The sequence below is a fragment of the Tympanuchus pallidicinctus genome, unplaced genomic scaffold (genome assembly GCF_026119805.1).
Source record: "Tympanuchus pallidicinctus isolate F22 unplaced genomic scaffold, pur_lepc_1.0 scaffold5, whole genome shotgun sequence".
Lineage (NCBI taxonomy): Eukaryota > Metazoa > Chordata > Aves > Galliformes > Phasianidae > Tympanuchus > Tympanuchus pallidicinctus.
Window position 1 is genome coordinate 74,732,842 of NW_026294769.1, and position 70,574 is coordinate 74,803,415.

The following is a 70,574-nucleotide window of genomic DNA, read 5'->3' on the forward strand; positions in this document are numbered from 1 at the left end:
GTCACATGGTGGGGCAGGGAACAGTCATTTGGAGCTCCTAGGGATATGTGAGAGAAACTCATCAGAGAAACAGCTGTGGTAGCAACTGGCCTTGTGAGAGCCTCCACAGGGACACCAGAAAGTCATGATGTACTTGTCCATTTACCTTCTGTCAGAAATATAATTTCCCTTATCTACCCATTATTAAGGCACCCAGCATGCCACACATCCCCTTCTTCCCCAGAAGGCAAGGAAACAGTCATGCTTTGCAAAATTGTTCTCTCTTTTTTTTTTTTTTTTTTAATTTGCTTGACTCATCCAATGATTTGAGTGATGGTTCTTTCAGGGCTGGAAATATCTTCTGCTATGCAACGTGCAACCTGATAGCTAAAATTTCCATGGTTAGATGAGAGCTGAGAGTGAAATGAGAAAACTTTCTTTCTCCATCTGGGGGAAAGCTGTAATGAGCTCCATAGACAACCTGTCTTCAATTCATTTGTTTTAGGAATTCTGGTTCTGATTTCTCGCAGGTGAGAACCCAACTAAGAGTGGAAAGTGAGACTCAGTTGAGAGTGGAAAAATTCAGCACATGTGTGGGAAGATCAGGGTGCTCCAGTTTTTCTCTTGACCCGCTCCTGCTCACCCAGCAAGGTGTCAATACTCCAGTTGCATGGTGAGAAAAAGGTGCTTGTTACATCTAGAAACTCGTCACACCTTGGATAATAGCCATGCTGAAACCTCCACAACCGCATCCTCAAAGGCAGACAGGGAGAGCAAGGAGAACAGGGCTGTCTCTGCAAGAGGTGAGCCCACAGCAGGTGGAGGAGCAGTGGATGGAGGAAACATCCTGGCTGAAACCATCCCAACCCGAAAGGTGTGTTTTCAGAAGGGTAGAGAAACAAACAGCGGGATATCTGGGAACACAATTGTATGCCTAACAGAGCAAGCAAGAGGGTATTTTCCCAGGAGGATCAGCCAAAGAGTCAGAGCTGTGTGTGGTTGGTTTTTTTTTTTCTTTTATTATTATCATGGAGAAAATATGGTTTTATGATGTATGTTTTCACTGGTGGTCAAGCAGAGGGAAGGAAAGGAACTGGTCTGTCTTTGCAACATACTGCAGCCTTCCCAGGCTTTGGTTCTTTACCCCCATCCGTGCTGCTCAAAGTTATGGGGAGAGCAGCTCTCTTGCCACAGTCCATGCCATCTATTGCCCCTCCAAAACCCAGCTCACCAGTCACATAGCACAAACAAAAGCTTTGAAAACCTCATGGATGACAGCCTGGGAAGGGCATGGGAACAAAAAGCCACCCACACCATGCCAGGGAGCAATAGCAGCGTGGAAAAACCACCCTGGGTTTGTAGACACCACTTTGCTTGCCAAGAAAAGGGCATAGTTGGAACAATGTGTTCCAGTTTGACTGTATACACTGGGTACTGGGTTTTGACTCATTCTGAATTTGAGAAGCATGCCCAAAATCACTGGCATGGTAAAGAGGTGGATTTTGCTGCTGCAGCTGCAATTGCTGCTTTCCTTTGTAGCCCAAAGCACAACCAGGGCAGGGAAAGTAAGAATCACAAGAATCACAAGAATCACAAGGTTGGAAATGACCTGTAAGATCATCCAGTCCAACCGTCTCCTCATCACCATTGCCACCACTAGTACTAAACCATATCATGCAGCACGTCATCTAGACGCGTCTTGAACACTGCCAGGGACGGTGACTCCACCACCTCCCTGGGCAGGCCATTCCAGTGCCTGACTACTCTCTGAGAGAAGAAGTTCTTCCTTATGTCCAACCTGAACCTCCTCTGATATAACTTGCGGCCATTGCCCCGTGTCCTGCTCGTTGCCTGGGAGAAGAGGCCAGATCCCTCTTCACCACAGCCTCCCTTCAGGAGGTTGTACAGTGCAATGAGGTCTCCCCTGAGCCTCCTCTTCTCCAGACTAAACAATCCCAGCTCCCTCAGCTGCTCCTCATAAGGTTTGTGCTCCAGACCCCTCACCAGTTTTGTTGCCCTTCTCTGAACACGCTCCAGGATCTCAACATCTTTCCTGTAGTGAGGAGCCCAAAACTGAACACAGCACTTGAGGTGCAGCCTCACCAGTGCTGAGTACAAGGGGATGATCACCTCCCTGCTCCTGCTGGCCACACTATTTCTGATGCAGGCCAGAATGCCGTTGGCCCTCTTGGCCACCTGAGCACACTGTCGGCTCATGTTCAGCCGAGCATCAACCAACACCCCCAGGTCCTTCTCTTCTTCACACTCATCCAGCCACTCATCCCCAAGCCTGTAACGCTGCATGGGGTTGTTATGGCCAAAATGGAGGACCCAACACTTGGCCTTGTTGAACCTCATCCCATTCACCTCAGCCCAGCAGTTCAGCCTGTCTAAATCCCTCTGAAGGGCCTCCCTACCCTCAGGCAGATCAACACCACCTCCCAGCTTGGTATCATCTGCAAATTGCTGAGGGTGCACTCAATCCCCTCATCCAGGTCATCAATAAAGATATTAAACAAGATCGGCCCCAGTACCAACCCCTGGGGGACACCACTTGAAACGGGTCGCCAGCTGGACTTCACTCCATTCACCACAACCCGCTGGGCACAGCCCTCGAGCCAGTTCCTTACCCAAAGAAGTGTATATCTGTTCAGACCATGGGCAGCCAGTTTCCCCAGAAGAAGCCTGTGAGTGACCGTGTCAAAGGCTTTGCTGAAGTCTAGGAAGACTACATCAACAGCCCTTCCCTCATCTGTCAGATTAGTCACCCAGTCGTAGAAAGAGATGAGGTTGGTCAAGCACGACCTGCCTTTCACAAACCCGTGCTGACTGGGTCTGATCCCCTGGACACTGCGTACATGCTGTGCAATCTCGTCCAAGATGATTTGCTCCATAACCTTCCCTGGTACTGAGGTAAGGCTGACAGGCCTATAGTTCCCCGGATCCTCCCTGTGGCCCTTCTTGAAGATGGGAGTCACATCAGCAAGCCTCCAATCCTCTGGGACCTCTCCAGTTAACCAGGAGAGTTGATAGATGGCCGAGAGGGGCTCGGCAATCACCCCCGCCAGCTCCCTCAGCACCCAAGGGTGCAGCCCATCTGGTCCCATGGACCTGTGACAGTCCAGTCAGAGGAGGAGCTCTCTGACTGTCTCCACTGGAATTGCTGGGGGCATATTCTGTGCTGTGTCCCAGACTTCCAGATCGGAGCATAAAAAGCCCAGAGGATAACTGATCTGACTATTAAAGGCAGATGTAAAGAAGGCATTGAGGATCTCAGCCCTCTCCTTGTCCTCAGTGACCACGTTCCCTGCTGCATCAAGTATAGGATGAGAATTATCTTTGATTCTTCTTTTCCCATTTATATATTTATAAAAGGATTTTTTGTTGTCTTTTACTGCAGAGGTCAACTTGAGCTCAAGTTGAGCTTTCGCCCTCCTAACTTCTTCCCTGCATACCTTAGCTACTTCTTTGTAATCTCCCCGAGCAGCCTGTCCCTTCTTCCAGAGGATGTAGACTCTCTTTTTCTCCTTGAGTCTCAACAGTAATTCCCAGCTCATCCACACCGGACGCCTTCCCCCGCGGTTCGCCTTACGGCACTCAGGGACAGCCTGTTCTTGTGCCTTCAAGATTTTGGTCTTGAGGAGCGTCCAGGCTTCCTGTGCCCCTTTACCTTTGAGAAGCAACTCCCAAGGGACCCGCGCTACAAGCTCCCTGAACAGATCAAAGTCTGCCCTCTGGAAGTTCAAGAAGGTAGTTCTGCTGACCACTCTTTTGACATCCCCAAGAATGGAGAATTCTACAATTCTGTGGTCACTCTGTCCAAGACTGTCCCCAACCTTCACTTCTCCCACCAGTCCTTCTCTGTTAGCGAAGACCAGATCCATCAGGGCACTGCCCCTGGTAGGCTCTCCTACCAGTTGCATAAGGAAGCAATCTTCCACGCAGTCTAGAAACCTTCTGGACTGCTTCCTCTGCGCTATATTATATTTCCAACATATGTCAGGGAAGTTGAAGTCTCCCATCAGAACAAGTGCTGGCGACTTCAGTGAGCTGCTCATAGAATGCCTCATCCAACTCTTCATCCTGACTAGGCGGTCTATAACAGGTCTAAGCAGGATCTCTGATGGGAAAAGAAGCTCTATGAAGTTTCCCTCTCTCTGTTTGCAGGGAAACATCCTCCCATTTCTGAGCTGTAAACGCAGTGCTTGGCATCAGGCCCTGCTTTTGTTCACAGCTGCTCTCTTCTGTCGTCTGCCTCCCCAGCATGGAGGAAAACCCAACTTTAAAGTCATAGAATCATTAAAGTTGAAAAAGATCACTGTGATCATGAAGTCCAACCCCAACCCATCTCCTCCATATCCACTAAACCATGTTCCTCAGTACCACATCTCCATAGTTCATGAAAACCTCCAGGGACAGTGACTCCACCACCTCCCTGGACAGTTTGTTCCAATGCCTGAGCACTCTTTGTTCATTCTAAAAGAGATTTGGGACAAAGGAAAAGCTAATAAAAATGTCTCTGGGACAGGCTGAACCCTGGATACCTGTTTTGAAGACGAAACCTCACTTCTCATTCTCCAGGCACAACTTTCCCCACTGATCCACCCATCACACCTGGCATTACCTTCTGATATCACTTCCACAACTGCAACATCTTCAATGTTCCACTGCCATGGACTCCTACTGTGGGACAGCATCCCACTCTGATGCCATTCATTCATAGAATCATAGAATCATAGAATGGCGTGGTTGAAAAGGACCATAATGATCATCTATTTTCAACCCAGCTACCACAGGCAGGGTTGCCAACCACTAGACCAGGCTGCCCAGAACCACATCCAGCCTGGCTTTGAACGCCTCCAGGGATGGAGCATTCCATCTCATTTCCCCGGAGAAACATGGATAGGAAGGAGAGGATACAACACACCACACTAAACATGCAATTACTGCATGTGCAGGAATTGGGTTGCACAACATGGTTGTGCTCTCTGAAATGTTCTGATAATAAAAAGGAGATTTGAGCCTACATCTACACCAGTAAATAAGTCAAGGACAAGGGCATGGGCTTGCTTGTCAGTACAATTTCAGAGGCGAATTTTTCACCAATGTCAAGACCCCATGCAGGAGACAGCCCAGACCCAGTGGGCCATTTTTTTGTAATGCTTGGGATGTGCTGAGCACCATTTGTGCTGGTTTCCTTGGAAGCGGGAAAGGATCTCAGGCAGGACTGAATTTCTGTACCACGCCGTGGTGATAGTGGGTATTTTGGGAAATTAAATTTCCCAAAACTCAGCAATTCTTCAAGCTTTTCTTCCTCTGAATCCTTCAGTCCCACAATGTGGACAAGCCCTGGGGGGAGCATCAATCCACAGTTACATCCAGCCCAACAGCACGACAGCTTTTCCTCACACAGCAAAAAGCTCTGAGCATGGGGAGAGGAGAAAAGCAGCCTGGAGAGGTTTTTAAACTGTGCAGAGGGGCAAAGCACTGCCTTCCCTTGTCACCACTGCTGACATCCCAGCTGGGAGCTGGGCAAGGAGTAGATAAGCTGCTGTCCCAGGTTTTCTAGGGTGGAGGACATTTCCAAGCCTTCTCCTTGCTCTCCTCTCTGCTGTAGCATTTATTTACTCTGCCCTCCTCACCCACACCAGTGCTCTCACCCACTGCTTTTAGAGGTTTCCTGAGGACACAGGACTCTATATCTTATCCTGCTGTTGGGATCAGCTCTGGAGGACAAGTCCTGGCCCTGCAATCTCTACTCTGTCCAGCACCCGTCTCCTCATGGTTGAACATGAGACTGATGGCTCATGAATCCCTTCAGATGGGTTTGAGCTCATGCTTCTGACTGCGAGACTTGAGTCTTTGCTGACACTAAATCATGCTTTGGCCAATACACTGAGCAACATCCACTCCCTTGCTCTCACCTCCAATCGTAAAATGGTCCTAATAAAGCTCCTAAGAGCTCCTCAGCTCTACAGTGAGTCGAAGAACAGCATTTCTGTAGGAGGGAGCAACGTGGGAGCAGCTCTGGTTTTGCCATGACAGATTCCTGTGTTGCATGAAAGGGAGGATGAGTGTTACATCAGTTATAGCAGAATAGCACTGCAGGATCTGAGCTTTGCATGGCACCAGGAGGGCAGGTTTTAAAGGTTAAGGAGGGGGCTACACCCCATGGATAAGGAGGAATGGAAATAGTTAGTGGAATTTAGTATTAGAAAGGGGAGAAGATGTTACAGGAGTCATTGCAAAGAGGGAATGTGCAGGAAAATCGGAAAGAGGGGACAGAGTCATCCATAATTCAGAATGGATATTATGAGAAATTTATTCTCAGGAAGAGTGGTGAGGGATTGAAACAGGTTGCACAGGGAGGTAATGGAGTCACTGTCCTGGGAGGCGTTCAAGAAATGTGTAGCTGTGGCAGTGAGGGACATGGTTTAGTGAGCATGGTGTTGGTGGGTTGACAATTGGACTAGATGATTGTAGTGGTCTTTTCAAACCTTAATGATTCTATGATTCTGTAACAGCACAGATCCCTGCAGTTTGATTCTCTCTTCACTCCCTAGGCCAGGGGACTTTGCAGATGCCAAGAAAAGAATGTTCCCTGCATAAAGCCCAGCACTTGGCGGGACTCCCAAGAGCACCACAGGAAGAAAGGGAGGTTTGCATCTTACTTCCAAATATCCCACAGCCATACACTGTGGGCTGAAACCTTGCAGAGCTTGGTACCAGCTTTGGGCTTTGGATATTTTGTTGGGTGGGACTATGGACAGCCTGGTCTAGTGACTGGCAACCCTGCCTATGGCGCAGGGGCTTAGAACTGCATGACTTTTAAAGTCCCTTACAACCCAAATTATTCTATGGTTCTGTGGTTCCATGATTCTATGAGTCTGTGCTAGAGCAAGAACAAGCTCCCCAGGAGCTGATATGAGACAAACAAGAAAACCCTATGCCAACAAACAGAGGCACATCCCCTGCTGCCGACAGCGTGGGAGTAAGCAGACGCTGGAGGCTCGCCAGGGCTGCTCACACAGTCTGGTTGGTTTCCAGCAGAGCCCTTGCATCCCTTGCATGGCTGCTGGTTTCTGTTCCCTTGAAAATTGCTCTGGCATTCTGTAGCCACTCCAGTGCCGTACAGAGGCATCAGCTCCCTCTCGTGGGCTTAGATCAACTCTCATTGTTGGAATACATCCAGGATTTCTCAGGAAAGTTATTATCTTTTTTTTTTCTTTTTTCTTTTTTTCTTTCTTTTTTTTTTTTTTTTTTTTTTTGACACCTGTTACTCTGAATATTCACTAACGCAAAATTGAAGTTTTGTGGGAATGTGTTGACTTCTGTCAAGTTTCCTTTCAGTAAGTATAAGGAGTCTCATTTCTTCCCATATTTTTGCTGTCATTATTTTTATTTTGTCAGTGATTCAAAGCAACTAATTTGGGGAATCACCCCCAAAGTGTCCAGTTTTCTACTAACTCAACGTTGATGCATTCAGAGTTGAGATACGCCAATGAAGGCAAAGGTGTAGCTTCCCAAAGGTTATTTCACTTTCTACTGGTTGAGAGGTGGTGGATTCACTGTTCCTGTACATGTTCAGGAAATGTGAAGATGTGGCACTGAGGAACATGGGTTAGTGATTTTGGTAATTGATTGGCAGTGGGACTAGGTGGTCTTGAAGGTGTTTTCTTAATGATTCTATGGTTCTGTTTTCTGTGAAGTCAAAAGTGAAGAAACAAAATGAAAATAAAAGTTAAAACAGCTGGTTTCAATCTGTGCAACAAATAAAAATGTGACTTGAGTCCATACAGGACCTTGGAAATACTAATTTCTGTTTTGAAAAACTCCCCAAATTGCTGGAATTTCCCTCAAAGCTGAGATCCCACCCCAGGCCGCAGCAGGGAAGTGACATTAGTCCATGGAGATGTAAGACCACAAAAATGATGCAAGGGATGGAACACCTCCCCTGTGAGGAGAAGCTGAGAGAGCTGGGGCTGTTCAGCCTGGAGAAAAGAAGGTTTAAGGGAGATTGGAGCAGCCTTTCAGTGTCTAAAAGGGGGTCTGTAAGAAAGAAGAGGGTAGAGACTTTATCAGGATCTGTTGTGATAGGACAAGGAGAAATGGTTTCAAACTAAAAGAGGGAAGATTTAGACTGAATATAAGGACATTTTTTTTTTAATTTTAATTTTTATTTTTTTTTTATTTGCTATAAGGGTAGTGAAGCACTGGAACAGGTTGCCCAGAGATGTGCTGGGTGACATTCAAGGTCCAGTCCCTGAATAACATAATAACGATAATAATAATAATCGCAATAATGAGCTGTAGATGTCTCTGTTTGTTGCAGGGGAGTTGGACTAGATGACCTTCCAACTCAAGATGATCTTCCAACTCCAATGATTCTATGGATCTATGTTCATCCAGCTCCAGTCCCCTGCCATAGGCAGGGTTGTCTGCAGGGTCTCACCAACATCCTAGTGATGCTCACAATCCCACAAAGAAAACAAGGATATGACTCTACACGCCAAACCCTACAGAGAGTTGGGCAACATTTTAGTGGAACCACTCTTCAGAAAGGTGGTTTGAGGTTTTCCTGCTTGCCTTAACACTCATCTTGTTGGTTTGGGTGGATGGCGGCCATAGAAAGGCTTGACTACCTGTATTTGCCATTTGCCCTAATCTTTGCGAGGCTTGATGGCTCCAGTTGGCTTCCAGCACTCTTTCAGCTTTGTTCACACACTCACAGCTTGGGCTAAATTTATTGCATGGGTTTGGCTGTTGGAGGCTTCAAGTTTATAGCTGTGATGCTTGAGGAGAAGGGTTATAACCAGACACAGCAGATCTGACCATACAACCATCTGGCCCCAAAGCAGCTACGTCACAGCTTCCCCTTCCTTCCATTTGACTCATCACTTAGGTATTTAAACTGCTATTTATTATCTGCAATCAAGCACTTACTATGTCATCTGTAATTGTGTGTTTCTTCACCTCTATGCTGCATGCACATGCCAGCTCCAGCCTCTGAAAGGATGCAGTGTTTGCCTCCTGCCATGCTCAGGCACTTCTTCCTCCATGTGCTTCTCTCCAGTGTCTACCATCACTTTGGAAGACAAACTCAAAGTGCTCTTCCACTTTATGCCATGTGCTAGGACAAGCAGGGAGTGGTGCAGTACCCATTCCAAAAGTCTGATTCAAGTTCTTGGGATCCATGGGGTAATTCTCTGTACAGCCTCATCCTTGTGCTAATGATTGCTATCTCTCTGTGGTCCCCATCAACTCTGACTGCTGGGAAGAATCAGTGGTTAGACATGGCACCTAAGTTTTTTTTCTACCCACACATCTCAGATAAGAGGTTTTGCTCCTCCAGGATGGTTTTGTGCCATGGGAGGAGATCACATTTTAATGCCTTTAGAGCTGCAGTGCCTTTTGCTCTTTACATTTATATTTACCATGGGGTACAAGAAGGCTTTTCTGCAGCAAGGATAGAGCAAACCAAGCCAGCAAACCAAGCAAAATAAGACAGTTCTGCTTGAAAATGGCCAAAAAAAAAAAAAAAAAAGGAAGAAAACAATCCTGTCTTTTCCTGCAGGCTGCGGGGGACTGTCTCTGCCTCTGCTGCTGCAGGATGTGTAAATCCAATGCAATGAAATATTAATTATTAGAGTCTGTCCAACTGGGATTCCTTTCAGAGAGCTGAATAATTCTGGTGCACTGAAAAGAAAAAAAAAACAAAAAACAACAACCAAAAATACGCACACACACACAGTCGGGTTTTTTTACATTAAAAAATTGTGTCTGGAGTAAATTAGAGCTTTTGAGCACTCAGGCTTAGAGACAGGGGGGTGCTGTGATTGCTTCAAGGAGAAAAGAAGAAGCAGATTCCTAATTAGGGCATGAAAACGATTGTGGTCTAAGAGGTAAAGAGAGGTGCATTGGTCAGCACAGCTTCTTCAGCTCAGAGAGCTTCCCTTGCAGCTTGGTGTAGGGGTAAAGGAAAAGCTGAAGCCAATTAATAAAAGAGAGCATGCATCTCTGAAGGCTGCCGTTATGCAGCATTTCAGAAGGAGGCATTCATCCGGAGAAGCCGTGGCACCGGCCCCAGGGAGATGCACTCTGCAGGGCTCAAAGCCCCTTTTGTTCCCTTGTTTACCAGCGTTGGGTTGGAAGCACCACACAGCACGGAGCGTCATCCTTTGGCTGAGCAGCACTTTGCAGATTTGAAAGCTCAGAGAGAGTTGATTGTGAAGCGAGTCCTGGGCTGCAGATGTGCTCTGTTTTGCTCATGAGAGTGTGGTGTAAAGGTTCAGCATCCAAATCATGGCCCCAAACCTGAGAAGAGCTCCTCTACCCTCCCAGCTTATCCAAGTTCGTGCATTTCCATTCTCCTTCAAAAAGTGCTTCTGGGGAAGAGGGAAAGGCACTCAGCAACACCTCTGGCAATGGAGAGTCCCTGAGCTCTCATTGTCATCATTCATTTTTTCAGCTTCCTTTTACCCTCCATTCTCTGCAGCGTCTGGAAACATCTACATGAAGTACTCAAAAATCTGTATTCTTCTCTCATAAACCTCTCCAGATGTTCCTCCCCAGATGGACCCAAAGGCTGCAAGTACTTTTCATTACCCTGCAGTTGCTCTGAGGGATGTCCGAGGGATGGGTAAATGAATGACTCATTGTCATCAGGACGATGCATTGCCAAGAGCTAGATCCAGGGGAACTGGTTCACTTGGCTCAAACAGCAGCTGCAAGCAAGCAAGGCAACATGAAGGGGGTGGCCAATGAGAGCCCCTGGAAATGGAGGTGGGGACAAAGACTGCAGATAAGCAGTTCGTTTTTTATAAAAGTGTGGCATCATGGACAGAGCCAAAAGCAACAAGAATGTCAACTGCTAATGGCATGGTAGCACAGGAATGTCACTGGCGCTAGCTGAAGACCAGGAGCAAGAGGCTGTACAGCAGGAGGCAAGGGAGAAAATCTGTGGTTGGGATGCATTACAAGCTTAGGTTTTTATACTGTTTCCCTTCCCCGTCAGACATGATGTGAGTTTGTACAGTTTACTTTGAATTGGCAACAAGAAGTACTTATTTCTGGTCTACCCTCTATTCCAAGGCTGGAAAGCTGCTCTTTGCTGTGTGGCTCCTACCTGCACCCAAGACAAGGCAAGACTGCAGGAGAAATCCCTCCAGAGAGGCACAGGCCGTGCAGAAGCAGCATCTCCCTCCTCCAAGCTGCAGAGGACATAGCATGGCCACTTCTCCATCAAAGTGCTGGGGTGACAGAACTCAAGCATAAGAAGCAAGTAAGAAGCTCCACATGAAGAGGCAACACAGGGCAGGAGGTTGCAACCATAGTATTTTATCTACTTAGCATGCATGCATGGTGTCCATACCATAGAATCGTAGAATCATAGAGTCATAGAATCACATAATCATGGAATCATAGAGTCAGAATCGTAGAATGGCTTGGGTTGGAAGAGACCTCAAGGATCATCAAGTTCCAATCCCACTGCCGCAGGCAAGGTTGTCAACCATTAGATAAGTTGCCCAGGTCCCCGTCCAACCTGGTCTCAATCACATCCATAGTCAGGGCACCACAACCTCTCTGGGCAACCTGTTCCAAGACTACATCACACTCTCACTGAAAGACTTCTCCCTGACATACCCTTCTGGGGAAATCTGACCATGTTCTTCAGGCCTTCAGGAGCCCTTTTCTCTGAGCAACTGAAGGGCACTGATTCAGGAGCCCCTACATCTTATGGTCGAGCAAGCCTGGGTCCTGGGCAGGCAGGTAGGTTGCACAAGAAGGTCTGGCAGCAGAACGAGGTGTAGGTAGCCAGGCCCAGGCTGAAGTTGTGGTATGGACAGGTCTTGGAGCACTTCTTAGTGATCCTCTTCCAGAAAGACAAAGAACCTTGATCAAAGGAGAAAGGGGAGAGCAGTATTAGTGATGTGGACTTCCCAAGAGCTCTTCAGTCTTCTAGAAGAGGAACTAATATGTCTTCCTGTCATGAGAACAGCTTGGTCAATAAGACCCCTCCCAATCTCACCCACTCAGTGATTGCCAAGACCATTTAATATCTCTGAAGGGCATCCAGCACTTCCCAGCATAGATCCTCATGCTGAGTCTTTATTAGGTGTACAAAGATGGCATACATAGAATCATTTAATATCCTGAGGTAGAAGGGATTCACAAGGAATATTGAATCCAGCTCCATGAAGATCCATGAAGGAATGTTCTTGCCTGGATTGAAAGCACGTTGCCAGGTTTTATTTCCTTCTGCATCTCACTAGACCTTTTTCAGCATCCTTTTACATGCAGGCATAAAACAAGAAAGAAGATCCCAAGCTGTGTTGGGGAGGAATTTTTCAAACTCTGCTAACTTCAGCACTGCCAGATTGGGCTATCAAAATCTCCATCTTCCATGTCTTTCCCCATGATTCCTCAACTCATCCATTCACAAAGGGCAACCTAGCCAAAACCCCACATTCCATTCCTGAGTCCCTGTGCACTGACAGCACATACCTATTCCTACAGCAGCAACGTTTGTCACACAGTACTCATCCTTGTCTGAGCACTTCTTAGCCTTCAGACAGCTCCAGTTGCTTTGTTCCCACTCACAGGTGTAGCAATATAGGGCTTTTGCTGCAGGATGAGACATGAGAAGATGGAATATGAAAGATGATGACAAAATGCTATTACTCCCACTAGCAAAAATTACCACTTTCTTTCCATCGCCCCTCAAGTGCACAACATGCAAGTTTGCTGAAAACTATGGATTTGCAAGACTCAGACTCATCTCACTCTGCTCTCTGCACACTTTGCACATTTAAACCCAACACATGCACCCAGGTGCAGGCATCTGTATGTAGAAGATCCTGCCCTGCACTCTAAATACAGCACAGTGAGCCGAAGACACTGGGTTCAATATGATGCAAAGAGCAGGGAAGGTCAGGATTTGCTGTAGGAGTCTACAGGGATGTCCCAAGGCTTGGATTCACTTTTTCTAGCTGCTAGGGACACTATGAATAAGAGTACAGCCCAACTGGTCCATAAGTGCTGGCAGTTGTTTGCCCCATTAATTGGGACCTCCATGGCCTGAAGTTGTCAGTCCTCACACTTAGGGTCTATGAGTGGAACTTCAATGCCTTCAAATCTGTGTTAAAATACCAATGAAGAATATTACATTTAACTCTTAGCTGTGTGAATTCAGCCATAAGACATGTACAGCCCTTGTTTTTTACTGCCTAAGTTATCTAACTTAAGTTAAGGTGCTCTTGGTTTTGGTGCTGAAGAGAATCTCTGTCCCCTGGGCCTTGTTAACACTTGGAAATTTGCAAAAATCACTATTCTAGAAAGTGAACCAAAGTAAATAGCAGAAAGGTATTCTAAGGCCTCAATGAGACAGAAATAACTATTCCAATAAATTATTTTTCTACAGCAGAAAATGTGGCAAATTTCCAGGAGCTGGAAAACCTTATTTCGCTCTACAAATCAAGGATGACATTTACTCTCCTGGTTGCTTATGTATTTTGTCAATAGCGGATATAGGACCATATACTTTCAGGGGGCTCAGATTTCAATCTCAGTAAAATAAACAATACAATCCATAATGCAAATAAGAAGCAAATATTCCTCTCCACCCAATATCCCAGCATAAAGACACACCATATAGCTCACTACCAAACTTCTCCCTAATTCCCCAGCTTGACTCCAAAGACCCAGAAATCACTTGGGTAGGGTCTCTGAGAAGGGCAGACAGTAGGGGCATTCAGCGGGAAGCTGCACAAAGGAAGATGCAGATCTGGCCCTATCCCACTAGAAATTGTGTCAATAGCTGCAGGAGGAGATAGGAGCACAAAGATATGGATGCATTGTGTGATTGTAGGCTGGAGCATTTCATCAAGATATAGAAATAACCACAGTCTTACAACATCTGAACAAACAAACTCACTGGAAAGTCTTTTATCAAAGACAGAAAAGTGGCAACTGCTTCCTACTTTTTTGTTGGTCTTGCTTTCATAAAAATCCAGTAGTATGTGAGTTTATAGAGAAATATGCTCCAAAAAAAAAAGCAAGCCTTCATACATGCAAGCTGAGAAATCAAAGAGGAATTCCATGTCCTTCAGTAGCTCCATTGCAAGCACTGAGGCACTACAAGCACTAAGACGTCTCTTCCCACAAGTCCTCTCTGATTTTCCAACATTCAACAATTCTTTGTGGAGTAGAAACCATGCTCTTACCTTCATGTGCACATAGGACCAAAGCCAGAAGGATAAGGAGGGAAGCTTTCATCTTCTCAGTCGTCTTCACAGCTCAAGAAAAGCACCCTCATCTGGGGACAGGATATATATCTCGCCTGCGTTTGGACTGAGTGATGATGAAGACAACAATTTTAAAAGATGGGCAGGGATCATGTATTATTTGACAGGATAGGAATGCACGTTGGTTGTTTTCTCACCTCGGCATTGCCTTCGGGCTGGTCTGATGGGTCTGAAGATGAGTGAAAGCACCACCAGGGCAATTCATCGTATTTATTGCTTTTAATGCTTTAATGTCTCTATGGTCAGGCTAGTAGTACTATCAGTGTAGCACTACTGCACCACATCTATGGCCAGATAGTTCAGCAAAGGCATCTACTCAAAGCAAAACGGCAATAAGTAGCATAAATTAATGCCTTCATTGAGTGGATGACTGCCAAGTGCCTTTCCAGGATTAGACCTGGAGAACTCCCTTATGTCTACAGTCAGGGTAGATTGAGCTTTGTATTCATGGTTGACAATATAAACAGGAAACGTTTTATGATTTCCTGTAGCCTATAAAAGCTGCTGGTTACCTATAAAGTCCTAAATGCTTCGCATCCTATTTTGGAAGGAGCTGCAGCAAGAGAACAATGGCTTTGGTGTTCAAACAAAGGAGCTAGCATATTGGAAGTTGGTTTCCAGCTTTGCTACACCTGAGAGAAGTGTAAAAACACCTTTGTGCCCCTTCTACACAGAGCATCAGTGCAAAGTGCTGCTAGATAGCATTCAAATGTAAGGTTCCCCGCCCGTATGACTTCTCTGTATGTTTATCTATTTGGGTGGAGCTGAAGCTGATAATTTAAGACCGTCTGTAGCCTCTGTTTGACTGCTTGTCACACTTCTGCTTCTAAGGAAAGAGCTACCAGGAAAATTGGTGCACGAAATCTGCAGACTTCTCCATGAATCATCATAGACCCAGCCACCAAAGAGCAGAGAGGACAAAGCAGGAACAGATTCTCCACCAGATTACAGCTGCTTGCTCTGCTCAACTCCTCCACCTTGCAAGACTTGGCTGAGGAAAGAAAACGGGATTGAAGAAGGAGAACAGGGACCTGGATACAACCTGGGATTTAGGAGATGGAGATGCAGAATAAGAATTGGCAGAGACTCAGAGAACATGTAGAAGAGTTTAGATGGAGAAAGGGAAGGCAAAAATACCTGGGTGAACGTTAGGTCCTGAACAGATCAGCCAGATGTGTGAGCAGCCTTGAAGCAGAAGTCATGAGCATCTTGCACATTTAAGGCACCTGATACGACTACTCATTGCTCACCACAGTGAAGGCATGGCCAGAGGAAGTTGAGAGGGACACCAAAACCCATGATATCATCCTTTTTGATGAAAAAAATAATAATAATAAATGGTGAGGGGGGGTACTGGTGTTGGGGGTAGCAATTTTCAGGTATTTTTGAGGTTTCTGACATTGGCTTCAAACCACTGGGGCTACTGTTGACATGAAGCAGGATTAACAGGATGGTGAAGTCAGCCCTGATAACCTCATGAGCATTCATCATTCCTCAGCAATGGACATACAGCTTCTGGGCGTGGAGAGGGTAAGCCACATCTCTTGCCCAACAGATGAAGTTCTGCCAGGCATAGGGATTGCTTGCCATTGTGGATGCTGAAGGAGGTGTGTCAGTCCTCCTCGATGTCACGAGGCAGCAACCAAAGAGCCAGATCCACTGCAGAGAACAAGGATTGCCCAGTGTGATTCACAAGATGATGTCCTCCTGCAGGGATGACTCTTTGTAAGGATCTGGAAATCAGCGTGGGAAGCCAACGCTGAGTGTCCTGCAGCTAAAGGACAAAGCTCTGCAAGGAAGCAGTTTGCTTTAATCTGACTTGACTCTTATTTCTGAGGAAGAAGTGAAAAATAACAACATGATTAACATGGTGCATTATTGAATCTACAGGGCTTGCTGAAAGTCAACATGGGCTTAAACTCTTCATATTCCAAATTGCTGAAGAACTTTAATGCTTTGGCTCTGACCCCATATCCCACGTGCTCACACTTTTCGTGAGTGCTCTGAAGATATCTGGGTGCTCACCATGGGAGTCCCACCACGGCACAGAGATATTTAAGTTCAACAATACAGCATGGGCAGCCGGGGGGCCAGGTTACACAGAGGTGTTGAAATCCTTTGGAGAAGTTGCCCTTTGGCTCAAGGAAGGAAAATGGTGCCTCAGGGGCTTTCCAGTACCATATTACCTAATTTGCTTGTAATAGGGGAATCCAGTTGTGCTACAGAGGAAGTCACCAACCTTCCAGCTTCCCTGAGGCTAGAACCACACTGAAGAAGAGCTGTCACAGAAACAGCTATATCTATCCCGATAATTTTTTGATGTGGAATACTGAAACCCAAAAACAAAAAACACAGAACCATCACATACATGAAGAGTTCGGTCATAGTTTCAAAGGCTGTCTTTACAGGACGGGAACAGTTGTCCATGTTGTTTAATTATTAGCACAGTTTTTTCCTAAATGACAAAGACCATCTCTGACAATTCCTGGACAGGTGCAGGACTTAACACAACTTAGACATACTTTCCAATTGGCATTTTGGACTCAGCCACTTTATTTTGGAGGGATACAGATGGGTACCAGCTAACCTCAGGGCCAGGAACAGATCCAGGAGCTTTCATTTGCTTATATGCCTTCCCTGCAGTGTCCCAGCTCTTGTCAGGACCAGAGAGTAGATGGTAAAATACCACTGAATATGTAAATTAATGATTTTCTAGATGCTTTTCTATGCACCCTCAGAAATTTCTGCCTGGCTGAAGCAGTAGGAGACACACTTTGCTCCAGGGTTGTGCTGATGAGGATAATATCCTCCTCCTACTCATCTCCATTTGTTTAGCTCTCTCTAATTGCAGGAACAACCAGACCATGCTGCTTGCAAAACTCCAGCCCTGCTGTGAGTCAGCTATCAACAGACATTTCCAAGATGGGTGTTATTTATTTATTCTCTTTTATTTCACGGTGGCCACAGAGCCCCGTTGCATGAAAAACTAGAAGATTAAAGGAAGGATCAAATCAGGTTCAGACTGGCCTGTCCGTGTTTGATCACCAGCTGTTCAGGAGACAGATGAGTCAAACAATGGGAGGAACTGGGAGACCAGAATGGGCTAAGAGACTGGCATGGGTTATTCAACAGGAACCCAGTCTTCTAGGGCATCACAGTTCAGTTCAGAGAATGGACCTGCTGACACTGAACTGCAGTTCTCAGCAACAGGAAAGGACATCTCGTCCCGGATGCCTCCTTGTATCTAGGATGAGTGTTAATGGCCTTAAGTTGTTCCAGGGGAGGTTCAGGTTGGATATTAGGAAAAAATTTATTCTCTGAAAGAGTGGCAATGCATTGAAACAGACTGCCCAGGGAGGTGTTGGGGTTAGCATCCCTGGAGGTTTTCAAGAAAAGGGTAGATGTGGTGCTTAGGGACATGGTTTAGTGTAGGGTATGGTGGTAATGGGTCAGCTTTTGGACTTGATGATCCTGGTGGTCCTTTCCAACCTTAATGATTTACAGTTCTATAAGTGCAATTGCAGTAGCTGCAGAATTCATGAAAAGCAGACTGTAAGTTTGCAGATTTGTTGATCACCTTCCAATAGATCAAGAGACAAACAAAAACAAGCCATGAACCTTTGTCATAAGGGCAAATCCTATCTTTACCATGTAGAGATCACCCAAGTTGTATGACTTATGGTTTATTTAATTACCCTTTGTTTCTCTGCTCAAGCAAATTGGGCTTGACCTGCAGTATTTGGGTTTCCCAAATCACCAGCAATGGGGAACATTTCAGACCCCAATCCACCAGAACAGAAACAGCCTCACTGAAAGTAGATCTGGATCACACAGGAACATTGGGCAGCAGGGCTAGGAGGCCACAACCAGCTAGGTCATGGCCATGGGACTCATCAAAACTGATCTTCAAAATAGGATTCATGCAGACTGTCTCATTTCTGACACATCTGGAAGCCTCCAGGCACTGATCTTTGCTGGCCTGGTTGGTGTAGACATAGCACATCAGCAAGATATGGCTCTGGGAGGGAAACAGACTATTTGTATGAGGTCAAAGAAAGAATCTCCTTCCCAGTTGGACTCATTCTCATCCTTCTGCAAGCCACAGGACATTAAGACAGACAGTGTGGTTGTGTAGATCCAGCCCTTCTACTGCCCTACCTACACCCAAAATTGCTAAACACCCACTTCCCAGTAGAAAAAAACTTCTTTACAGGTGAGATCTCAGGGCATCAGGCTCTCAGCAGATCCTGACATTCAACTATCACATTACAGTATTTCACAGAATCACAGAATGGCCAGGGTTGGAAGGGACCTCAAGGATCATGAATCTCCAACCCCTCTGCCACATGCAGGGCCACCAACCTCCACGCTGAACCAGGCTACCCAGGGCCCCATCCAACCTGGCCTTGAACACCTCCAAGGATGGGGCATCCACAACCTCTCTGGGCAGCCTGTTCCAGTACCTCACCACTCTCTGGGTAAAGAATTTCCCCAAATGGTCACAGGGCCAGAACAGCAGTAAAGGCTGCACTCAATTTTTAGCTCAAAGTTCAGCTGTACTCCCCACAAAAAGTGCAGCATTAGCTCCATCCAAAGCTGGGATTGGATTTGCAGCAACACCAAAAAGGGCCCTTTCTTGTGAGAAACACAGAAGGTGACAAATTTTGGTTTCCTCTGTGGGCAGCCTAACGATGTAGGGTGTCTAAGAACAGGGCCCTGCTGCAGAAGTGTGAAGGAGAGGCAAAGCTGATCTTGCACAGCTGCTCTTTGTTCAAGTAGCCTGTTGTCTTCTTAAAGACCAATGGGTTTAGTATTTAAGAATATATCTTCTCCAGGGAAAAAAAACAATAGCTCTCATTCCCCCAGCCTCAGACTTGCATTAACCCTGAACAACTCACCAAAGTCCATACAGAGGACAGCACACAGAAACACCATCAGAAGAGCATTCATCTCAGTTTGCTCTTCTCAGCCTGCATGGTCTCAGAGGCAGCAGCTCCCAACTCCCTGTGAAGTGCTGGCAGGGATGATGGCCAATATGAAGGCTAGTTCCTGGCTGGCACAGATCACCTGTGCTACTGATACATTTGCACACCATGCAAAGCCTGGACAAAGGTTTCTTGTGGAATTTTGCAGCCAGTGCTTTGCCTTTTCCCAGTCTGTATGCATAACTAAGATTGCCCCAACCCAAGTGCAACATCTTGCACTTAGCTTTGATGAACCTTGTTAGGTTCACATGTGCAGACCTTTCAAAATTGTTCAGGTCCCATTGGATAGCATCTCTTCCTTCTGTTGTATCAACTGTACTGCTCAGCTTGGTGTCATCCACAAACTTGCTGAGGATCCCTCTCAAGCCCTCTGTCTACGTCATTGATAAAGATGTTGAAGAGCATCAGCCCCAACACAGATTGCTGGAGGACACCACTCATCTCTGGTTTCCACTACATATCTATTGCTCAAGGGCACTATGGGGGTAGGAGAAAGATGTCTCCATCTGCTCTTAGCAGAGATGAGAATCCAGTCTCCCTCACCTTGTGTGATATTGGGGCCTGAAAATAAACCCGAAGGAAAGCAAATGCCACTAACATAAGCAGTTCCTCTTTGAAAAAAGACAGGAGATTAGGAAGTGGTGACCAGCCTAGGAGAAATTCAGGCCTCCTGAAAGTGGATGAGAACTCTCAGACTTGCACACTATACAAAGTAGATTAGAACTGAAGAAAAGGGGAAATGTGTGCAAACGCTCTGTGGACTAATGCTGCATCTAACCCACTGGCTGTACAGTTTTGTTGGAGCACTGGTACAAGCTGCCCAGTGAGATGATGAAGTCTCCCTGCTTAGACATCTTCAGAAACCACCTGGACGTGGTAGGGAGAAGTGATGGAGTCACCATCCCTGGAGGTTTTCAAGGACAGGGAAGATGTGGCACTTAAGGGCTTGGCTTAGTAGGCATGGTGAGGATGGATCAGCAGTTGGACTACATGATCTCGGTGGTCTTTTCCAACCTTAGTGATTCTTTGGTCTTGGGTAAGCAGCTCTGGGTGTTCCTGTTTGAGCAGGGGTCTGAGCTGGTGACCTCCAGATGTCCTTTCCATTCTCACCCATTCTGTAATTCTGCTTCCCCTTCCAACTTTAATTGCCCAATCTAAGTTGAAGCCTCAGATTAGAGCTAGGCCACTAGAAAAACTCATAACTTCTGAGGCCACATGGATTTCCCTTTGGTAACTTGGTCCAAGAGCTACTCTACTAGTTCCATTACCATGGCTCTGAGATCAGCATGGTATCAGCAAGATCAGAAGAGCACAAGGGAACTAGAGAAAGATGTGCTTCTGCTACAACATCAACATTTTGTCAAAAATTGCAACCCAATGTGCAATTGAGATGCTTTTTTTTGTTTTCCTGTTCCCCTAAACCATGCCTGGTCCATCTTGGTGAGGTACTGGAACAGCCTGCCCGTGGAAGAGTCACAATCCCTGGAGATGTTCAGGAAAGATGTGGTAATGAGTGACATGGTTTAGTGGGCATCGTGGTGAGGGGTTGGCAGCTGGACTAGATGATCTTAGAGGTCTTTTCCAACCTTAATGATTCCATGAGCTACAGGTCTGCATTTCTTCAGCTGACCAGTGATGAGCTGTTAATAACCAAGAACCCTCCAGTGCCAGTCTCAGCCCCATGTTTTCTTATTCACATCTCCACTTCTCCAGGTCTCTGCTGTTATACCAGACCTGTTTTTCTCCACATTATATCTTTGTGCCTGTGCCATAAATATCTCACTGTATACAGAATAATGGATTGTTATTGCTATCTATAAAAGCCTACAGCTGCATCATACAAAGATAGATGAAAGTAGAACAAATTAGCCAAAGCCACCTGGTCAATTAGAAAAATTGCTTTTACAGCTCAGCCAAGTGAAACAAAGCCTCAGGCAGGTCAAGACAAACTCAGTCAGAGAAAACCTTGCAAACCTAAATCCTGAGGTCTCACAAGCTCATTTAAAAGCTTATAGCCCATTACCAGCAAAAGCATCACCAAATTAAGGTGCTAAGGGATACCAAACCCTCTTGTCTTAGAAGCTAACGAGCGAAAAAATAGTCTAAGCAATTTGGTTTTATTTATTGTATTATGTATCCTGTTTAGTTTTTTCTATTCTTTTCCAGTATACAGAAAGGCACTTTAGAGAGCTAGATAAGAAGCGAAACTTGCATCTGTCCAATATTGAATATCAATGAAAAAGGGAGAAAAAATGAGTACAAAACAGAAAAATAATAGCATTCTGCCATGTGCCTGGGTTAGGAGAAGCTAGGAAATGAAGCCAGACCTACAGGGCCTTATTCTTCACCTCTCATCCCCACCTTGAAATCTCACCTCTAAAAGGGCAACAAACAGGATTTGCTTTCACAGGGAGCCAGAGTGGGGAATCCTATGCCCAAATAGGAGACCAGGATCCATTCTCTTATGTCCAGAAACACACAGGAAGAGATTTAACCCTCCCGTGTTCTTCCTCTGATATAAGTAGTGTTTGCAGCACCAGGAATGAACTGCAGGGACTCCTTCGGCCTGAGAGAGAGCTTCCAAGAAGGAGACATAAGCCTTACTTCCAACTGATTGCAATAATTCCCACCTAACTCAAGTGTCCAGCTTAAGAAATAGAAGAAATTACAGAGAATACCTATACAAAACAAAGAGCTCATTCACATAGAGGCAACTTCTCGGAAGGAATTAGAGAATTCCTCCCCTGACTCACCTTAGTAGGTAAATGTCCTATGTGCAAGAGAAGGGAGAGTTGTACACAATCCACTGAGCTAGAAATACAACACTTTTTTAAGAAGATATCAGCTACCCACTTCCCTATTCCTCCTTTACAAGCCTGATGCATTACAGGCTAGCTAGAATCTGCCTTGGCTTGCAGAGATATCACATCATGCTCTTCTCAGGCTCATGGCAGCAAAAGTAATTTATGACCCCCCTGCAGTTATTTAAAGGCTTATTTCTGAGGCAAACGGATCACTTGTAATTGCAGCCTAATCCAGGTTTGGATTAAGAATTGCAATTAAGCAATTTATTGGAATTCCTCATGCTCCAGCTTGCAGCAGCTCAGGATTAAGATCGGGAGAAGCTGTTCTCAGCACTCGGGATGGGCACAGTTAGACTGAGATATTCCTGAGCCTGTGTTGTTCTTTTAAATAATGCATGTGCTTGGCCGGCCAAGAATATGGCAATTATTTCTAAAAAGAAGCCATAGGGCAAACCAGTCAGCATGTCATCTACTCGCTCCCTGTGGGATGCTAGTGATAGGTAGCTATCCCCTTCCTTCCAAAGCTGGGCACAGTGCCACAAGCTCTCCTTCCTACTGCACAAACTCGATATCCTAGAGTTTTATCTTTGCCTTGGCAGCCGTTCCTCTTCTCCTCATTAGACTGCCCTTCGTTTTGTCACAAGGATCCAGTTTCTTGTAGGTCAATCATTCCCTTTCCTTTGCAGCCGCTCACCTTGGCACAGCAGTACCACATTTACAAACACATGACATGGGCTAATGCCATGGCCCAGCAGAGCTTATTTTACAGCCATCTGAACTCAGCCAACTGTTTATGGACACAGAGTACAACACGGAGCTCCTGAAGCACGTATTTTATTAATGCCAAAACACAGCTGTGATTTCCTTTTACTAAAGGGGGCTGGATAAGAAGATATTCCATTTACTGCATTCTGAGGAAGAATGCCTGAAGCCCAGCAATGACGGTCTCACTTAAATATTTTCCTATCATACTGACAAAAAAATCCCCTTTAAAGTTTCTGTTCCATTTTTCCCTTTTTTTTTTTTTTCTCTCCTCCGGTTTTGCAACATCAGGTCTCATGGGAAGAAGGTGGAGGAGAGAGCAGAACCCTCTGGCAACCTTTCTTGTTTCTCTTCCTCACATCCCTGCAGGAATTTCCCACCTCTCACCAGCCTGCCAGCCTATAGCTGTTATATTTTCTCCTTAATCCTATGGCTCACCAGGGAGCAGACACAGAGTGTAAGAAGCAGTCCAACAGAAAATACTCCTTGCTAAGGAGCTCTTATCACACCCACTTCCTTCTCTGCACCGATTATAATGGATCAGCCCAAAGGCTGTCTCTTTGAAGAGCCTACAGGTGAGCAAAGTCCATGCCATTAAGCAGATGAAAGAGCAGCTTATGATGGAGACTTGGTCACTGAAGACATTCAAGGTTAGGCTAGACAGGGCTCTGAGGAACCCGATTTAACTGTATGCATCCCTATTCATTGCAGAGGAGTTGGGCTAGATGGCTTTTAAAGGTCCCTTCCAACTCAAACAATTCTATGGCTGCTCTTCTCAAGTCACATAATAAGTCCCTTCTCCCAAAACTACCTACCCTAGCTGCCAGCCCCAGCAGAAAGCAAGAAGCAGCTCCAGGAAATGAATGAAAGGCTGATGCATGCTTTTTGTTAATAAGCATCAATAATCTGTTGGCTGTGCCTCAAGAGTTTGACTCATGCCCAGGAGAAAGCACTATGTGGGAAGGTTGCTGATAAGCAGCAGCTAGGACCAGTTGCTGCAAAGGGTGTCAACACACTGGCTTTCTGTTCCTATCTTTTCAGGCTGTTGATTCTGTTCTACGATTCTGCATCAAAGAATAGCCCAAGGTGGAAGGGACTCATAAAGACCATCAAGTGCAATGCTTGGTTCTACATAGGACTAACCAAAAATCAGCCCCATTAGAGCCTCCAACTGCACAAAGGAACAGCATGGATCTGCATGAGTGGAGGGGTCAGGCTGCATGTTAGGAAAAGACTATTCACCAGAAGGTGGTGGGCATGGAACAGGGCCCCACAGCAGTGGTCATGACCCCAGACCTTCCAAAGTTCAGGGATTGTGTGGACAGTGCTTTCAGACATGGAGTTTGAATTTTGTATGGTCCTGGGTGGAGCCAGGGGTTGGATTCAACAATCCTTGTAGGTCCCTTCTAATGTGGGACACTATGTGATTCTATGAAATTACTTCCCCTGTGTAGCAGGAGAAGCATTGCTCTTATTCCTCAAAGCTATATGTTGAAGTGTTCTTACCACCTCCAGCCACAATATCCCACCTCATCCACCACCCCTCTGGGCAACCAAGCATATTCAAGCTCATGAAGTTCAGCAGTCCCAAACTTAGGTTTGAATGACCCCATGCAACAGGCAGGCTGGAAAGAAGCAGGTTAAGAGGGGGATCAAGGTCCTGCCTTCAGCTATTTAATACAGAGTAAATATCAGAGAAGGTCAAAGCAAAACACTCGGCTAAGGCACACTGAGAAGGGCCCAGCATCGAGTCATAAAATGCAAGAAGGGAAATTCCTACCAGACCTGAGAGAAAACAAACCAAAACCTTTAGCACAGCAACACTTAAGCACTTGGAGAAATAGCAGAGAAAGATTTCTGAAAGATCTTGCTATAGAAGGGCCAGAGCAACTCAAAGAAAGCTTGCCCTCATTGGAGCAGGAGATGGTAACAGAGCCCTCAGAGACTCTCCCATCCTCAGCATTTCTCAGAAGAGGTAGATGCCAATGCAAGTCAACAGGAATTTCTTGCTACCTCCTTCCCATAGGTTTAATCTCAATGAGCGGCTACAGCATTGGTGCTGTCCTTCAGCATCACATGGGATAGGATATATCAAGTCTGCAGACAATGAGACTCTCATTGTCAAGCCACCAGAGGCTTTTACATTACGAAACAAGAGCAGTCTTGAGCCTGTACCCATACCAGCACGAGCAGGAAGCATTGTTCCTGGTAGATTTACCTTGAGGTCTCCTCCCAACCAGTATCAAGAGCAAGGCTTCTGTGAAAAGCACATTAGCAACCCAGAAATTTACATGGGAGAGTATCACTTCTACTTGTTGCTGAAAACCAGATCTTCCTCTCCCACTTCTTTTTTTTTTTAGGGTAGGAAAAAAAAAGTGATTACAAAGAAAAATGAAGTTATCAGCTAGTATTTTTTCCTTTGGGCTACACCAAGCACCTTAGTCATCAGCTACAGGTTTTAGGTGCCTACAGAAAAGTCATCTCAATTGGAAAAACTGAACTGAAAGCATCCCTGAAAGGGTCAAGGAAGGTAATGTTCAGCTGAGCATGAGTCAGCCAATGGTGACTGCTCTTACGGATGTCTGTGATGGAGGCACATTCCTGCTCTACAGGAGCAGTGGAAAATCCCTTGCAAATTAGAAATTAGGCCAGAACACTGTACTTTGCCATTGTGATATCAATGGTGAGAAATCATATCAGAGGGAAATTTTTCACTGAAAGGGTGGTGGGGTGCTGGCACACACCCCAGAAGTATTCATGGCCAGATTGAACGGGCCATGGGCAATATAATCAAGTGCATGGCAACACTGCCCAGAGCATGGGGCTGGAACTTGGGTCTTTGAGATTCCTTCCAACCCAAGCCATTCTATGATTCTATGAAACCCACCTTCCCCAATATCTGGGTTGCTTGATTATGGCCACAGGCCAAGAGGACACTCCTCAGACCTTGTCACCTTCTCTCCTTAAAGCTCAGCTAGTTCCAAGGTATTGCATTGCTCAAGCCAGCAGTTGATACCTAGCCAAACACATGATTTCCCCACCTTGCTTTTGCTCTATTGAATCTCCAGTCTTTTTTTTTCCCCAATGAGTTTTTTTTTTTTTTTTAAACAGAACTTGACAAGCCCTACATGTAAATACAACCACAGGTTAACACCCTTCTGGGAAAAAAAAAAAAATGTAGATGCTTAATTTAAGCTCCTACATTACTACCAGTAACTGTTTCGCTGACACTGGCAGCTCTTCACAGTCCTGATTTCCAGAGCATCTGAGCATGGCCAAGAAGCCCTTCAGTAGTACTATAGCCCACATGCAGCTGCTCTTATTAAAACAGTTCCTTGTGAGAAACATTCACTGTGCTTACCCATTTGCATCTTGTTCCTTTATTCTGCAATAAAAAGAATATTCCCTACCCCTCTCAGCCCCCGGGGTTCCTCTGGAGTTACCCCCTTATTTGGGGTGGAACAAACTTCCAATAAATCTTTTTTAAAAAAAACAACAACAACAACACTCTTTTTAAAGCCAGGAAATATTTGTTAGTAGGTGAATAACTCAGTGCATTGGAGCCAAATTGGGTCTTTTGTGTTTGCAGGTACAAATTCAACATGGGGTCAAGGCACGCTTAGCAGCTTCACCAATAGCTGGTCTAGCTTTGCCAGGTAAATAAAGCCCCTCTCACTTTTGCCACCATTCAGATCCCTGCTTTAGAATTCAGTTGCCTCAGTTAAGCTCTATATAAGCTCCCATGGCTTAGAGAGACAGTACTGTTACATCCCAGCTATGTCACGGAACACTATTACACACATTATCCCACACCAGTACAGATGCAAGACAAAACTGCATTGTGTTTGCTCATGTATTTCTCCTCATACCTGAGGCATAGAGGCCCTTAGGAACCAACCACCAATGGTTTGAGATTTCCAGGAGGTTCTTCACTTGAAGGCAAAGGATTTCATATCAATTTCTGCAGGCAACTGAGCACATATATACACCCATTGTAGAGCCCAAACACAAAGCTGGAGCATCAGCTCTCAGCCGAACCACATCCTGTTTGAGCTGCAAAAAGGCCCCTGGCTTTCAATCACGTATTCAGAAAAATCACTTCCAGTTGTAATAGCTTCCAAGTGAAATAGCAATTTAAACACAAGAACAAGTGGCTGTAAACAAACCCGTTATATGCACCGACTACAGCAGCTTCAATGTCAGCACTGAGCTATAAGGTTTTGCTGTTGATGCAACAGCTTGCTTACACTTGAAGTTCACTGACAACTAGGCTACCTGTACATGCAAATATCACTTTTTTCCTTTCTCTGAAAAGCAGCCAACTGAGCAAGCACCTGCATTGTGTGCAATTGGTCTGTACCTTCTGCATGTCCACTGGAAGGATGCAGACTGTCGATTGCTACCACTCCCCAGTACATCTGCCTCCCACCATAGTCTCACAGCCAGCATTACACTTTCCCAGTGTGAAGTCAGTAGCTGGAGAGCTTATTTCTGGACCAAGATGAGATCTCTCACACACCAAAGGTTTGATCATGCAGGGGTGGAGCAGAGTATATATCGCTCATTTTCAGCATTCTACCATTAAACTCACTTTCTGACCCAGCACTTTCCCATCCCTCCTTCTCAAGGATGCAGCTGCTCCTTCAGTGATATTGGCTCCCTCCCAGAGTGTTTCCATTTTGATTATATTTGTGCAATTGCAGTTTTGTCAAATCCCAAGGATGAAATGGCATAAAATACCCTGAGATTTTCTCCCCTTTACTCCAGTGCATCCCCTGACCCAAGCCCAGGTCTTACACTGCAGCTGCCTGTTTCAGCACATCACTGCCTCGTGTTTCCACATCAGGATAATTCAGAGCATCTAAGAAGCACAGCACTTCTCCATAAGGAGATAGGATTAACTGTGTAATCTTATTAATTGGCACAGTTAAGGCTCTCAATCTTCTTCCAAGATTCTGGACGAGGAGGAAGGAAGAAGATACCCGAAGCACCTGGCAGCTCTAGGGAGGAATTAAAAGTTCACATTTAATTTGCACTCAGAATGAGTGCCACAAGCCAGTAGTATTTGCTTTTAACACTTGGTTTGTATTTTTTTTCTTTAATACAAAAACCAGCATGAACCGCCTACAAATTTGTGTTAGACAACCATCCCACCTCTGCAACAACTGCAGCAGCACATAAAAAAAGTTATTAAACAGCACCAGGTGAGCATGAGGCTAACAGGAAAGGTGCTTCCTCAGAACTCAAAATCCTCATCAGTCATGTCAATTGCCCAGGCAAACTTCTCCCTCTGTGTCTTGTTGAAGATCTTCTCAATGGGCACACCAAACTTCTTACACCTACGGAGATCACAACACAATGGGGAGACATTCCAAGGGATACACTACCCATCCCAATTGGCTCCCACTGTAGTCCTCCATGTCTACTTGTGCAATTTCCTTAAGCCCCCAGAGGAAATCACTTTTGTACCTTGCACATTTATCAACAGAGGCAAATTGTCCCTTCTGGTTTTAAGGTAAGAAGCATCATCTTACCTTGCAATCAGTGCCTTGCAAACAAGGGAAGTTGCAGTTTTGAGCTTTGTTGGTGGTTGGAGTAGATGATCTTAGGAGGTTTTTCCCAACCTTAATGATTCTGTGATCAACTCCAGAGCTTGGACAGGTTTCACTGGCCAAACACCAAGTTTTTCCCCAAAGGCTCAAGCATGTGCTTGTTCCCCAAAAGCAGGCAATCTGCACATCTCTATAGAAACATCTTCCCTACAGCATGTTCAAAGCTTACCAGGCTATGCTAATCCTGGGATCCAGGTAATTCAGCTTGGACGTGCCCAGAGCTATCTGTTTGTTCTCCTCCTTGTCTGTGGCCTGGACATTCAGCTTGGCCAGCTGCTCCTTCAGACGTTCCAACAGCTTCTTTTTCTTTTGCACATTGCTGAGGATAGAGAAAGAGCAACACAAGGAGCAGGTTAAAAGGGGAAAAGCAGCAGAAGTGAAATACAGAGTAGTTATCCTGTTTTTCTGCTTTTTAGGAAAATGACAGGAAGCCAGTGAGCTTCATCTCAGTGATCTCTACACCCACTGAATCTAGAAATAGCTCTAGAATGGCAAAGTGGAAGATTTCGTACCAGACTACGAGAGAAAAGTAGAATCACTAAGATTGGAAAATACCTCCAAGGTCATCAAGTCCAACCATCACCACCATGCCCACTCATAGATTAATTACTTGAGAAATAAGATTTTTTTCTTTTTAAAGCATTTTTGTACAAAGTTTGGGCAAGTAGCAGCCAGACTCCATGTGCAAACACAATCTCAGACAGCCACACTTGGGCTCCAGGAGGAGGAGTAAACTCAGACAAGACCCATGCTATGACTGCTGCATAGATTTGATATGCCACAGTCCACAGGAAAACATATATCAGGACTGTGCATACTCAGCTTCAACCCCAAGTTAAGCTCTCTATGCACCACAGCATTTGTAGGAGGACCCAGCAGTTTGCACTGAAGTCTAAATATTCATAGAGATGTGCCCTACTATAAAAGAAATGAATCTCTACAGGCAGTTATTTGGCAGTCCTACTGCTGCAGAGAACCATTCACAAAGACCTTCATCCATCTGCCAGGCTCCCATGGGAAAGGAGGTACCCAGAAACGATTTCAGTTCCAATTAGCTACGTATAGGGTATTGGACCACAACATTCCCACCCACAGATCTGGGCACAGGTCCCTCTGCTAACAAGAATTGAAAAGAATCACTCACGCCTCTGCTTTGGCATCTTTTTTGTCTTTTAACTCATCTTCAGCTTCTTCCAGCTCTTGTTGGGCTTTTTCCAGCTGTTCCTTCTTGGCATCAATCTGAAGTAAATAGAGTGAGTCCCAGCTCATGTCCGTCCATAGAGATTTCAGCTACCCTTACCACACCACACTGCTCCTCAACTTCTCATCAGCCCCACTGCAGCCCCCAGAAACAGCCCTGAGACTCATGCTAGAGCTCACATTACTGATCTCAGAAACACTTGCAGCACTTACTCATCTTATGCAACTGACCAAAGCTGTCTGGCTTACAACAACGTTGAGCCACAATCACAAAGGCCCAAGATCACTGGTAGACTGTGAACAAAAGAGCTGAGGACAACTACAAAAATCATAGTTTGTAGCATTTCTATAGCAGACCCATTAAAATTTCAGCTGGTTCTCCTGCAAGCCACCAAATTCTAAAACTTATTTCCATGGCCCTAAGCCATGCACTCAGCTTGGTCTGAAGACAAGAAATGATTAAAATAAACCCAAACATATTCATGCCATTTGTGTTTACCACATCCCTATCCCCCTAGATTGCTAGTATCTCTGCACTAATTAAAAAAAAGCTGCTATTTCTGATTCATTCCTTCATAGAATCATTAACATTGTAATAAAGATTACCCAGTCCAACTATCAACCCATCACCATCAATGTCCACTAAACCACTTCATCATTCAATGCCACAAAATTCCTTGCCATGCTTGCTCTATGCAGTCTCCTCAAGCACCGTGTTTATCCCCCTTCTTTTTCCCCATTCAAGGGAGATCAGTGAGGTGGGAGCAAATCTGAGGACTCTTAGTTTGGTCTGCCTCACCTTGGTTTGCAGATTTTGCATTGACTTCTCAAAGGTTTTCGGTGTAGATCTCTGATGGTTGCACAGGATGGCCACAGCTCGGTTTGCTCGGTTGTAGGAGAGAAGCTTTTCAGCAACACTGTCTTCAGCTGGAAATGAAGTGCAGCATCACTATTTGTTTCCTTTCTGGGAATTGGGGAAGGCAAAGAACAGACCAGAACATCAAGTTGTTGGCCTTTGGCATAAGAGAGCAATAACGGTGGTCCTTTACCAATTTCTACAACCAAGTGATCATGTCTCATCACTTGAAGGCAGGACAGAAACACAACCAGCCAACAATGTAAAGAAGAGGAAAAATTTACTCCCATCTTGACTGTCAGACTACCACTGAGCAGGTGATTTGATTTTGCCACTTTGCATGACTCCCAACCTGCTGCACGCACCCATAAGCTACATACCACTCTACAACATGATGCATGACCAGCCAAAGAAGAGTGGAAAATGGGGACGCCAAGCCAATGGATGGATCTCTGAGCCCACTGCCCCTACAACACAGCTGGAGTTACCACAAACATGATTAAGAACTAACGGTTAGTGAGGGCCTTGAGCTGCTCCTGCAAGGTGATGGAAGCATTGTAGGTCCTGAACACTTTGGCAGTCAAACCATTCATCAGCTTCTGAAGGTGTTTGTTCAAGACGGTTGTCTGGAAGGCAAGTGCAGGACAACACAGAGAGGAAAAAGGAAGAAAGAACAAGCAGATGTCAAAACAATAAACTTTTTTTTTTTTCCCAGACCATTATCTTCTGCTTAAACAAACCAATTAAACAGACAAGCTGTATCTTGCACATTTACCTGTTGGCTCACACTCTAATGAAGACTAAAAGAAACATCACAAATTCAGAGCACCTCTCAAATTCAATAGCTTCTGCCCACATATATCCAAGAAGCCACATCTCACATTGAGTATCTCTCACATTAATTGCATTAGATATCTTTGTTCTAAAGAGCACATGGAGCTACAATCAGACCAGAAGATACAAAAGGCCTATCACAGAGAAAGTTGATCCAGGCAACTTCTTACCTCTATAAAGTTGGGCAAGGGGCTTTCTAAGGCATGTGGGCAGAAGGGGAGTGTGGGGGGCAGCAGTGCATATCAAATGCTGAAGAGGAGGCAAGAGGTTTTTACCAAGGGGATAGCTTGGAAGAAGGTTGCAGCACATCACTCCAGCATGCTCTCACACTTCCACTGAGCCCCAGTTAGATGTGGAAGTGCCAAATGGGTGAGGTTTGACACCTCCAGCAATGCCCTGGGCAGCATGTGGATGAGCAGTTCCTCCCAGACAGGTCAGTTAGAGGAGGGAAGGAGCAGAAAACCACCTCCTTAGCAGGGACGTGCATTACTTATGGGTGCATACAGACAGCTAGGCCTGCATTTGGGAAATTAGAGATATCACCAGTGAAGGAAGAATGGAAAAAAAAATAGAATCGTGATTGAGATGCTGAAATTTTATGGTTCAACAAAGGGTTCAAAAGTAGAGATGCAAAAACTTACAGAGAGCCTATCAAAGAGGTCCTCACCATGGTCTTTGTTCTTCATGAACAGCTGCAGGTTCTTGAACACCTAGAGGGGGAAGAAAGGATGGCCCTGGTCAAGGACAAAGAGCAAATTGACCCCAGACAATTCCCTCATCTCCATCAGCCTTCCCAACCAGCAACACTCTGATTTGGACTTGCAGAATATACATCCTACCAAATCACTCACTGAATTTCAAGGACGTCCATTGGGACTTCAAGACAATATTAATGCCACAAGCTGTTTTCTCCATCACCCCTACCACTAGCATTCCATCATCCCACACAAACAGCATCACCTATCCCATGGGCACACTAACAAACAATGGGGCCTGCTTGCAAGTCTTAATTCCCAGTAGTCAACTGGGGAGATGCTTCAGCAGGTGTTACTTCTCTCATAGTTCGTGGGCTAAAACAGCCTTAAAAGCCCTAATCCAAAAGTTCCCCACCTCCTTTTTGCAGGCCAGGAGTCAACACGTACACATCCTTACTACGCTGCACCCTTATAGTAGTGGTAAGGGGACAGCTGGTCTAGACAGTCTTAAATGGAATCACAGAATCATTAAGGTTGAAACAGACTGTCTCTTGCACATACTGTCAATAATGGGGTCAAAACAGTTTTCAGATTCAGACTGGGGACTAATAACTATTAAATGAGCCAAGCCACCCAGTGAACCTTGTGCCACATCACCACACTGGCCATGATGTCCACCTCTGCCACACTTACTGGCTTTTCCACTGATACTTTGTTGTAATACCGGATGGAGTCTTTCCCAAGGAAGTCAAACTCCACCACATGGTCCTGCCCATCCAGCTTAGAGTGCAGCTTGATGTGCTCCACACGTAGGGAACAGCAGCCAACTGTGTCTGCAGTCTCCCCTTCTTCTTTCTCATTACCTGCTCTCAGGGCCAGCTGAAAGGACACACAAAGCCATAAATCAACCACTCCAGCCCACAAGAATTCTTCTTGAAATGGTGAAGTAGACATGAACACCAAGAAAAAGAAAAACGTGGAGCTAGTAATGCCCATCAGTCAATAAAGAAGTGGATCAGGTAAGATAATGCCAGCCTCAAAAGTAGCAAAGAAGCAAGGTGCCAAGGTGAGGCAACAGGTACCTTATCAATGAAGTAGAGAGCCACTGCTCTTTGTCGCTTCCTCATCTCCTTGGACTTCCAGTCAGCCTGGTACTGAGCACGGATTTTGTGGACAACATCCTTTAGTCTCCGGGCTACCTCAAACTTCTGCCAGTCCTTTTCCCCCTGGAAAAAGAAGCCAATGCATTGTCACTCAGCACCCCATCTTACTTCCATCCCCTCCAGCCAGATAGTTTTGGAAACACAACTTCCAGGGTATAAATACTCAGAATGCAGTGCCTTCTTGAGGAAAGAAATAATAATAATAACCCATGAAATGCAGGGGAAAAAAAAAAAAACAACAAGCAGAAACAACTCAACTGGGGTCTCGATGCCCTCTGCTGGCTGCACTGGACTCAGGATTTTCACAAAATCTGAGCTGCTCATTGTCTGGATGCATCTTCTGCCAACTTGTGGCCAGAATAAGACAAACATGGAGTCAACTGTTACAGCACTGCACAGCTACAGCCACCGGTTTTCACACACCATTAGTGTGGAATGACACACAATGCATGTACTGGCTGTGCTCAACTTGCATGCACTGTCCTTATTTGCTTTGAAGAATGGAAATAGTTTTAAATCACCTTTCTCTCCCCTGTTCATTTCCCTCCCTCCTACAGTACTACAGATGGCCATCCCACCTCCTCCTGTCCTCCATTTGCTGACACAAATGAACCAAACCCCATGGACTCCAGCTCCCTGTGGATCTTCTCAGTGCAAGCCCAGCTCTCAGCAGCCTTACCAGGATGCACGTGAGCAGCACAGCACAGGGACAGCTCTACAAGTAGCAATCTGTTCCTAAAAACAAATTCAAAGCTCAACATAAACACCTTTTTCCCCCTCTCACCCAAACACAACCAAGGGCATCCCAATCAATCTAGTTTTCTGCTTTTTTCTCAAAAAGTACGTTTTTTGTAGGCACGTAACATCATTCTATGATCTTCTCCCCTATGACCTTTCTTCCTGCAAAGAGAGGAGTGACCATAGAGCTCCTCACAAAGAGCAGTATCTCACTGACCTTCAGCTTGGAGCTCGGGTTCAGCATGATGTACTTTAAGGAGTTCTGGATGTTTTCAGTCCACGAGGCCAGCCAGGTGACTGTGTTGTCAAAGCGTACTTCCTTCCATTTATGCCCCACTGGTGGCTCAGGGATCTTGGAGTCCCTGTAGATAGAACAAGGATACAATCATTGGTTATACCAGATATCTTAGCGGTGTTTTTCAACATGATTCTATGATTTGAGAGATCACAAAGGTTAAGAAACAGGTTAGCACCTCAATAATTTCTTCACAGCAAGCTAAGGATGCCCAAAAAGTTGCATCATTGCCTGCTCAGCCTGCTCACAATTACTCCACAATGCTATCAGTCTTTATCCTTCAGATGCAAGGGATAACAGGAGAACTAACATATTTCCACTTAGAGGAAACGTGTTGTTTACCCCATCCCCAAGAGTTCATCTCTTATCTCAGCAACTCACTTGCTACAGTTGATGATCACATCTTCTGGCATAATCCTCTTCTTCAGCATGCCCATTTTGGGGTGATCACCACGTCCACGGAACAGCCCTGGAGGCTCAGTTTTGAAATTGCCTATCTTCTCCCTATGCCCATCAAGGATGCAGTATCCGTACTCCTCCTGGATCTTATCTGCCTCCTCCTTCAGTTTCTGAAACAAGCACCGTGTCAAACCATAAGACAAAGCTGAATCCCCATGATTTCTTTCCACTAGTGGAAAAAGGTAAGAAAGCACAAGGTAGTAAAGAGAGCTCAAAAGGTTAGAGAAAATTGATCAAAGGTCCAAGTTTTCTTCATACACATTATTCCTCATGCACCTTGCAAACCCATATGGCAATGCAGTCCCAGCATGATGCTAATGAAGCAAAGGTCCACCATCTTCTGGACAGAGCAGAACCTCAAACCATGGACTGAGGATGGCTGGTACCTTTCAAAGCCAGGAAATGTGCACTATTTGTAGAAAAACTTAATGAAAGATGTGATGGATGTGGTCCAAATGCCAAAGAGGTCCCAGATCAGGGCATAACCCACAAGGATGGGAGGCAAGAATGATCTAAAACACCCCAAGCTGCCCCCAAAGCATATCAAGTCAGTTCCAGGCATCATAGGAAACCCCAGGTTCTCACCTGCTTCTCCTCTTTGGAGAGTGCTTTCCGTGCCTCATTTTTGTCCACAAAGTACTTATGAATCTCCCTGAAGTCACACTTGTCCAACTGCTTGATTATCTCTTGTTCCTGAGGTGTCATCTCCTGTGGAAGAAAGGAAGAGAGCTGAGTATGGCACAGAGGGACATGGTGTAGTGGGCATGGTGGTGATGAGTTAGCAATTGAACTAGATGATCTTAGTGGTCTTTTCCAGACATAAAATAATTAATCTAGGTGGCAAAAACAACTCTGTAGTGCTTTTTGGCTGTGTTTCACCTCTGGAGAAAAGGAAGTAAAGATACACCAGTTCATAAAAAAAAAAAAAAAAAAAAAAAGGCAGAAAGATACAGCCAACCCAGATATCTTAGCTACATCCACCCAAGGGTAGATAAAGCTGTACCAGCAAGTGGCCAGGCTGCTCTGGACCCACAAAGAAGCAAAACACAACCAGCTGTGGAATAGAGCAGACTTAGAGCTCTGCTACAGAAAGAAGGGGCTCCAAGAGCATACGCAGATGGCACAGCCAACAGAAGTGACACTGAAGGGTGGGATGTGCACTAGGAAGTGTCTCATTTGTGCATAAGGAATTTGCCATAGTGCTGCAGGACCAGAAGGTTTTATCTTTGAGAGGGATGAATACCCCAGAGAAAACCTAGGGTCCATCTTGGGATAGTATCACTAAAACTCAGAAGTGCTACCTTGAGGAACTCAGGGATGCTGTAGACAGCAAACCACAACCCATCCCCAAATAAATATGGAAATAAGAAGATACATTTCCCAAAAGCATCTCTTCCTTCCCACACAACAGTCCAAGGATGACAGTCTTAACACTGGGTCTTAATGCAAGGTACCTTCCTCCAGTCATTAAAAAAGTTGTTCTGGAAGATCTCTTTAGTTGTGTACTCATGATCAAGCATTTTTGCATAGAAAGTGGCAATTTCCTCCGTGGCCAGGCTCAGCTTCAGGGGTTTACCTAGAAAGGAGAAAAGCATTAGCATTGGTTATAGGGACATCTCAGTCCAGCAGTCCTAGGAGGCTGCTTGGTTGGTCCTCATGTTCAGCACAGTACCCAGAGCAAGGACAAAGGCTGAAAATGGACACTGGCAGCCCACACACAGCTTTGTCTGTGGATCAACACTGAGCACTCAGCACAGCAGGATGCTGCCACAACCAATTTGAAATCACACACTACTTGTTCTTCTCCAGGAGAGTAGAGATCCTGAATTACACTGAGCTCACTGAGCCACAGCAAACTCTGTGCAATGAATTGTAGAATCACTACAGTTAAAAAAAAAAGACCTCTAAAATCATCAAGTCCAACCATAAATCCATCAACACCATGACCACCAAATCACATCCCTCAACAATGCCCCTCAGTCCCAAACTCTTGGCTTAACCGGACAACATAGAAAGGTTTGTTTTCCCAACTACGATCAGTTCCAGGTGCATGCTGAACAGCCAAGATACCACTCAGAAGTTTCACATCAAATCACATCCCACAAGATGTGGGATGAAACAATCAATGTGGAAATTCCACAAGTCATTTTGTGGAGGTGGCAAAAACCACCAGCCTCTCTTGAATCAACGAGCTCAGGAAACATCTTGGTTCCTGCTAGAAAGCAAACACTTTAAAAACAGCTTTTCTAGACAAGCCACTAAAAAAGCACCCTTCAGAGTCCCAGGGATGGTTCAATTCTGCACTAGATGCTGATTTTGGAGTGTTGGCTGCCACCTGAACTGCAGCAATAATGACAGCACCTCCCCAGATCCCAAACTAAAGAACCAGCCCTGATGCACACCACACAAATGGGTCTGCAGGAGCACAGAGGGGATCCAAACCCTATGCAGAACCACAAATAGCTGCCACACATAACAAAAAAAAAAATAAAGGTCACTGGCAATCTCAATGTCCTAGCATGCCCTCTACTGACTGAATTGCCACATATCACATTTTCTCATATTGGCTTTTTATTTCCTCCTGTTACAAAGAACTACAAGGAACAGGAAGCATCAGTGAGAGGCCGAGGACCAAGGTTCCATGGGACTGATGTCCTCCCAACTCAATTATCCCTTAATTGTAACAGACTGCTCAGGGTGGTGGTAGAACCACTGTCTCCAGAGGTATTCAAGAAACATGGACAGGGGGCACTGAGGGACACGGTTAGTAGGAAAAATTGGTGATAGGTCGACATACTTGATGTTCTTAGAAGTCTTTTCCAGCCTTAACGATTGTATGATTCTTGCTTCCACCCCTAGGAGGGTGGGGTTCAGGGCTGGACAACGGGGAAAAAGAGAGCAAACACAGAATAAACCAAAGGATGACAGTAGAAGGCTGCATCCATCCCCTCCTGGTCCACCTTCGCAAAGTTAAACAGAATCTTAAGGTATTGGCATTGATATGCATCGCATCACTTTGAGATACTCAGGGTCCAGCCAGTCCTGAGCATCCCACAGCAAAAAAAAAAAAAAAGGCTGTAAGCAGAGGACCAGGTCCCAAGTGAGGTTTACTCCAAGGAGATATTATGGCCCTTTTAATAAGTGCTCTGCTTGCCTCTCCTGTCTAAGAGGAGATACCAGCTCCTTGGCCATGCAGAAAACAACACCACGTGCCCCCTCCCAGGTTGAACCTACCATCATAATAAAATTGCACATCATCAGGCAGAGGCTCATAGAGAGGGACAAAGTAGGGTCCTTTGTGTTCCAGCTGTTTCCACTTCACCCCATCGTTTGTCTTCTCTTCTTCCCACCTGGGATAGAAGCACATAGATCCATGAGATCAACTCTACCTCAGTGTCTGGGACCTTCTCCTGAGCAGTACCACAACATATAAGTGAAATTCCATCACCCCAGACACTGCCTCAGTTTCCCCATTCTTCCAAACATGCAAAACAATGATCCAACCAAGGGAAAAACATCCTGGAGGAGGCAGAAAATAATGACCCAGTGAGACACGTTCAGTGGGATGTGAAGGAACTGAGGGAGAGCAAAAGGAACCATCACCAAACCCCTGGGGACAGCCACCAACATGCCACCCCGACCTACAAGAGATTCTCATTTTACACTAAAGATGCAAGGGTTAAAACGGACAGGACACCCAGTCCTGCCCATTAAAAAGCACAAAAACAAAAGGGATCATGGTCATCCCACCATCCCATACTGCCTATGGTGTGACCTTAATGCAAATAGGGTCTTAATGCACCACTCCCCCATCCCTGCATGGCAAATAGGATTTTAAAATGACTGCAAGTTGCAGCTGTAAAATAAGGACGCAAGTTAGATAGATTAAGAAACACCCTGGGGGGGGGGAAAAAAAAAAAAAAAAAAAAAAACACAAAACATTTATAAATATTTTAAACAGTATATTAAATAAGCTAACTGAGGTTTGAGTAAAGAGGAAGAAGCAGCAGGCAATGCACGGAGACAAGCAGGGGATCTGCACCCCATGGCTCTGTACATACAGGACACCCAACATCTCTGGGAAAACGGAACCAGCAGGAAAAAAAAGAATAGCAAAATTTTACCACTGGAAACAAGCAAGCAAAAAGAAAAGCGGAAAACAAAGAGTAAGAACGGAGTCGCGTTGCTCGGTGGTACCCCGGAAGTGTTTCAGAGGAGGAGTGTTCCACAGGAGGAGATTGCATCAAAAGCTACATAGATTGCATCAAAAAGCGTGTTGTGCCAGGAAAATAAAAATATATGGGAAAAAAAAAAAAAATATATATATATATATATAAGATATTTAGGAAACTATAGAGATATACACATTAAATCAACAGGCTGCAGAAAACGTGGCTGAAAGCGCCGCTGAGAGGCTAGCAGTGATTTGCAGAGCGCTGTAATGCCTCTACCTCTCCTCCCCCCAAACCCATGCAACCCGCCGGCCAAGCAAAGCAAATCCCTGTACTCACCTGCTGTAGCCCCCTGACCCTGCACGAAAGGCAGTGGGGATGAACGGAGGGCGAGGGACCCCTCGGCCAAGCAGCGAGGTGGCCAAACACCGATACATCCCACCCACAGCCCACAGAGGTGGTCACCCCCAGCATCATGTCCCAAGCACCCTGCTACCCGCTGGGGCACGCTGGCATTACCCAAAGCATTGCCATGAGAAGAAAACACCCGCTGTTGGTTGGGGTTGTGGCACTTCCCCCCACGTGTCGGAGCAATGGGGCCTTGTGGGAAATGTAGTTCTGTGTGTTCGTGTGCATGCTTTGAGGCAATTCAGCCTAATGCACGACTTAAGCAATGTAGCAGGCACTGCTTTTTATGAAACATATTTTTCTTCTTTAAAAAAATCTACTTTCAAAACACACTGTGCCCTACAAAATCATTTCCTAAGGTCTGGGGTTGTTGGAACTAAATGATCTTAAGACATCCTTTCCAACCAAAGTCGTACTATCGTTATATGATTTGGATGACACCCATGAGCATCCCTGTCTGGGATAACTGGGATAATGCCCAGCAGCTCCATACAGCCCAGGGCTTGTGATAGGCTGGAAAGGGGTTTGTTGATCACCTCCTTTCACCAGCCATGAGCACCTACCTTGCTTGGTTGTACATCAGCAAAGCCAGTTCAGGAGGAATTCTTATAGTAGTATGTACCATAAAAATATCATATGAATACTATTATGTTGTCACAACCTCCTGTTATCTCTCACACTCTTCTTCTTGCCCAAAGCATCAAGTTCAGGACTTCGGAAAATACAGCCACACAATTAATAAAAATATTAATAAAAAATAGAAAAGCTTCAGTTTTATCCTAAGAAATAAAACTAAAAGCCTCATTATACTCAAGTTAAATTTGTTCAGAGGACAAACACATGCAATATGCTTACCATTTCCACTTGTTTTCTGTTCCTTCTTTCTTCTCTTTTTCTTTTATCTCCTTTTTAACCCTTTTGTTGTTATTCTCCTCTCCTTCATCCTTAGATTTTCTTTTCTGGGTTTTCTTTGGGGTCTCTTCCTCTTTGCCTTTCTTCCCCTTCTCTTTGTCTTTCTTCCCCTTCTCTTTGTCTTTCTTTTTCTCTTTTGGCTTTTTCTCCTTATCTTTCTGCTTTTCCCCTAGTACATCTCCATTCTCCTCCTCCTTATCCTCAGTCTCCATGCTCTGAATCTGCCCCCATCCCTTTTCTCCCTGTTCATCCACCTCCTCCTCCTTTATTCCTTTTCCATCTTCACTTTCCTTTTCTTCGTCTCTCACTCCTAATTCCTCACCCAAGCTTTCCAGCTCTTGTTTCTCTTCCACCTTTTTTTCCTTTTTTATTTTCTTCCTCCCCTGCTCCTCCTCCTCCTCCTCCTCCTCCACTTTTACCTTCTTGCGCTTCTCCCCTCTCCCTTTCTGCTTTTCCCTCTCATCAGCCCTTCCCCGCGTGCTGCTGCTCCCTTGCTTGGCTTTATCCTGTCTAACTCCACAATTCCTGTCCCCATCAGCACCATCTTCTTCCCTGATGTCCTCCATCACATTCCCAAGGCTTTCCTCTAACTTATCCTTTTTGGTCCCTCCATTTCTCAACAAATTCTCCCTCTGCTTCTTTGGCTCTTGCTTCTTCTCTGTTTGTTTTTTTCTTTTCATGCCTCTGGCATCCCCTTTCTGCATTGGAACGTGAGGGTCTAGCTCATTTTCCACACTCTCCATCAAAGCAGTGACCTCCACAGCCAACCTTGAAGCCCCAGGCTCTCCAGAGAGGAATTCAGCTACACCATTATCACCTCTACTTGGCTTGAGGAGCTGCAGGAAGCAAAAAACAGGGGAAAAAAAGGTTGACATTGGGAAAGGAGACAAAGCAAACAGATGCGTAGAGGAGGAGCATACCACACAAGATTGGGTTTGGGGAACCATGGTCATCCCACAGCTTTCCTACCCCAACTTCATCCTCTGCTTCTGAGAGCTGCTGTCCCACTGCAGGTCCCTCTCTCGGGGATTTACTCTTTGACCTGTAATAAACACACAGCTTCTTCTCATAGCAGAATGGCTGAGGAATGGAATGGACCTCTTTGTCCATCTGGTCCAAGCCCTGCTCAAGTAAGAGCAAGTTGCCCAGAAACAAAATTTTAGGCAAAATAGGAAGGACATGGAACTATCAAAAAGCATCCAAAGGAAGACCATGAAGATCAGGAAGGATCTAAAGGGGCAATACATAAAAAAAGCAGCCAAAATCACTGTGTTTGTTCAGCCCAGAGCAGAGGAGGCTGAGGGACACCTCATAGCAGCCTACAACTCCCCAGAGGGACAGTGCTGAGCTCTGTTCTCTGGTGACAGTGACAGAACCAGAGGGAATGGCATGAAGCTGTGACCCTATGGAGAGGATCAAGCAGATGTTAGGATATTCACCAGAGTGGTGGGCATGAAATAGGCACCCAAGGGCAACAATCACAGCCCCAAACTGTCACAGTTTAAGGAGTGTTGTGACAATGCTCTCAAATAATAGGATTTGGATTTTGAGTAGTCCTGCATGGAGCCAGGAATTGGTCTCTATGAGTCTCTTCCAACTTGCAACATTCTGTGATTCTCAGCTTCTCCACCCAGCAGAGCTGCTCCAGGTCAAGAAGCATCTTTGAGGCTCTTCATTAGACCCTATCAAATATATTCAGGTCTCTCTTGTACTGGGGAGCACAGAATTTATCAAGATGCAGCCTCTGCATCTTACATAGGGAAAAAAAAAAAAAGGATTGCTCCTGAACATGTTCACATCTTCTCCAGCACAGCAGCACCCCATGCTGCAGCAGATGAAGATAACCCAAAGCAGCAGAAAGCAGCCTTCATAGGAATAGGATGGCCTGTTTGCAGCTTACAGCGTGACATTTCCCCTGATAGGACAAGAGGAAATGTTTTCAAACTAAAAGAGGGGACATTTAGACTGAATGTAAGGAAGAAGGTTTTGTTTGTTTTCTCTTTTACAGTAAGGGTAGTGAAGCACTGGAACAGGTTACCCAGTGAGGTAGTGGATGTCTCATCCTTGGAGACATTCAAGGTCAGGCTGGACTGGGCTCTGAGCACCTGCCTGAACTGTAGATGTCTCTGTTCACCATAGGGGGAGTTGGACTAGATGACCTTTAAGAGGCCCTTCCAACTCAAACAATTTTATGACAAAGCTCAAATGAGCAGGACCACGAGAACTCCTGATCAAGCATAGACACATCACACCCACGGACATCTCCAAGAACACCTCTGCCTAGTGAACAGGACAGTTCTGCAGGGTTTGGTGAATAAAGAAGCACATGGAAGTGGCATCTGAACACCATGGAAACACTGGAGGAAGTGGTGGCATTTGGGTAAGACAGACTGAAGACAGCTGTCTTGCTGAAGACTGAGGATTTGCAGACAGACACCCTCATATCCCTCTTCACAAGGGGAACAGAGGGTCAGCATGATGAGGAAGTACACAACCCCTTTAATCAAAATATGCTGCAGGATGACAAGGAGCATCCAGATCCGTGATCTCCACTGGCAGCAACATGGGTGGGGGAAACAAAAACATTTTTATCAGTCAAAGACATCAGGTGAATTTTTGGAAGCTCCATGGTATGTGCCAACACCATAAAGAACCAACTTTCCTATATAAAGAATGCTGGAGCATACACCAAGCAAAGTCAGTTTCAACAATAGGAGGGAGATGTTACACTAATTTCTAGGAGAGCAGTGCTAAGTTACTGGACTGCAGGACTCTAGAGCAAACCAGGCTTCCAGAAAACCTTTTGCTCAGGGTGGAGGAGAAAATGCCCCAGAAAGGCAACAGCTTGAGGATCAGCACTGGCAGCCTGTTCTGCATCAGGGAGGAATAACCCTAGCTGCTGGCATCAACACTTCATCACAGCAAGCCATTGGATGGGGTCTTCCCACCCGGCCTTCAGATCCCTACGAAGAGTCAGCATTCCCACTCTTCACCAGCAGTACCTCATGTTTCCCTGACATATCAAACTCAAGACCCTAAATAGCTCTCCCATGTCCCACTAGGCTGCCCCATGGAGAATGCACAGCCTACAGACAAGCTGAAGTATGGCTTTGCAGTCAAATCCCTGGAGAAGAACTTGTTTTCCCACAGCCCAAGCCCCAAAGCAGCTCCGGGGAAATAACGCCAGGGAGATGGCCCAGTCTGGATGCATTTTTGGAGTATTGCACAATTTTCACTAAACTCATTAGTGCAAATAGCTAGGCAAAACACACTTCAATATTATTAGGAGCCAGTTGATTTGTGACTCAGAGGGCAAAGTCTCGCAGCCTTTTCAGAGGAGATCCTTCCCCAGAAGGTCTTATTAGAGGCTTCTCACTGGACATGAAAGCCCCTGCCTTTGTAAGGTAGAGAGGATCAGCCTGCTGAAGGCCAGCATTATGAATGCAGGTTCCTATCTCTACCCAGATCTAGCATAGGGAGAGGGATAGAAACACCCTTTTCCCAGGCATTGTGAGACTGCTTGTCCCCCCTAGTGTTTCCTCACCGCCTACCTTCCACATTTATGTAGGTATGTGCAGCCAAGCAGTTGTGTCTTGCTGACTTGAGCATCCTTCTATACTTTGAGAGGTCAGATCAGGCCAGGAGCCTCCCACATCCACTCAAAGCCCAGGATACACACCCAAATTCTACTTGCATTGTTTTCTGGCCATCTCTGGGGGCCATCAGAGGCACCAATACACATCCAAGCCCCACAAAGGCATAAATAGTTGGGTAGTCTCAATGATAAAGGAGATAAAGGGTAAGTTTCCATTTCTCTGCACAAAAAAGAAAAAATCAAAAATAAAAATAAATTAAAAAAAAAAAATCAAGAAAACATCCTGATTTACCTGAAGGAGTCCTTCAGTCCCACTGATGACCCTTGGTGGAGGGTGGAATCAGTTTCCTCCTGGAAGGGATTAACAGCATTGATGCAGCAAGGGGTTAAAAAGGCAGACTTTGCATGAGTATCCCAACAGCAGCACTGCCCCCAAGCAGTCACCCAGCTCCTTTGACAGCAGCCACCCAGGCCATGGTCCCTGCATCCCACTAATATCCCCTTCCTCAGCCACCTCTTCTAGAAACCCACAGCCCAAAACAGTGAGCATAAATTAGCCTGATTTCTCCAAACATGGAGGCACTTTTGACATTTTATTAGGTTTGGAAAACCATATCTTAACTTCACTGCTAAAAAGGTATTTTTGTAGAGCACAGCCACAAAAAAAATCATCTGTTTTATCCATATGCTTATTAGATGTATTGCTGTTACTGGGGACAGTGGGCCAGGATGCCAGAAAGATGGGAGAAAAAAAAAAGATGCTTCTAATCACAGCTTATGTACATTCAGGCCAGCTTATTCCTTACAAGGTTAAACGGCCATTGTAGCAGATGGCAGAAGGAAAAGAGATGCAAGGGGCAAAGCCATAGGTGGGAAATACAACAAGAGGGAACAGCAGGGAAGGAAGTGAAGGAAAAAAGCAAAACCACAGGAAAAAAATGAGGACAGGATCTGGAAGCAAATGCGCTCAGGTTGGATTCAGAGCCCCAAAATCTGCCAACCAGCATACAAGGCTATGTCCAACGATGCACTGCCCTGAAATCCATGCCAGCTTCAATCAATGCTTGCCAGGCACTGGGGATCTTGTTAAGAAATTCTGACTCCCTGAGTTTGTCTTTCCAAAAGCTTTCAAGGGAGGCCAAAACCACACAGGGATTTTTCTTGAAAGCTGCTCATGAGAAGCAGCTGGGTTAACTCATTAAGGGGTAAGAAAGCTGAGTTAATTATAGGTTGGTTATGGCAATATGCACTTCTGTTCTCTGGGAATATGCCTGCTCTCAGATTCACAATCATCCAGCCGCCATCAGAAATTAGGTGGTCAATTCAGGAGCCAGGCTTTTCCACAGAAATCCTACGTGCAAATGCTGTTGAGAATGGTGGCAATAACAGGACATCAACCATAACGCTTCCAGGTTTCAAGGCTGCAACACAGCTCCAATTGGGAAAGGTCAACATTTTCAACGCCATTTGCAAGAAGGATGGAGACTCATCATGGGAGTGTAAAAGCATATACTAAGTACCCCTAAAGCAGCAAAAAAACCCAAACAAAAACAAACAAAAAAAAAAAACACCAAGGGCTCTGCTATGGGAAAAAGCTCCGTGGATTTATCACCAGTCCTGGATGTCAATACAAAGCACTGCAACTTTTCCTGAGGTCTACATGGAGATGGGGCTCCAGCTACTCTTACCCAAGTGAGATATATTAACGTGGGTAATGCAAGATATACAGAGAATTGCCTCGGATACATGCTTCCTAGCATTATCTCAAAAACAGCAGCAAGTCATAGAGTAGGGAAAACTATTAGCAAAGGCTAAATAACTCAAAGGAATGTTATTAGGATGAGACCTATCCCAGTCTTATGCTTGGGTGAGCCATCATGGTGCTTCCCATTAAGGCAAGCTCACACTCTTGATCCAACACTAAATGCATTGGATGCAACCTCAATGCCACCCACATCTACTTGTAGAGCACACAAGCTTCAGTTCTTTTATTTAATTGAAGTTGCTCAAAAGATCCTTATTGTGGGCTCAAACCAAGCTACAGGACAGTATCCCCACAGCTCCCTTGAAAGTAAACTAAGAGTGTTTCTGAATCCCTCAGCACAGAGACCACCACATACCAACAAGGATGAAGCTGCCTCCTTCACTTGAATCCCATCCTGCCAGATTGAGCCGAGATCTTTTTCTTCTGCAACCTCATGCCTTAGAGAACTTCTTGGACAGAAAGAAAAGAGAAGACATGTTTTTTCCAATTAATAAAAAAAAAAAACTATTTTAATAATAATAATGATTCCAACCTGGAATAGGCAAAGTCCCACAGCTCCCATCCCCTCCCCATAAATGCCTTCAACCCTTCCATCCAGCTAAGGAGTTACCTACTGATGGTGTTCTCCTGCAGTGGCTTCTCCTTGACTTTCTTCTTCCCTTTCAGTACAGCAGCCTACATACCAGGAGAAAGGAAGAGAGAAGTTAATGCAATGAGTTTAGTGCCTGTGAAACACCAAGGCACACACAAGAATCATCTCCACTGCCCAAGTATAAAAAAGGCTGTTAAGTACCTGCCCCATGCATGGTATTTCTTCTGGTTGCTCCTTCACCTGAGTTGTCTTCGGCATCCCCTGCCCCTTCTCCAACTTGCTCTTTTGTTTTCTGAGGATGATAGCAAGTTTATCCCATAGAGGCCAACCTCTGCAAACGCTTTGGTGACAATAACCCACCATACAGCTGCATTGCATAACCTTACTAGAAAGGAAATAACAACAAAAACACTCCCCAAAAGGACAGTTAATGAGCTGCCCATTAGAACTAGTTACAATAACATAAAAACCCAAGCCCCACCAAGGTGCCCACCGACTGCTGCTGTCCTTTGTCTTCTTGGTCCTTGAGACCCCCATGGCTTCATTGATGTCTGGCTCTTCAGGATGGGACACAGAGTTAAGGCAGCATTCCCAAAGATGTATACTGCAACAAGATGGAGATGAGTGACAACACCCCAGCAATGCTCTCTGGGGAAACCCTACTGAGCGCTTGCTCTGTAGCCTAACTTCCAAAAGGACCATGAAGCAGCAAAGCTTTAAGCTTAGCTCCTAAAATGTTGATAGCTTCATTTTCAATGCTCTGTCCCAAAATAAATCCCCACGTAACATTAATAGCTTCATAAAAGTAGACAGGGACTGTGTGCTGGGCTGGATTTGCACCCAAAAGATGCAACAGAACTTACCCATAGCACCGAATATACCCAAAAAAATGATCAGAGCCAAAACATAATAAAATATAGCAAACATGCAAGTGCACAGTTTAAAATTTGACTTTACAGTTAGGATACCATCTCCCCTCCTTTCCTCTGCTGGAGCAGGCAAAATCTCCCTAAAAATTATTGCCTCCCCCTGAAACTCAAGATATAAAAGAATGCAAGAAATAAAGTTCTGATTTCAGCAACATTAAGGTGACTCAACCATGAAGGTCCTTCCCATCAAGGAAAATAGTGAATTTTCTAAAGACTGAAGAGCAAGCTGTAAAGAACCACAACATACCCTAAAAAACTCTCTAAGAAATAAGAAACACTTTGAAGACTTCTGTTTCACCAGCTCTTCTAGAACTGCGAGGGCTTACATTGCTGGTAGGACTATTTTCATCCAGCACAGGGCAACGTGCTCAAAACCACTCAAGCTAGAGAAAGCCTCAACCTCCTCCCACACTACTCCCCAAAAGAAAATAACCCCAATGAAGTCAGTTTATTTTAAGACTTTCTTGGTCCTGATTGGAGGCTGCCAACCTAAAATGCACCTGGGGAAATGAAGCTTTCAGCCCCCAAAAGGAGTTTAAGGAGAAACCGAGCAAGAATGCTTTCAGCAAGGGGTCAAAAGGACTTGGTATTACTTCAGAAAAAAAACAACCTTATGCAACTTTTTCTCTTCCAGAGGATTTCACCCCTGCTATCAGATAATTAGAAGTCTAAACGCAGTTTTTCTCTCTCAATTCTTACCCATCAGAGCCCCACGGTTAAATGCAGAGAGTGTTTAAACCCAGGCACGGGGTGCAGAGCTTGAAGTCTCGTAGGTACTTCCGGCCATAACTTTCACCTTGAAGCATTCACCCATGCTGCTCCCTCTCCAGTCCTATTCAAACAGGTGAAACTATTGATTGCACCTGCACTCATTCCCATCCAATACCTCTTTGCAGCTGAGGATCTCCTCCTTTGCAAAGGGGTCTCCTCATCAGCAGCACATGAGCTTGGTGGAGAGGGACTACAGGTGACTCAGAACACTTCCATCTCAGTTGTGGTGCTCATGGACGTGATCTTTGTAGTTGTAGGTTGATGGTTGGACTTGATGATATTCTTTTCCAGCCTGAATGATCCTACGAGCACTTTGCATGGCACAAAAAATGACCTTTGCCCCAGTTTGTTTTTTAAGGAAATTTTTACCCACTGTCCCATATTCTATGATTTGGGCTAGTAGCTCTTCCACCATAAATCTGGTGCTAAAAGGGATGTGGTGTAACATGGTTTTGGTCATGGTAGATTGATGGCTGGACGTGATGCTTTTAAGAGTCTTTTTCCAATCCATGTTACTAAATGGGCATTTTGCATAGCAAGGTACGTGACCATTGCCTACCAATGTTAGGTTTGGTTTGGTTTTTAAGGAAACATTTCAGCATCACCCCATATATGGGTAAATAGCGGAGCCCTGTGTTCCCTTGGGAAGATGCCGAAGCGGAAACACCCCAAGGCAGGGCTGGCTCCAGGAGAATCCTCTTTGATCCCATTGCGCCACATAGAGAAGAAGCACCTAAGCCACCTTTCTTGCTGGATGAGTAAAAGTCATCAAGGGGTGGGAGCCTGCCCCAGGGCAGGGAGCAGGAGACAGTGGCATGCTATGGCTTGTTTGCTCTTGGAAGCCTTCTGTAAGCTGGGGACCGGTGTACATTCAGGTTGTTGGGGTTTTTTTGCGCCTATATGGATTTATTTAACCTCAATGAGGATTTCTCTTGAGATCTCAGTGCTGGTTGTGTTTTCTGTGATGGGAAAGGATGGGGTTTGTAGGGTAGATAAGCTGAGAAAAAAACCTTTTCCAAGCCATAAGTGCTCTAATTTGCATATCTCTCTTCTCCGAAACAAAATCCATGTTAAAACTGGATATATATTACTTATTATTATATGGTTTCCCATTGCACTTTTTGAAATGGGAGCAGGATAGCATCATGTGGGACTTTTCAGTGGAATCTCTGCATGGTTTGGTGATGCCACTGTGCTGTCACCCTGTTGGTGGCAATGCCCTCATGACGTTTCAATCCTAGCTAACTTCCTCATCAGCAAAACATGGAACAGAAAGAGAAAATCCCAATGGATACAGTGCATGAGTGCAGGGAATTCCTTTTCCCACATGCTCCTTGGCTTGTGCATGAGGATTAAAGCATTCGACTCTGCTGTGATATTCAGCAGAAAAGGCATTGCTGCCATTCCAGATTAAATGCTGTTTTCATCATTCTGTTCCAGAAGCTCTTTTTGGATTGGGAAGCCAAATGAGAAAACCCCATTATAACCCATTGCTTTCCTCAAGACAGCATGAAACAGTCATAGCCTCGACAAGGGAAAATCTTACAGGAAAGGCGGATAGGGTTTAGTTTACTTTGGCTGTTATGCAATGATCTAATACACACTAGGCTAACATTTCCCTTCATTAAACAGCTGATTGGAGTTGACGTGCATAGGACTCATTGTACACAAGTGCACTCTCATTAACTTCATTATAGAAACAAAACCAGGAGTATAAGGGACCTTTTGGGATGACACACGCATCGCTGTGATGGATGCCACATATTTAAGGATCCTAAGTGCAACTGGGAATTATCATTTTCCAACCTCTCGGTATTTTCCATGACATTTTGCTGCTTTTCATCCAGCTCGTATACCGTGGAAAGCAAAACGCTGACATTTGTTAACCACGCGGCTCACAGAGGTGAAAGCAGGGCAGAATTTGCTTGTGAAAATTATTAAAAAAAAAAAAAGAAAAAAAAAAAAGATTTTATTTCATTTTTAAGTTCTTTTGCCATAAAAATTTTTTTTAAATATTTTCTTTCTTTTTAAAATTATTTTTAATTTTTGCTGTAAAAATAATAGATTCTAGCCATTAAAAAAAAAAAAAAAAAGAGTATTCTATTTCAGTTTTACTTGTTGTTGTCTATTTCAGTGGTACTTTTTGCTGGTGTAGGACGAAAGCCCTGCATGATGCAGCTGTTCCCCCATCCAGATGTGCCCAGGGGCTCCCAGATGCGCACAGGGGGGCGGGACGAAGCGCTCAGCGAGGCCCCGCCTCCCCTCGCGTGACGTCACAGCGTTCTAATTCCCACCGTTGCTACGGGCGACGGGCTCCCCTTTCCCCCCTCCCCTCCGTTCTCCTCGCCGCCATCCATTGGACGGCGGCGCCGCCCATCCGCTCCGTTCTATTTTTCTATTGGCTACTTCCTCCGTTCGCCCCGCCTCGCTGCCTTGCTTATGCTCCGCGCCGCCCGGCGTTGCCCTCAGTGTTGAGAAAAGAAGAGGGGGGGGGGGGGGGCGAGGGGTACAAGGGGAAAAGGGCCCCTGGGGGGAAGCTCCCGGTGGGAGATTTGGGGCTGCACCCTCCCCTCGGAAATGATGCCTCCTGCAGAGGACGAGCAGAGTACGGTTGAAGGAGGAGAAGGGGTTGGGGGCTTCGCCCTTTTGCGAGCCCTGAAAAGCAGCAGTGCCCGGAAGGTGAGACCTGGGGTGGGATGGGGTTTAACGCCTCTTTCCTTATTCTCCTTTTATAATAGCGTTATTTAGGCTTAAGGTTTGGAGGGAGGGAGGTGGCAGCTCAGTCTGAACTTTCAGTGTTGTCTTAAGGTGTTGTTTAGGGTGGGGAGGGGGGATGTGGGGTTCCCCCCCTACTGTATCTGGGTGCCCTTTGGGGGGTGAGCTGGGAGATGAAGTCACCCCTAAGCCCAAATCATCACCTAAATACCTGCTGTGCTTCTCCTAAACTCAATTCTTCCCCATTTCATTTCTTTTCCCTCTTTTCTAGAAGCCCACCCTCCTTCTGAAGGTGCTGTCAGCCTTGCCCCTTTATCCCAGTGTGATTTGTCCCCTTATTTCAGCAATTACCCAGCTGGTGCCGCTTGATTAATTAGTAACAGTAGGATGAGCTCTGTCCTTAGGTGCCACCAACCCTATGTTGAGTGCCAAGGTAAGCTTGCACCCTCCTGGCATTGCTCTTTAAAGAGCATGACAGCCATAAAAGTTGCTCCAGATGACTATTAGTGGGGTTTATCATGCACCTATTCTGTTAGCAGCTGGAAAAGCCTTCACTCTTATCCCATCCCTTTTGCAAAAATAGTTTTCCAGGAAAGTTGTTTTTTTTTTTTTTTAGGGTGTTTCTGCCTTTCTGCAGCCCTCTAGCCAAAAAATAAATAAGAAAAAAAAGGAGCATGGATTGAAGGTGCAATCTGTGGATTAATCTGACCCTGAATCACTCAAGCCACTGCAGCTCTGAAAGCTGCAACCTTAAACCAGGCTGAGTTCACTCAGGGCTGTTTCTTGATAGCAGGTGCCAATTTGCAAAGGGAGATTAGATGGGTCCCTTCTTTCACATTTACCCGTGTGAGTTTTCCTTCTTTCAGTTTATTCTGTTTTAAAGTGTTGGGAGAGGATAACACAGCTAATAACTGCCTAGCTTTGAAGGGTTAAAACCTATTGGAGGACATGCAGCATCTCTCCTAACACGATTTTCCCTTTCAAAGAAACAATCTAACGGCATTTCCTATTAGTACTATCAATTTTGAAGTACACTCTCAATATAACCAGCATTTTTTTCTTTCACTCAGACTGTGGGTGTAGCCTCACATGTTCATTCTCTCATAGGGCAATCACAAATGTGCTATGGTGTTGCTTCCCCCCCCGGGTTAGTTTTGTGGGGCCATGGATTTGATGCATCTGTTTCCTGCTGGCTCCATGCCCTGGCTCCCATGACACACACAGGGCACTGCAGCAACTGCATCTTTCCAAAAATGTAAGCTCTGAGTTGAGATTAAAATGCCCACTGCCCCATTTCCCTCCCCCTTGCTTTTTTTTTTTTCTTTTTTCCCCTCCCTCTTCTCCCCTATGGGCACTTTGGGAAGTTTAAAACCTTAATCCTCAGCCCATTTGTTAAAGGGCTGTGTGATGTAACCATATTCTCAATAAAGGTTTTAGAGGGTTTTAGCTGGTAATGTCTCCCACAGGAAAAACAGCTTTCAGCCAGAGTGCTCCGTGAGATTAGTTCTGTGATAAGGACTTTTCTATATAAATAGACATGAAAGGAGCAGTAGCTTGCACCGTGACTGACCTGTTGCCTTGCTGTAGCAGCTCACGCTCCAATCTGAAATGGGGAAATTGAGAAAATATTGATGATTCTCTAAAAAGAAGACTTTTAAAGACTTCTTCAGCGCTTGGAACAGCTCTCTGGGTTTTGTTTTCCCCTGTCCCATGGCTAAACCAGGGTCACTTGGCCACTTATCCTGTGCTGACCTAATCTACGACTCATGGGTTGCAGTGGGGAATAATAATGGTGGGTGACAGCTCTGGCTGCACTGCAATAGCAGGGCTTTTACACCAGAGTTGTTCTGTGAAGAAGGTGTGGAGAGCCTGTTGTCCTATTGCTAGGACAAGCTTTGCTGCTGCTGGACCACCTGAGCATGTAAAAAAAATGTTCCTTTTGGGGACAAACCCTTGTGCATGACTGTTAGGAGACAATATTACATCAGAGAGTGGATGGAAAGAAGTACCTATCTTATTTATGAGTTGGAGCTATGGTCATCAATTGCTGGAGAAGACTTGGAGTGGGGTGAGACTGCGTCCATGTCCAGTGTAGAAGGTTGGGGTTGTCTTTGGTCTCTGTGAACTTTGCATGGGGTCGCTCACCTCTGCCTGCATTACCCTTGGATTATCCTTCTGGGAGCACTTCCTGGGTGAAAGTAGTTGGGTTTTCCGTGTACCTTAGTGCTCTTTTGCATGTTGTTTTGCATGGAAACTGCAAACTTACAGTACCCAGCACCACCAAGCAAACCACTGACTGGCCCAGCGCTGCAGGAGCTCGATACCCAGGACTCCCAAAACAGCTATGGAGGACAAAGACCTTTAGGAATAGCAGTAATCAGAGGCCAGCATCAGCACAGCTTTGGCATTGCCTGTAAATCCTGGTCCCACCAAAAGGGCTTCCACTTTAGACAAGAGGGTGGCTTGCTCATGATGGCTCTATCTGGAGTGTGCCTCTCTTGGCTATCAGATGTCAGTCTCATTTGGCAGCCTTGCTTGTCTTTTCACCCTGAAAAGTGTGTTTATTAAGACTCTACATTTTTTGGTACATGTAGGAGTAGCACCTGGGTTGGCTCTAATGGGAGCAGATTGGGTAGAAGGCAATGAGAAAAGGGTGGGTTATGGAACCAGACTCCTGATGTGCTCCTGATGTGTTGTGTGTATACTTGGAGCAGCAAACCTTGAGCTTTGGTGCAAAGAACAGATCCATGGATGTCAAGGGATTGAAATTACCATGGAAAGTCCTCTCTTAAAATAAAACAAGCTATGTATTCCCAGGGAAGCAAAGGTTAGGTTCTGTAAGGCACATGTACAGCAGTGTGGAGTAATAAAGATGCTGAAGGCAGCTGAAATAGCAGGAATATAGTAAGGTGCACATTGTAAATCACTTTGTTAAAGGCAACAGGGCTATGCTTTGTGTATCCTGGTATCCAGCATCTTCTGGATTAATTTAAAATTGAATGCTGTGATAGGCTTAATCCTGCTGTTAATCCAAGGTCCTGAGCTATATACCTATCAACTGCATTGCTCTCCATTGAAAGACTCAATGTTGTGTAACATTGGCAGTGGGAATGTGCTCCAGCCCATGTGCAATGCATGACTTGGGCTACAAATATGGGGGCAGATAATTCAATTTGCATGAAACCAGATGACTTCGCCCACTGGAGGGGATGGAAGAAAAAGAAAAAAGAGTCTGGCTTCTCTGAAGGCAGCAGCTCACCCTCTATGTGTTGTACTCCTGGCACCAAAGGTTTCTATATGTTTGCATACCCAAATGCATTGATAAGGACTGGTTCATGCGTTGCTACCCTGCTACTTTCTCCTTGAACCTCCGTGGGCCAGTCTGGTTGGGTTGCTGGGTGCACAACCCAGGTCAGCACCAACCAATTCACGACTGCAGTACTATGAATGTCTATGGTTTAGGCATGAATTAAAAATTGTTCAGCTTTTCTTTGTTATTCTGTGGGCTGTGGAATACCTCCCATAATCCAGCCAATCTCTCCAGGTAACCAGGAGCAGTTGCTGCAGTACTCTTGGGGCTATAATAAAACTTACAGCTCTAGGCTCCATTTTCACTTCTCATTTTGATAGATTCATGCCTGCCTTGTTACCATTCTCCTGAACTGTGAAGTCCCCTTCAGACAGGAATGTAACTTTTCCTCCAACAAGAAGATCTGCAGATGCAAGAATCCCTCAAGCAACACAAAATCATAGACTATCTCAAGTAAGGATCATGGAGTCCAACTCCTGGCTCCACAAGACCACCCAGGAATATAGTCATACAATATTCCAAGTTGAAAGAGATGCCTGGATCCTGATTGCCATTTTTCTTGCTTATAACTGTACCAGCACATCCCAGGAGTGCTTTCCTTTCTGACAGGTGTCATGCTGTTCTTTGATGACTTCAGATACTTAAGTTTTGCTTTCCTCCAGACACTTCCAAGCTCCCATTCTTCCAGCAGAAATGGAAGAGCAGAAATTAGTCCTTTTGTACAAGCCTTTGTTCTTTGGACTCTCTGGTCTCCACCTCTTCCCACAAGTGATTAGCGTTGTGTGTTGTTATTGCCTGGAAGAAAGCTGGAAGGCAATGGCCTTGTTTTTGCACCCAGGTCATAAATAAAACCCTGGGTGTGCCTTGTCACCCAGGATACATCTGGACTTCATGTCCTGGTGTTTACTGGAGACACAAAGAGCAACATGAACTTGATGATCATCTCTAAGCATTAAACACTCCCTAAGGACTTGCTTGGACAAGGCAGCCTAACTGTGTAATTGCCTTAACACTCCATATGGGTGCTCTTAAATGGGGAGAAGTCACCGTTATATCACTCTGTATCAACACAAAGATAGGATTTGAGTTGACACAAACCTTGATGTCCCTCCAGGGGGATGTCTTTTGGCTTGGCCTCATCTTTATGTTCAGCACTTTCTCTCATCTTTGAATGTTGAGGCTTGGAGGTAATGTTATTTAGCCATACAAGAGCATAAATTGGCCTTGCTACAATAATGCTGTCTCTAATCCTGCTTTGTCAGATGCTATGAACTTCAGAGCTGGACACAACTTCTGTAATTTAATGGCCCTCACCTCATCCATTTTTATGGCTTTCCTAACGTGTGCTGCATGCTGTGGGCATATAAGGTGTTCCATTCCTGGCTACTACGCAGTTTATAGCCTTCTGTTGGAAGAACTACATGCTTGCTTTCACAAAGGAAACCTGAGAAGTCTCCTGTTCAACCTGGCCACTTCCTAGGTACACAGCTGTATCCTTGTACCAGTGTCCTTGGGTGCACTCAAGAGGCTGAAATACCACATCTTTCTTCTGACCTTGAAAGGGTTGATCTCAAGAGCTTGTACAAAGAAGAATTGAAGAAAATCCCTTTTTATAACCAGCAGTGGGGTTTGGGTTTCTCTCTGTGTGCTCTCTTACATAAAGCATGCTTAAATCCACCACAGCTTACTTTACAAACTCTGTGCTGTAGCATTTAGCTCTTGGTTGCAGTCTGAAGAGCATGGCTAAAATACTGGGTTCCTTTGAAAGCAGGCTGTCAGAGGATGGGCATGCTCTGCTCCCGACTCTCTTTTTCCATCCAAGCTAGTTTGCAATTGAAATATGCCCTTTTAAAAACTGTGACCTCTTTAAACTTGTGGTGGTGTTTCCTTCTACATGGAAGTTGACCTGGGCTAGTCCTAGGGCTGAATTTCCTTTGCACTGCAATATTTGTGAAATAATGTAACTTCAGCAGTGTTCCTAGTTGGATGCTAGGCACAGTGGCCTTGGTGTGGTGACTGTATAGATCTACAGCAGAGGCCAGGCATGGATATTCCCCGTGGTGGCCTTGAAGTTATGACTTTGGTCCATGTTGGCCAGTGACAGTTCCTCAAGACCAATGGCAGAGTCATTGGAGGCTGAAAACAAGACATGGGGAGAACACATCAAGTTTCTAAAAGCAAGAAATCTCAAGATCCTGCTTTGTCATCCTTACTAGGCTTCGGTGTTGCATCAGATGCTCCAATATCTGACTTCCCAGCAGGTTTTTGCTGTTGATGTAGAAGCTTGTATGGGAATTGATAACTATCTTGCTAAATCCTATTGAGGAGACATGCAGTGTTCAGGCAGAAAAAGCCTTGCAGCTGCATAGCTTAGTGTCTCTTTTGGGGTGAAGCCTAGGCAAATCCAAATGCCAAGACATCTTGGGTGTTGTCAGAGCATGTTTACATCAGAGCTTACAAGAGTTCCTGGAAAGCACCTCCTCTGTTCCCATCTGCAAAGCCAAGGTGATGGATGATTATCAGTGCTGCTGTGTTTGCATGCGTGGAGAAGGTCTCGTTCATTGCTTTGATGTGGTAATGTCTTGAATTTTGTGCCTTAGTTACCTCTTCCATCCTTTCTCAGCTGCAGTTCTTCTGGCTTCCTGTTCATGACATCCGGGTAGTCTTTATTCTTCTCTCCCCCCGGAATGTCTTAAAAACTAACTCCAACTAAGCTTTTCCAGGAGGTGAAAGCATCTAAAAGGTGATCAAAGCTGCTCTTGTGCAGGAAAAGGATGCTCAGCTCTGTTGCTTTGTCACCAGCAGTGTGTTGACTACACCATTTCTGGATGCTGCTTGTGTGGCGAGCTGCTACTGGGGCTGTTCATGTTTTGAATGGGGTTTTATGGCCTTTTTATGGGGGGGGTGAGAGATTCCTTGTCTTTTTCCTTCCTCCAGTTTCTGGATTTTTGCTAGCTAGGAAGCAATGATCTGTGCAAGATGGCTGGGTTTGCCCTTGGTGAATCCAGAGGTAGCATTCTCAGAGCACCCTTTTGTGTCTTTGCTCTTGAGAGTCTTGACTTGGGATTTGTGCAGTTGTTGGGGTGTTTTCCTTATCATCCTACATAATTGCTGTTGCAGAATAATCACAGCTCTGTGCTTTCAGCTTGGTCCTTTAGTGATTTTAATGAATTTGTGGATTACTGTAAAGCACTAATCCTGCAGACTTACAGTCCAGATGGAGTGACTCTGATTCTTCAGTGTCCCGTATACTAATTAGGAGCTGAAATCATATTACTTCAATGAAAAAATCAGTGTTAGTCCCAGAGCTTTTTCAAACTGAGCACCTGTTATTGGACATCTCATGTGAGACATGAATTCCCAGAAACCTGAAATCCATTAAAATGCAAGCTTTTCATTCCCTACTTCTGATTCAAAACTGGTTTGAATCACTTTTTCCTCCTTTTTCCTCCCTTTTTTTGGCACCCCAGAAAAATAACTTGAACAAAGAATTTGGAAAGAAGTCCTCCCAGAGTAACACTGGGATCTAGAGGGATCTCTGGGGATGTAACCAAGCACTGTCCATGCTTTTTGGATTAAATAGTGCTGAAGGATGGGCTGAGATCTGAGGAGGCCCACCAAGATGTGTTTTGGGCAGGGTGAAAGCAGGCACTGTTGGAGCTCAGTCGACCCTCTTGAGTGGCAAAATTCCCACTCTTAAATGGTTTTACCAGAGAGTATTTTTACCCAGGCATCTTTCTTGCATGACAAAAATCATCTCTGCTCGGACAGAGTTTTTGTGCTCATGGATGCAGAGATGCTCTTTGTGGCCTCCCTTCTGCCTGGAGCATCGTGTAGTAACCTCCTGTCCCTGTGGGATGCAGGGATGTTGCCATCTGCTGTTTCCTGAAGCCAGCAATTAAATGTGCTCCCCATCTGCAGGAAGTCTGAGCTGAAGCTCGTGTAGGAGGCAGGGATGGAATGAATTTATTGCTTTGTGCAACTTGCATCTCCGTCCCATGAACTTTTGACTTGCTTCCTCTTGATCCCCTGTAGCCAGCAGGAGATGGTAGCACTTACAGATGTAGCCCTTGAGCTCAGGAACAGATGTGATGCTATGTGAGCTTGTCTGCACACCCCAGGATGGCTCTTTTCACTTATATTATGTCCAGATGGCAAGTCCTTAGTAAGGAGATGCTTAATTCCTGTATCCCTTCACTGCGGTACTTAAGAAATCTTTTCTGAATAGCTCAGGAAACAAATTTACTGTAAGCAACAGGTGTTATCCAATAACCTTTTTTGAGTGGCACTGCTGCCTCCTGCAATGCTAGTCCATTCTCAGGCTTACCAGCATGCATGCACCAAATCTGAACTTTCCCTGCTGCAGATCAAGCAAATGTGTTGCAAGCCTGCAGCCCCTGGCATCACTGATGTGATTTTTATCCTCTAATATTGGAATTTTGGCTATTGGAGATCGTCAGCCCTGAGTAAGTCCAAAGCCTCTGTGTACGTAGCAGCGATGGGGTGATGCAAGACCACGCATGAGAGCAGCAGGGGATGGAACAGGATGGGGTCAGTTGCCAAGATGCCATGGTGAGATCATCTCCCTTTCTCTCAGCAGGGCTGTGATCCCTTTGCCCAGACCCAACGCAGCAAGCTGCAGCACCGGCGGGCACGGATCAACCAGCAGATCAACAAGGAGATGAGGATGCGTGCTGGGGCAGAAAACCTTTTCAGGTGAGTCCTGGCCTCTAAAGCATCCGTCTGGTCCAGGGATTTGGCTGGGGAGTGGAAATGAAATTTCATTGTGTAGAGAAGGGGGTATAAAACTGTCCAGGAAGCACCTGCAAGCTGCTTGCAGAAAAGGAATGGCTTTGGATTATCAGTTGCTTTTTTCTTCACGTTTTTCAATCCTTTCCCCTCCCCTAAGAGGCAGTTTTATCTCCTGCTTACACAAGGCTTTTCATTTAAACCACTATGAGCTTGTCTGCAAGTGTGTATCAGTCACTGAACAGCTGTTTTTTGCCCTGGTAATGCTTGCTTAGGGCTCCCATGGCTCTACCTTGCTTGGGCTTTGCAGCTCTCCTCCTGGAAATGCCTTCCCCGTGTTCAGTGCAATGCTGATGCAGCGGGGGTTAATGAAAAGTGGTTGTTTTAATGCCCTGCAAGCCTGTTAGAAAGCAGGCTGGGAATGGATGCAATTATGGGAACAAATGTTGAACTGGGATTGAGCTCTGAGTGCAGACATCCTGCATGATAGCCCCCAGTAAATGGGTCAAATCCAGCTTTATTTAAAAGAAAAGAAAAAAGCTGTCCCAGTAATTCCACCCAAGGAAAAATCTGTTGGAAAACTCGAGCGTTCCTTTGGATACAGCTACAGCCCAGCAGCTCTCCATCCTGCTTTGCGGGTGCCTTTATGGGATGGTGCAAAAACTGCTGCTTCTGCATGGCATTCAGGTCACAGCTGGTTCAGCACATTATTGCCATTCCTAAAGATGGGTCATGATGAAGTCATGATGCAATAACGTGATGTTTTTTAAAAATAAAACATCTACTGTCTTTTTAACCTGTGAGTGACCTTCTTTATAGCTTTAGTGTATGTATCAGGTTCCTGTAATAAATCTGAGCAGGTGTGTAGGCTTGTTAAGATATTTTCTTTTATGGAGACTGCTTTTTTTTCCATGGTTTTCTTGTGATTTTTAGTGTTGCTCCTCCCACCCTCTCCAATAAAATAAACATTTTTTTTCCTGTTGGATCAGGGTGATTTGATGTCAGTGATATGTGCAGCTGAAAGAAAGGAGCTATCAATGTTCTACCACAGCAAGAAACAGAGTTTGGCAGGGGGCTGAGAACAGCAGGGATCCCCTGAAAGATGGGATCCTGGGGACAGTGAGGTATGAGGCCCTGAAGGACCATAACTCATCTAATTAAAAAGTCCATGAGATCTCCATGTGCCTCACCTTTTGTTATTAAGAAAAAAAGAAATTCCCTGGAATCGTGCAGCCTCAGCAGAAAATGTGCCCAGCTGTGGTTTTGGTGTGAAGTGCATGCATCAGAGCTGTTTTGTCTCCTCCCTCACCAGGGAGTGAGCAAAAATATGATGCAAAAGCCGTATTAATTACTTGTCCAGGGAAGGGAGGGATTGTTTTTCTGCAGGGAAGAGGCAAAATGCACTGTTGGGGCCCTTTTTTGCCTGGATCAGCAGTTTGGATGTGCTTTGGTAGCAGCGATGTTTCCTTCCTCCCACCTTCCCTCCAGTCTAGTTTGCAGCTAAGTGGTTTGGGAGAGGGATGGAGCTTTTGGAGTTTGTAAACGTGGAGGGGAAGAAAGTGAAGGTTGTGCCTTAGATTAAAGCCTGAGAGGGGAAGATCATAATAGGTTTTGAGCAACAACCCTTTAGACTTGACTTGCACTGATCTAACAAAACTAGCAAGATGCAAAGAAGAAATAGTGCTGTGCTCAGCCCAGAGTGAAGTTTGCAGTTTCTTTCTGTTCTTGGTTTAAAAAAAAAAAAAGCACCATAAATCTCAATGCAGTTTCCTAAGCTCAGTTCAGTTCAGCATATCAGTCCCCTTTCCTGGAGAAGCTGTTATGCCATTGCTGCACATTGCATGTGGTGTTTGCTCAGCATTATGGGGTTGTGGTTTTTTGTTTTTTTTTTTGGGGGGGGGGTTCTGGATAAATAAATCAGCAGTGGAACTCTTTCCTTGTTCAAATACTGGGGTGCAGAGAAGATAAAGGTTGTTGCCAATAAACCTGTTTGTTTTTTTTTTTTTTTAATAGCTCAGAAATCTTTGTTCAACATTAGCTAAGCAAACAGCTGATAATTCCACTTTGTGTGCTGTTACATAGATCAGTGTGTACGCCTGAAGATACCAAAGTCTTTACCAGCAGAGATTTGCTGCTTGTGCTACTGGTAAACAATTGTTTGCTCCCCAGATCACCTCTCTGAGAGGTGCTGTGCTGCAAAAAGCGCTTGTAGGGTGCAAAATGGAGCGCCCCAGGGTTAAAAATGTTTGTTCTAAACCTGGTAGCAAGCAAAACTGTCTGGAGGTGCAGAGGAGGTGACTAAGCAGCCATCATCTTGAAAGAAAAGCAGCATAGCTCCTTAAGTCAGAGCAAGGGCCCTGAAGGATGATGTCAGTAATAAACAAAGGCAATGCGCTCTGCAAAAATTGGGGGTAAGTGTTGCCCTGGCCAAGCAGAGCTCATGCACGTGGCATTTTTACTGCATCCCAGTGGGGCTTGGTGTGATTTAGGGCAAGCAGCCAGAGTCCCTTTCAGCCAACAATTGCTCACCATTGGCTTTGCCTGGCTGCTGGGTTATCTCTCCCTGCTTTAGTTTGGAGCAGATAAAGAGGGTATAATCAGCCTGGGAGTTTGCTTTGCTGAGAGCAGGCTGCTTGCTGCAGCTGAAATCAATCCTCTGTGTTTACATCTCTTGACATGCATGAGGGGGAAGGGTGGGGAGGGTGCTGCTAATGGCAAGCCTGGCCCTTGCAGAATGGGTATTCGCACACACAAAGAGGTTTTTCTGCTTTAAGTGGAGGTCTAAGCATGAAGCACAGCTTTTGTTTGGTGTGGGCGAACACCTGAGTGCTTATAACCAAATCCAAGGATGTGCTGGAGGTAGGAGCATGGATGGAGCTCATGAGGGATACTGCTTGAGAGTGCAAGTCATATGGTTTGCTCTGGATGAGAAACAGAGTCAACATCCCCAACAAAATGCAAAGAACTAAAATTCTTCTCTGCTTTGTGAAGAAGTGGATGGAAATAGTTAGCCAGGAAGGTTTGGATGGATGTACGTGGCAGGGAAGATGTAATGGTATCACACCAACAGCTGACTTAGTTGCTGTTCTTTGACTCAGCCAGGCTTTTACAGGGAGATTTGATCTATGCAGTGCTGTCTTTCAGAGCCACCAGTAACCACAAGGTCAAGGAGACAGTTGCGTTGGAGCTGAGTTACGTGAACTCCAACCTGCAGCTGCTAAAGGAGGAGCTGGAGGAGCTAAACAGCTGCATGGATGTCTACCAGAATGACAGGTAGGGGGTTTTGCTTGAGGGGTGGCCAGAGAATAGAAGATTGGGGCATGGGACAGATTGGCCAGAACGAGTTTTTCAGGCCGATGAGCATCCATCTGTGCTTCATCTGCAAGACTGCAAGGAGACCAAACTCAGCACCTTTCTTAGCAGATCCTTTTGGAGGTGTTTCTGTGTGGGTGGTTGTGTCCTTTAGATTCTAATATCCCAAAGCAGGAGGAGTAGAGCAGAAACAACCATTAATCTTCCTTTACCTAATCTCCTTGTCCTGAGCATCCTCCCAGAGCATGATGATTTCCAGTGGGATATTTAAAAGAAGTAGTTAAAACTGTAAGCCGTCTTGTTCTAGTTGATCCTGGGGTGGTTTCTTTTCCCAACAAGGGTATTAGGTTTGTTCCCCCCTTTCTGAGGTTAGACCTTTTGCTAATTGAGAGTTTCTGTTGCTTTGAAATCCTCACTCAGTCACTTCATGCTTGATTCATTGGAGCCATTTCAGTGAGGTGAGAAAAGCAGCAATCATGAAAGCAGAAAAGGCCAGAGATGCTGCAGCAATGTGGAACTATGGGTGTTCCTTCCCTGTTCAAAACAGCTGGATGGTGTCCATACATCCATGTGCTTTGCTCATTGTCTGGTCCTCCTTTTGGAGGATTGTTCTGCTTCTGTGGACAGAAAGAGCTGCAGACAGCATCCCTGACTCCATCGTGTTTGCTGCACTTCTGCTAAATGCAGAGCAAGGACAATCTGGATGTGTGAATGATGCATTCGGGTTGCAGAGAGAAGAGGAGGCTTAAGGAGATCCTACCTGTGGCCTTTGATCCCTGCATGACCCTAGATGTTTGCTCTCTTCCTCAGCAGTGGGCTGGTGATGGAAAGTTGCATTTTGGACTGCCAGGATTGCAAGCATCCTCCTTGAGCTCTGCCCAAGTGTTTGTTTGTTTTGGTTCAAAAAGGAAACAACAGCAGCAGCAACCCCCAAACCGTGCCCAAGCCAGACAAAAGCCCTTTTGTTTGCTCTGGGCATTGGATTCAAATAGAAATGAGCATGTATGAGAATGAGCAATAATGGCTTTTCTGCTCTAATTATAGCTCTTGAAGCTGTTTATTCAGTGAGTATGAATAGACCAAAGTGTGGGTGCAACCCCTGCTCCCCAGTTTAACCCTCCTAGGCCTGTGATGTGCTAATCCATGTTTCTGCTAACATGCAGTTTCTGAAGATAATGAGACCTTGCTGTTGTGCAAATCTGGTCTGTTGAGGGCCTGATCCTGCCTGACCTGCCTCCCTTCTTGCGTTTTGGGGAGCCCGGTGCAAGTTGGGAACCCATCAAAGGTTCTTACCTGATATCTGTGTACAGGAGGCAGAGGATGGGACCAATTTGAAAGGTTTTTGCAGAGCAACAAGATGGTAATTTTATGCGTGCTCAAGGCCTTTGGAGACCATCACTTCTTGTCAGCAAAAAAAGAAAATATCAAAATTGCAATAAAATCCTGCAAAAGATGATCCTTCCTCAGTTCTGTGCAAATGCTCTGCTTTAGTGTTGGAAAACAAACCACTCCCAGCTGGGTGTTACCAATGTCATCCTAATCTTCAGCATTTTACAGTATTGACCTGGCAGTGTGATAAGTGCTATTTATAGCCAGCTGCTTTTAATAGAGGCAGCAAATTTCAATATCAGGTGGAGCTGTACTCCTGAGCTGGTCCTTATCAGCAAGTCCTTATCAGCGACAAAGCCCAGATTAGCACGTAGGAGCTCGTGAATCCATGACCTGTGCACACATCACTCCAATTTCTCAAGAGCTGTTAATTAAAGCAGCTTCATCACTGCAGCCTGATGTGGTTGCTGTTGTATCTGTCAGAGATAAAAGCAGAAATTTAAGTAATATGGCAGTTTTGAGGTTATCAGCATGTTTTCTGTGCATAATCTCTGCAAAGTGTGTCCCTCTGCTGGGCAAAATTGAGTTCTCTTCTAGTTGTACTCTTCAAAAAAAAAAATATCCATCAAAGGGTTTGTTGTCTTCTTCCAGTGATTCCATCAGTGTCCCCATGATTCCTTTGGGCCTGAAAGAGACGAAGGAGCTGGATTTGCTGGTGCCACTGAAGGTGAGTGAAGAGAGTTTGCACCTGAGATGCAATGAAGATGGATAGAGGAGTGCAGACTTGCACTTTGGGGATATTTCTTCACTTGGTCATGGTTGGGAGCTGTAGAGAAGATGGCACATCAGTTCAGTTTTGAAACAATTATAACATATATTTAGGTGGAGAAAACGGGGGGAAAAAGGAAATGGGGGTCTGAAGCAATGGGGAAGGGAATGTATTTTCTGTTGAAGTGAACAAGAATAGCTGAGTGGGGAGATTAAGTAAGTTTTCTTGCAGGGAGAGCTGACAAATCACCCTTTAAATCTTGAATACTTATTTCCAATGTTTATTCAGATTTTTCTTTTCTTTCCCCATCCAGGATTTCATCAGTGAGCACTACGGAGAGGAAGGTGTCATGTTTGAAAAAGAAATCAAAGAGTTCATGGAGCTGCGGCAGGTCGGTGTCCCTTGAGATGCGAAGCCTTACTTTGATTTGTCAAGAAATACCCATTTGGAGGTGCTATATTTTGCTCTGGGTACCTCAGTGCTCACTGTAAACTGCACCCTTGCCATCGTGTCTCAGGGTGCTGCATCCCTGGCTTCAGTTCAGAGATTACAAAAATATTACAGACCTTTTGGTAATTGTTTTCTGTCTCTATGGAGACAGATGTTTTCTGACTCTAATGGAGTCCTTTAATGACCTGATAACCTAGAATGGACAGCAATAAAAATACCATGCCGTCCATTATTGTTGTTTTATGAATAGTTCACCCCTGGCAAGGCTAAATGACTGCTCTCTCTCCAGCTAACACGCAGCGTAGTGCTTGGAGAAGAGGAAGTGTAGAGCAATCCTATGAAGGTATTCTCTCCTACAAAGCAGCTCTCATAAGTAACCTCAGTTTTGCCTTGCCATGAAGCTTTGATCTTAAGAGCGGAAAGAAAAGGCTTTCTCAGGCTTTATGAAGGTCCTGATCCTGTTCTTTGGGCTGTGGGAGTGGTGCCCTGAAAAGCCACAAGCTGGGAAAAGACTCGTGACTGAAACTAGGAGAGCTCTGGCACTCCTCCCTGTCTCGAGTCAAAAGCCCAAGGATTTATCTGTTTTGAGGAGAAAGTCTTATTTCTTCCCTAGCATTAATTCCATCAGACTTTGCATGAGTTTCTCTCTTAAAATAAATAAATAAATAAATAAATAAGTCAAATCCCAGCTTGGTTTAGATGAGTGTTGCCACCAGCATTCCATTGCTCCCAGGCTGCTGCCTCTGATCTGGGTGCCCCAACGTGTCTCCCCAGCCAAACCATCAGTTGCATGAGGGTTTGCCTCCTTTCAACCTTCTGAAAAGCAGAGAAGCCACAGAAATAAAGCTTCTTTTTCAGCATTAATACAACCCTGTCCCTTGCCTGCATGTGTTAGGGTGGTCCAGAGGAGCTCAGCTCCGTGCCATTCCCCTCATCCCCTGCAGTCCTGCCCGCAAAGCCTTTTGGATGGGATTTCTCCCACCTAGGCTGTAGCCCATAGAGTTGACCAGCATGTGCAGCTCCATAAATCTCATCTTTCCCTCCCATTCTCTTCTCTCTTTCTCCCAATGTTTTTCTTCCCTCTCTTCCATCCCTGCAGGCAATGCGTACCCCCAGCCGGAATGAGGCTGGACTGGAGCTCCTCATGGAGTATTATAACCAACTCTACTTTCTCGACAGCCGCTTCTTCCCTCCCAGCAAAAGCCTGGGTGTCTTCTTCCACTGGTTGGTGCAGCTTTTTCCATCCATGCATCATTACTAATGGGGAGTGGGGAGGGAAGCGGGGCTGGGCTTCCTTCGCTGTGCTGGGTTTTCTTTGGGGTTCATCCTTCCTCTGAGCTCCATCACAGAGTCAAGAGCTGGGTTTCATTCTTGCTTTTGGTTTGAGGATGTTGCCTTCAATGGCAGGGGGAATTGAGGCTCTGAGGATACGTGGTGGTGGGAAGAGAGTCTGTGCAAAATGTAGAAAGTTCTGAAGGTCCGTTCTTGGACATCTTGGACTAGCTGAACCTTAAAGGTTCTTACCAACTCAAAATCCTGTGATTAGGTGGGAGCAATGGCTGATGGCCTTGATATTCTCATCCCTTCTGGCTCTTCCCTTTTCCAGGTACGACTCACTGACTGGAGTTCCATCCCACCAGCGGGCACTGGCCTTTGAGAAAGGCAGTGTCCTCTTCAACATCGGAGCCTTGCACACCCAGATAGGGGCACGGCAGGACCGTGCCTCCCTGCCAGGGCTCAACCAGGCTATTGATGCCTTTCAGAAGGCAGCTGGTATGTACATTTTCCTTCTCTGTCTCCTTCCTCACCTCTGGGTAGTGGTCAGAGCAGGGCTAATAATCCCTTATGGCAGGGATGATGTGAAGGAGGGAATCAGTTGTGCAAAGCGAGTTGGGAGAGTCTCTAAGGGATTGATGTCATCCAAAGCTCTGAGAAAAAAGCTGCAGGGACAAGAATGGGCTAAGAAGCAAGGTAGCACCCCTAGAGATTATTTGCTGCAGTAGCGTTGTGTGTTATGGTAGGATATTTGAAATGCACAGCCCATCTGGGTGAGCATCCTGGGCTGTTCTTGGTGGCTGATTTTCTCCTGTATCCTCACAAAATCCCAAAATGGTTGAGGTTGGAGGGGACCTCTTGGTCCATCTGGTCCAACCCTTTTGAGTTGAGCAAGACCACCTACAGTAGATTGCCTAGGACAATATCCAGATAGCTTCTGAACATCTCCAAAGAGGAAACTCCACAACCTTTCTTGGAACCTGTGCTCAGGCATGGAAAAACCTTGCTCCAAACCCTCCTCACCTGTAAGCCTAGAAGCTCCCAGCATCTTTTCCCTTGTACAGGTGCCTTTAACTACTTGAAGGAAAACTTCTCCAATGCTCCCAGCCTGGACATGAGCACTGCTTCCCTCAACATGCTGGTGAGGCTGATGGTCGCCCAAGTCCAGGAGTGTGTTTTTGAGAAGGTGACTTTACTGCATGCCCAGAAGGACTTCCTCACGTGGCTGCAGCTCGCTCAGGAGGCAGCCAGGGTAAGAGCACCCCAAAAAGATCCCCACAGTCCCTAAGAGGAATGACAACATGCTGTCACTTCCACCCAATGAACATGCTAGATTCCAACCCATACATCACCTATCTGTGCATTGACACCCACAGGTAGAAGATGTCTACTCACTGGTGCACCAGACAATGACCCAGGCTCACGTGAAGGATTATGTTCCCTTCTCATGGACCACCATGGTCCATGTCAAGTCAGAGCATTTCAAAGCCTTGTCCCACTACTTTGCTGCCATTGCTCTCTGTGACTGCCCAGGTGAGTGCTGTGGCACAGAAACAGCTGCTTAGCTGAGTGCTGTCTTCATGTCTTGATCTTAGAGGTGTTTTCTAACCTAAGTAATTCTCTGATTCTGTGTAGCAGCCTGGTGTTGGGGGGGCATTGTGAGAAAGAATTGAAAGGAATCTTGCATAGTATCCCATGCCTAGATTTTTTGGGATGCTCTGAGCTGCTGATCACATTGATGGATTCACTAATTTGTACACAGTGCAAATGTACCCCATGTTTCTGTTCATGACTTGCATAGTGCTTGCAAAGAAAGTCCTTCCAAGATGGCCAGCAAAAAAAAAACCTCTACAGTTGTCACTTGCTGTCCCCCTTGGTTCTGAGTGTGTGTTCCCAGCCAAGCAGCTTTCAGACCCACTTAACTATATGTTGGACCAGCAAAGGACTTCCTGAAAAACAAAACCAGCAATAAACTCTCTCAAACCAAGAGATCCCTGGGCTACTTGAATTTATTTGTCAGCCTTATGGATGGCTGCCTTGAGTATCTGTGTGCGGTGTGGCTGTACCAGGGCGAGGTGACGTGGCTATGGGGAGCCAGCTGGAATGTGGAAGCAGGATGTGACCTATAATTTCCATCTGTGCTGTCACCATGGTCCCGTACAATCAATTTTGTGTCAGGCTGAGGGTTTGGAGGCGGGCAGATGATGCACACAGGAACCTGTGGTGTTGAGCCGCTATGTGCTAAGGACAGAACTGGAGGGCTCCTGAAGGTCGTCTTCTAGAGTAGATTCATCTTTTTGGCCAAAAGCTACATTCACAGCTCTGCTGTGAGCCTGGAAGTATTGCAGGGCTTGAGATTACCAAGCTGCTGGGCTTGTGCATTGCAGAAACAGGATTGAGCAAGGACAGCTGCTGGGGTGGAGATGGAAGAGAGTGAGATGTCATGGGGATGAGGACGGAAATGGCAGAAGGATGTGATGGAACCAGGTTTGCATGAGGTTACAAGGGATGGAGCCAAACTCTTCCCTGAAATTCTGAAACCCTTTGCCTGTCCAAATAACATGAGACACTGGAGGGAGCACAAATCCACAGGAAATCTCTGAGTCAGGGGGTTTGTTTTGTAGCAGCACCCTGCAGAGATCTCATGTTCCCACTCTCTATATCTCCAAGTATGAACTCTGGTCAAGAGTAGTGAATCCTTTGCTCCTCCAGATGGCTGGCAATAAGCTCCTTATGCTTCTGTGGGTACAGGAATAGGACAGGCCAGTCCTGGAGATGCTCAGTACCAATGCCAGGGATGCTGACAGAGCTTTGGCATCTCCTACAGTTTGGACCAGCAAGTCCACAGGGCTCTCTTACTTGCTTGTGCCCAGAAGAGGAGGTTGCTGTGTAAGCCAAGGAAACAGGGAACAGCTCTGGATGAGAATAATGGTGTAGAAATCAAGCCTGCTGTGATGCTTGGAACAATGTCCTGACTTTTCTCTGCATCCCTTTTTTTTAATTTTTTTTCCTGTTAGCGGCATCTGATGCTGAGCTGCCAGAGCATGAAAAGGCTTTTCTCCAGTTCCACATCACCATGCCTGAGGGACCATCACTTCGTGTTCTACTGCAGGATTCTGAGGAGAGAAGGAAGCTGGGTGAGTGCATCCTTTGGGGGCAAAAACTGCCTGGTTTGGGAAATGAAACCCTGAATCCTCGTGGGAATGGGATTCATGGAATTATAACCTAATTGGTTGGAAGGGACCTCAAAGGTTGTCCACTATCAACACCCCTGAGCTTCTAGTGATGAACTTCTGCAGGACCTCTCTATGCAAAATCACCTTTTGCTGAAAAGAACCTCTCTTGGGAAGGCAGGGAAGCATTATGGTGTTCCCTATTAAGATGTTGAGGACAACTCACAGTACTTGTATTGACACATTTTGCCAAGTTTAACAGTAAAACCCCAGGCATTTGAGACAGGTAACATCATGCAATGCAGCTCAGAGAAATCCAATGGGGATCTGGAGCTTTTGCAAAGGAGCTTGGCTCAAGCTTGCAGCTTGACAAGAAGAAGCAGTGAAGGCTGGGGGTGGCTTTTTTTTTTTTTTGCTGCTGCATCAAAAGGTTTGGGAGATGAGAGCTTTCCTCCCACGCAAATTTTCAGCTTCGGGGAAGAGACACAACGTTGCTTATTCAGCTGAAGTCATGTTTTAGCAAAGAGGCAGGAGTGAGAGCAAGCTCAGTGCCCTGCTTTGGGGTGTCGTCTTCTGCTTGCCTCCTCCACAAGCTGCCTTTTGGTCTTCTTTTTCCAAACAGTCTCCATTCAGTGTTGCCTTGTGAAAAATTCATGCGCAGACACCAACTTCAGCTCTAATTTTGGTCTGTAGGAAGGGAAGAAACTCACAGCATTATAACCATCTCCCTAGAATGATATTTTTTCTCCTGCTGTCTCATGGTCTTAGAACATTGTGTTTTATTCCACCAGTTTCAATAAACCGGAGCCAAAAGCTTGCACAACTTCTATTCCTGACCTGTATCCTCCATGCTTTTATCTATTTCATCAGTGTAAATGCAGAAGTTAGTGATAAGTCATTAAAACCTACTTAATATAGCATTTTCTTGCTCAGGAATGAAGCTGGTTGTAAGTGCTTGCATAGAATATGTTTGATGCATTCGATAAAAGTTATTATTTTGGACAGTCCATTCCTCCCTTTTTTTTTCATCCAGTCTCAAAATCCTTCCTTGATTCCTCACTCAGAGTGAACTCCATCATCTCCCTGGCTTGTGTTGCCACCGTGTGTCCTAAAGGTGGAAATGCTGCAGGCGCACATGTATCTATGATACATCCCTCTCTCTATATGTATATCTATGTCTTCTTTAGCTTACATTGGATATGTGTACCGTTGTCACAGTCTCTTGCAAAGGAGTTGTTTGCAGGATATTCATAGGGCATTTATTTGCAGGTCGTTGGGATTTCTTTGGCTGCTCTCTTCACAATTTGTTTTCACAAAGTTGAAAATACTTTCATGATCAATTGAGAAGCAGAAAGTGAGAAAAGGCACCAAAAGGGATCTTTGGGGCATGGCGAAGGCTGTGCTTAGCCTAGAAAAGAGGCATCTGCAGCAGATCTCCCCAAAGCTAAAGTGCTGTCACCAGGAGGACAGGGCTCAATTGTCCTCTGTACCCACTAGGGACACGAGGCAACGGAGAGAAGTTAATATGCAGAGATTTAGGTTAAGCAATAGGAGGAACTTTGGGGGCGGTGGTGCCAGCCTCCCTCTCCGGGTGACGGCAGCATCAGCGGTAATTTTTTTTGGGAACATCTGCCAGCCCATCTCCGGATTCACTCGGAGGAGT

At 45.4% G+C, this 70,574-nt stretch overlaps 2 protein-coding genes and 1 long non-coding RNA gene across 13 annotated transcripts in view; 2 read left to right on the top strand and 1 right to left on the bottom strand.

The window, feature by feature from the left end:
* Positions 1–25,202: 25,202 nt before the first annotated feature.
* LOC128091239 (uncharacterized) lies at positions 25,203–27,929 on the top strand. The gene is made up of 2 exons (XR_008211310.1): positions 25,203–26,373; positions 26,779–27,929. It is a non-coding gene; the product is annotated as an uncharacterized LOC128091239 (long non-coding RNA).
* Positions 27,726–47,844, bottom strand: TOP1MT (DNA topoisomerase I mitochondrial). Of its 8 annotated transcripts, none has more exons than XM_052704268.1 (21): positions 47,758–47,844; positions 46,623–46,733; positions 46,331–46,421; positions 46,148–46,212; positions 45,893–45,986; positions 44,065–44,123; positions 41,147–41,219; positions 40,121–41,013; positions 37,920–38,035; positions 36,140–36,261; positions 35,271–35,393; positions 34,608–34,795; positions 34,149–34,293; positions 33,113–33,256; positions 32,724–32,909; positions 31,977–32,045; positions 31,013–31,127; positions 30,445–30,572; positions 29,590–29,684; positions 28,615–28,764; positions 27,835–28,172 (listed from the first exon to the last, which is right to left on the bottom strand). In XM_052704268.1, the coding sequence occupies exons 2-21, from the start codon at positions 46,664–46,666 to the stop codon at positions 28,070–28,072; spliced, it is 3,003 nt and encodes a 1,000-aa protein (XP_052560228.1). In that variant the 5' UTR covers positions 46,667–46,733; positions 47,758–47,844; the 3' UTR covers positions 27,835–28,069. The 8 variants fall into 8 exon arrangements, with proteins under 8 accessions (XP_052560229.1, XP_052560228.1, XP_052560226.1 ...); XM_052704266.1 differs by lacking the exon at positions 47,758–47,844 and adding an exon at positions 47,306–47,458; XM_052704264.1 differs by lacking the exon at positions 47,758–47,844 and adding an exon at positions 47,385–47,422.
* A 2,505-nt stretch (positions 47,845–50,349) lies between these two features.
* Positions 50,350–70,574, top strand: part of RHPN1 (rhophilin Rho GTPase binding protein 1) — a 25,969-nt gene continuing 5,744 nt past the window's right edge. The window contains exons 1-10 of one of the 4 annotated variants that reach the window (XM_052704273.1): positions 50,350–50,508; positions 58,452–58,570; positions 61,748–61,876; positions 63,896–63,971; positions 64,327–64,404; positions 65,563–65,687; positions 66,070–66,236; positions 66,803–66,990; positions 67,115–67,271; positions 68,756–68,875. In XM_052704273.1, the coding sequence (XP_052560233.1) occupies positions 50,407–50,508; positions 58,452–58,570; positions 61,748–61,876; positions 63,896–63,971; positions 64,327–64,404; positions 65,563–65,687; positions 66,070–66,236; positions 66,803–66,990; positions 67,115–67,271; positions 68,756–68,875 (1,261 nt within the window). In that variant the 5' untranslated portion in view covers positions 50,350–50,406. Of the gene's footprint in view, positions 50,509–58,451; positions 58,571–61,353; positions 61,463–61,747; positions 61,877–63,895; positions 63,972–64,326; positions 64,405–65,562; positions 65,688–66,069; positions 66,237–66,802; positions 66,991–67,114; positions 67,272–68,755; positions 68,876–70,574 lie in introns of those variants that run through there. The other 3 variants (XM_052704274.1, XM_052704275.1, XM_052704276.1) reach the window with 3 other exon arrangements.

Coding starts and splice junctions, on each gene's coding strand:
- TOP1MT (XM_052704264.1), bottom strand. CDS start 47,407: ATGAAAATAGTCCTACCAGCAAT. Junction 32,910..33,112: donor CTCTCTACTTCATTGATAAG/GTACCTGTTGCC, acceptor GTGTCCTTTCAG/CTGGCCCTGAGAGCAGGTAA. Junction 32,046..32,723: donor AAGTATCAGTGGAAAAGCCA/GTAAGTGTGGCA, acceptor TTCCCCCTCTAG/GTGTTCAAGAACCTGCAGCT.